Consider the following 54,231-nt stretch of genomic DNA (forward strand, 5'->3'; position numbering starts at 1 on the left):
CATGTTAGGAAAAAGTATGAAGCTAGCTTGCAATATATATATATATATATATACATTGATTTTAGCGTTGGCAAATTGGCTTAGTCTCGTAAGTGAGGAGCCTATAAAACGTTGCTAGATTCATAAATATATTTTTTGCAATTCTGAAATGTATTGGAATAAATTACCAAACTATAAAACTAGCTAGCCAGCTATGGGTAACTGTAGCTAGCTACCTTACAGGAGTGCTAGCTAAATACTTTAGCTTACTAGGTACAGTAATAACTTTAGGATGGTTGTTTTTAAGCTCAACTTCAAGATTTCAACCAAGGACGTTGCCTCTCCAATCATCACTCGGAGATTTAACGTACACTCGGATGTGACGACGTAAAACGTCATTCAAGGGCTGGCAGTTTATGACCGACGGCTGTCTACGTTAAACGTACACTCGGATGTGACAACGTAAAACATTCAAGGGCTGATAGTTTATGGCCGACGGCTGTCTACTTTTAGTTTGAAACGCAGCCTAGAACGGATGCACATCAAGAAATAATGTAGTCAAAGCAGTAGCAGTTCTAGCTTGTATGGCTCCCTTCAGTGCCCCGCCAACAAAAAAAACTATAAAGTTTATTCAGACATTTGGACCAACACAAATAGATAATCATAACATTTAAAACTATGTAAATATAAAAATATATACAAAAATAAGACTCATAAATATCAAAAAGAAGTAACAAAGACAAATAGTAACACATTTGTGTTGATTTGGCTCTCCAGTATCAATACATTACCCATCCCCCAATAATGTCACCCAAGAGTCAAGACTAAACCAATTCACCTTGGTGGTGTGCAGACTGGTTTTATATTATTCTTAACGATTTTGTTTATAATAGCATTTTTTTCACCTTTATTTAACCAGGTGAGCTAGTTGAGAACAAGTTCTCATTTGCAACTGCGACCTGGCCAAGATAAAGCATAGCAGTTCGACACATAGACACATACAACAACACAGAGTTACACATGGAATGAACAAAACATACATTCAATAATACAGTAGAACAAAAAGAAAACAAAGTCTATATACAGTGAGTGCAAATAAGGGAGTTAAGGCAATAAATAGGCCATGGTGGCAAAGTAATTACAATATGGCAATTAAACACTGGAATGGTAGATGTGCAAATGATGGATGTGCAAGTAGAGATACTGTGGTGCAAAAAGAGCTAAATAAATAAATAAATACAGTATGGAGTTGGCTTTGGGGGTGACCAGTGAGATATACCTGCTGGAGCGTGTGCTACGAGTGGGTGCTGCTATGGTGACCAGGGAGCTGAGATAGGGCGGGGCTCTACCTAGCAGAGACCTGTAGATAACCTGTAGCCAGGTTACCTCGGGTGGTTTCTGATATATGGCCAATATACCATGGCTAAGGGCTGTGTCCAGGCACTCTGTGTTGCATTGTGCATAAGAACAGCCCTTAGCCGTGGTATATTAGCCATATACCACACCTCCTTGGGCCTTATTGCTCAATTATAAACCAGGTTCGAGCCCTGAATGCTGATTGGCTGAAAGCCGTGGTATATCACACCATATACCATGGGTATGACATTACATTTTTTTACTGTTCTAATTACGTTGGTAACCAGTTTGTAAAAGCAATAAGGAATAAGCAATATATGGCCAATATACCAATAAACAGCCAATATAACAGCTGTATCCAGGCACTCCGTGTTGCGTCATGCTTAAGAGCAGCCCTTAGCCGTGGTATATTGGCCATATACCATACCCCCTTGTGCCTTATTGCTTAATCATAGCAGTCAAACGAGATCCATTGATGGAAAATTATATGGCTAGTTTATCAAGGGCAAATTATCTTTTCTCTTGCGACATATTCAAATTCCTTTATTACATCATGTCATAGCTCGCAATAATTATTATTTTGAGGAAAACCGAATTTTGCTTATAACGTCGTAAGAAGTTACTACGATATTCCTTTTTAATTGGCTCAATAAAATTATGGAAAAAATAGTTTATTGTATATATATGGAAACTCCTCTTGCTGTGATATTTGTATCAATTTGGCATAGGTTTCAGTTCTTTTGGGCGGGTTTTGAGTGGTCATTGGCTGGAAATTTTAGCAAATCCTGGCAACCCTGCCCTGGTGCATGACATCTTCATCTTGTGTGACACTTTTGAATGGGTCACAAGGTTTTTATCTGATTGAAAGGTTTTTTTTCTCTCAAAGTTGCCGGGATGTTACGAAACTTCTATTCGATATATACTAAATGAGCCACACATAGCAAATACGCCAAAATAAGCATACAAATCTCCTCACTTGGTGAGTGGAAAAAACACCATCTGCTGCAGAAGACAGATTTTTGACCCAGTTATCCCTCTCGCTTAGCCTCTTCTTCTCTGGTTTATCTGAATGAGTGTGTGTATATTCAAGTTTCTTTGTTACTGTTAACATGGTTCAAACAAGCACATTTAAACCTTTAACCCTTAATATGCATTGCTTGTTATTTCTATATTTTACCATTTTCCCTATTTATGTGCCTCGGGGGCCTCCCGAGTGGCGCAGTGGTCTATGGCATACTTATTTTCCACCATAATTTGCAAATAAATTCATTAAAAATCCTACAAAGTAATTTTCTGGATTTTTTTTTCTCATTTTGTCTGTCATAGTTGAAGTGTACCTGAAAATTACAGGCCTCTCTCATCTTTTTAACTGGGAGAACTTGCATAATTGGTGGCTGACTAAATACTTTTTTGTCCCACTGTAAATATATGGATGAGCAATGGCCGTGCGGCATAGGCAAGATGCAGTAGATGGTATAGAATATAGTATATGTATATGAGATGAGTAATGTCGGATATGTAAACATTATTAAAGTGGCGTTATTTAAAGTGACTAGTGATACCTTTATTAAATCAATTTCTTAAAGTGGCCCGAGATTTGTGTCTGTATGTTGGCAGCAGCCTCTCTATGTTAGTGATGGCTGTTTAACAGTCTGATGGCCTGTCACGCCTGCTCCCGCTCTTCCCCCCCTGGGGTTCGAGGGCGCCAGGCTGCCCTGCATTACGTACTCCTGCCACCATCATTTACGCACACCTGCCTTCCTTCGTCACACGCTTCCTCGATTTTGGACTAACCTGGACTCACTCAATCACCTGTTTATTACCTCCCCTATATTTGTCAGTTCTCCGCTCTGTTCCCCGCTGCTGCATTGTTTGTCATATGTCCATGTTACCCGTGTGCTGACGCTGTTCCTGTCTTGTTCTATGTCTGTTCCCGAATAAATGTCTGACTCCCCGTACCTGCTTCTCCTGTCCGGCGTCAGTCCTTACAGAATGCAGCAGCCATCACATGAAGCATCGGGGAGTACTGGCATTCCGGTTGGTGGTGACGTCGGTCTTGGGTCGACACCAATAGAACCGGGGCTGCCAAGCCAGACCGTCGGGCTTCCACGCCCTAGCTGGCTCGAGAGGTTTCCTTGGCTCAGAAGGCGCCCATCCCACGTTGGGCCTCAACCGGATCATCAGGTCTTGTTCTCCCAGCCAGCCCATGAGTTTTCTTGTTTTGTTGGTGACGTCGGGCTTGGATACTGCTGCCAATGGAACCGGGCGTGCCTAAGCCAGCTTGTCAGGATTCCACGTCCTAGCTAGCTAGAGAGGTTTCCTTGCCTCGGTTGGCTCAGCAGGTTTCCATCCCACATCATGCTCCGCCGGATCATCAGGCTTTCACGCCGCAGCGGGATCGACAGGCATTCATGCCTCAGCCAGCACACCAGGCTCCCACGCCCCTGCCGGTTCGTGGGGAGTTTACCCCCAGCCGGCTTTCCCAGTGCCCATGTCACGATCATCTTCTTTGTTTTGTTGAAGTTGAGTGAGAGGTTATTTTCCTGACACCAAACTCCGAGGGCCCTCACCTCCTCCCTGTAGGCCGTCTCGTCATTGTTGGAAATCAAGCCTACCACTGTAGTGTCGTCTGTATACTTGATTATTGAGTTGGAGGCATGCATGGCCACGCAGTCATGGGTGAACGGGGAGTATAGGAGAGGGCCGAGAACGCACCCTTGTGGGACCCCAGTGTTGAGGGTCAGTGGAGATGTTGTTTCCTACCTTCACCACCTGGGGACGGTCTGTCAGAATGTCCAGGAACCAGTTGCATAGGGCGGGTGGAGGGTATTATGGTGTTAAATGCTGAGCTGTAGTCAATGAACAGCATTCTCACATAGGTATTCCTCTTGTCCAGATGGGATAGAGTAGTGTGCAGTGTGATGGCGATTGCGTCATCACACTGCAAAATTGGTGTTGGTCTAGGGTATCAGGTAGAGTGGACGTGATATGATCCTTGACTAGTCTCACAAAGCACTTCATGATGACAGAAGTGAGTGCTAAGGGGCGATAGTCATTTAGTTCAGTTACCTTAGGTTTCTTGGGAACAGGAACAATAGTGGCCATCTTGAAGCATGTGGTGACAGCAGACTGGGATAGGGATTGATTGAATATGTCCGTAAACACACCAGCCAGCTGGTCTGCGCATGCTCTGAGGAAGCGACTAGAGATGCCATCTGGGCCGGCAGCCTTGCGAGGGTTAACACGTTTAAATGTTTTACTCACGTTGGTCACAGAGAAGGAGAGCCCACAGGCACTGGTAGCAGGCCGTGTCTGTGGCACTGTATTGTCCTCAAAGCGAGCTAAGAAGTTGTTTAATTTGTCTGGGAGTAAGACGTTGATGTCCGCGACAGGGTTGTTTTTCATTTTGTAATCCATGATCGGCTGCCACATATGTCTCGTGTTTGAGCCGTTGAATTACGACTCTACTTTGTTTCTATACTGACGCTTCGCTTGTTTGATTGTCTTGCGGAGGGAATAACTACATTGTTTGTATTCGGTCATGTTTCCAGTCGCCTTGCCATGATTAAAAGCATTGGTTCGTGCTTTAAGTTTTGCGCAAATGCTGCCATCAATCCATGGTTTCTGGTTACGGAAGGTTTTAATAGTCACATTGGGTACAACATCTCCGATGCACTTGCTAATAAACTCGCTCATCGAGTCAGCATATACGTACGTCAATGTTATTGTCTGAGGCTACCCGGAACATATCCCAGTCCATGTGATCGAAGCAATCTTGAAGCGTGGAATCCGAGTGGTCAGACCAGCGTTGGATAGAGATTGGACATTGGCGAGTAATATGCTCTGAAGCTGTGGATGGTGTGCTCGACTTCTAAGTCTGACCAGTAGACCGCTCCGTCTGCCTCTCCTGCGGCGACCGCGTTGTTTTGGGTCGGCCTCTGGGATTAGATCCCATGTCCAGGGTGGAGGTCCAAACCAAGGATCCGCTTCAGGAAAGACGTATTCCTGGTCGTAATGTTGGTATGTTGACATCGCTTTTATATTCAGTAGTTCTTCCCGGCTGTATGTAATAACACTTGAGATTTCTGGACTAACAATGTAAGAAATAATACATTTTAAAAAACAAATTACTGCATAGTTTCCTAAGGACCTGAAGCGAGGCGACCATCTCTGTCGGCGCCATCTTATAAAGTACAACACACTTTTGTTTTCACATTTTCCTATTCTTTTCCTATTCTGATATGCACTGACCAGAACACTGACATGTTCTTTTTCTTTTGTATTTTTTTCTCCAATAGAACACTAAATTGATGGAGAGACTGATGTCATTGGACCAAACGTAACAAAATGTGAAAAAAGGGAGACAGCCTTATTTCGCTGTCAATGAATGGCACAGTTCCAGTATTATTATATGTTTATTTATTTATAAACGGTTAGGTTCACAAAGTAGAAGATAACATCCCAGCCCTCTGTCTGCCTGGTCAATGACTTATCTGTCAGACTGTCAAGCCCTTCCAACAAGTTTGAAAAGTTTTAAATGCACACACAATGTACACATTGTAAGAATGTGGAAAGTGATGCCTTTGAGCGATTCGGAGCCTAATGGTGCAGTGAACTACAGAACAACAGTCAAACAAACTATGCTCCATAAAACATTCTATGATCTGTCACGATTTGCTTTGCACACTTTTGCAGACAACATTTGCTTGGCAAATCCAAATACTATGTCTCTAAAGATTCACATAGCTCTCACTATTCACATAAGTGAAGCATACCGGAACAACAAGACAGAAGGCATTATAATAATAATAATAATAATAATCAAATGTCATTTGAAGAGCGCATTTCCCACGATTAATAATATTTATGCATGGCTAGGGACCTGGATAGGACTTACTGGCCTGGTAGCTAAAGCTAATTCTGCTAGAGCAGAGGGGTTGGAGATTATTAGGCTATGTACACTATATAACCACAACAAGTACTAGGTGTTTTCCCTGGTCAGGTGACATGGTCAGGAAAAAGTCCTGGCCATGGGCATAACAATAACACATAGAGAGGTTGGCTGAAGCAGAAGAGATTTCCTCCCTGGTCACAGGGGCAGTAGCTGGGCCAAGGGTTCAGTTATGATGATCCCGAGCACCGTGCCCCGTCTGAGCCCGGAGGCCTTGTCTAACACCTTCAGTTGGAGCCGCAAGCCACCCAGGCTGTCCAGGCTCAGCTCAGTGAAGAAAAAGTCCTCATTGAACACAGGGCTCCTGCAGTTCCTGATTGTGGCGCTGTGTTGTCTCTGGAGCTTCCCCGGGCTTAAGCTCAGGCTGAGGCAGCAGTGGAGGGCTCTGGGGTCCCCTTCATCCCTCAGACCCTCCACGGACACCACCCTCACTCGCACTACCATGGACAGAAGAGAGGGCGACAATGTGTGCTCAGCCGAGAGGCGGACTCTGCCGCGGCCCTCCGGCAGTGGGAGGACATGTTCTCTCTGCATCCGCTCCTGGCAGTGGAGCACGTCCAGCGGGAACAGGACAGGGGGCGCCAGGGAGTTGACAACGAAGGGAGGACTGAAGCAGGACTCGATAAGGGAGGTGGAGGGAATGGGTGAGATTGCCCCCCTCCGTCCTCTGGGGTTAACCGCAGAGCATGAGGGGGCTCCTTCCAGTCCCAAAGTACCACTGAAGGCAGACTGCAGACCTGGGTGACCCTCGGTTAACCCGATGATAGAGAGTGAGAGGCCAGAGCAAGAGCGGCTGAGCAGGGGAGAGCCCAGAGGGGAGGAGTCATTTGAGGAGGGCGTATCGCTTTCTGTGCTGCCTGACTCCGACAGGCTCTTACAGGAGAGCCCTAGTTCAAGCCCCAATTGGATGGGGGGTGCTTTACACTGGTTTCGCTCTATCGCCACCCTTGTGGTGGGCCTGGGTAGGGTCCTGTCCAGTGTGTAGCCAGTGCTCTTGGAGTGAAACAGCGACTCTTTCCTCCGTGTGTTTGGACTCTCATACATCCCTGCCAAACCGTAGCCCTCTGCGGAGAATGGCAGTGGCTTCTTACCCCTCCAGGCCACCCCACTGACTTTTGTCAACTTCATTTCCTCAATCTGTTTAACTTGCGGAGTCACAGAGAAATCAACAGCACCACAGTCTCGACTGGTGAGCCTCTGACTCACAGTGTGGGGTTCAGCTCCCGCTAGGCTCCTGCACAGCCGAGGGGGCAAGCAGAACTCTGGGATTTTGTCCGGAGTCAGAATGTTACTGTGCAACTTGTTGGAGAGACTGGCCTTGGCTGAGAGATCCTCCTCCTCACTCTTTCCCACGTAGCGTCCAAGCTCTAGGGGAATGTTCTCCATGCTCTCTCGGATCTTTCCCAGGAACCACATTCTGCTGGCTAGCAGGTGTTCACTCTTGACCAAGCTGTCCTGGTTAGTTATCCCTGTTAAAACAAAATGGGTATCGGAATACTATTCTCATGAACATTCTCAAATCTAAAGTCATAATGTAGTGTATCGACTCAAGCTAAAATCATGTATAGCACGGTATGTGTAGTGTAGCCTATCTATAATAACACAAGTTTCATTGCAAGAATACACTTCTGACATCAAGAGAGTTTACAGTACCATGAATGTTTTCTCACCTGTGTAGTCCAAAGATTTGTAAATTACTGGTATGCACTTTTTCAACAAACAACTGATCTATACCTGGAAGAAACAGCCACAACTGCAGCCAACAGTTCCCTTCCTGGAAGTTAGTGGCCACACAGTGCTAACTGTTTTTTAATTGAATGAGGTTTTGGGTAGGAATCCGATAGAAGCATTCTTGGAGGGAGTGTTCCGTGCTGTGTTCCATGAATGGGAGTGTGTGTTTGAGTGATAGAGAGGCAGAGGAGAGGTGTTTTTAAAGGCTAATGTCACTCTCTGCGTCACTAGTCTGCTGCACCCGCAGCCAGGAAACGATTTGCACACACACATAGACACACACACACAGTTGTATTGACAGTATTCAAGCAATCAAGAAAAAAACTGAAAAAACCTCCAAAAGGTCAAATAGACTTCTGTGGTGGTGAGATAAAGAGGGGACTGCAGGATGTGACCATAGCTACGGGATTGATTTGACCAAGGCAATGGAATGTGTAATGTGTGCCATATTACATAGTTTCAAACCTCTCTAAAAGTAGCATCACTGTCACTGTACTCTTCTCTCTAACTGACGTCTACATCAAAGACCTTCAAAGACAGCAGCTAACCTGGCCTACACACACACCACCTCAAAGACTGACCTTAACACTCACTACACCCCGTACCTCCCTCCGACTTCTGCCGCCCCTCTGCTGACCCTCCGCCCCTCTGCCCCCACTGTAGCCTCTGTACATACTGTCCTATAGAGGGAGAAAGGCAGCCCTGGCCCATTGTAATATCAGGTCGTTCAAATAGTGACACCTAGTGATATATAGGCTAGTAGCTCTCATGTCCTCTTGTCAGGCAGGCTTGATACTGCGGCTGCATATGTATAGTCCTAGTGGGCTTGTCTTCTTGTATACTGTGGCTACATATGAATAGTCCTAGTGGGCTTTACTCCTTGTATACTGCAGCTGCATATGAATAGTCCTAGTGGGCTTTACTCCTTGTATACTGTGGCTGTATATGAATAGTCCTAGTGGGCTTTACTCCTTGTATACTGTGGCTGTATATGAATAGTCCTAGTGGGCTTTACTCCTTGTATACTGTGGCTGTATATGCATAGTCCTAGGTGGGCTTTACTCCTTGTATACTGTGGCTGCATATGAATAGTCCTAGTGGGCTTTACTCCTTGTATACTGTGGCTGCATATGCATAGTCCTAGTGGGCTTTACTCCTTGTATACTGTGGCTGCATATGAATAGTCCTAGTGGGCTTTACTCCTTGTATACTGTGGCTGCATATGAATAGTCCTAGTGGGCTTTACTCCTTGTATACTGTGGCTGCATATGAATAGTCCTAGTGGGCTTTACTCCTTGTATACTGTGGCTGCATATGCATAGTCCTAGTGGGCTTTACTCCTTGTATACTGTGGCTGTATATGCATAGTCCTAGTGGGCTTTACTCCTTGTATACTGCAGCTGCATATGAATAGTCCTAGTGGGCTTGTCTTCTTGTTTCTTCCTTTCATCTTCACATGAAATGATGGGACGACTGAAACAGTGTATGTCATGGGATAGGATCTAAAGAGGTTAGATGGATATATTAAAAGGGATAGATCAAGATGTATCTACTTCCCCAGAGTCAGATGACCTCGTGGATACCATTTTTATGTCTGTGTTCAGTTTGAAGGAAGCGGCCAACTAGGGTTAGCACAAATGGTAACTAGCGTTAGCGCAATATAGACTTCCAGTCATTGCACTAGCTCTAGTCAGCATTGGCTCGTGAAGCTACCTATCTATAACTTCCTTCATACTGGACCCAGAGTACTGGACCCAGACATAAAAATGGTATCCAGTTCATCTGACTCTGGGGAAGTAGATAAAGGGTTTCATTGCCAAAATCCCAAACTATCCCTTTAGGCAATATGGCATGTTGCTTATAGCCTTCCTTTCCAGTCTTTTAAGATATAGTGGGATCCCACTGTCTAATTAGGAGTGTTTGAGCACACAGAATAAACCAGATATTAAATATGTGGTGCAAATATAGGTTTTACTTACAGTGCAGCCTAATGACAGCAGTACAAAAGTGATAGCCCTCTGGTAGGTAGGGTTTTAGAGGTTGCTTTGGGATTGGAACTACAGCTCAGCGTTCAACACCATAGTGCCCTCAAAGCTCATTATGAAGCCAAGACCCTGGGACTAAACACCACCCTCTGCAACTGGATTCTGGACTTCCTGATGGGCCGCCCCCAGGTGGTAAGGGTAGGTAACAACATATCTGCCACGCTGAAACTCAACACAGAGGCCCCTCAGGGGTGCATGCTCAGTCCCCTCCTGTACTCCCTGTTCACTCATGACTGCATGGCCAGGCACGACTCCAACACCATCATTAAGTTTGCCGATGACACAACAGTGATCAATGACAACGATGAGACAGCCTATAGGGAGGAGGTCAGAGACCTGGCCGTGTGGTGCCAGGACAACAAACTCTCCCTCAATGTGATCAAGACAAAGGAGATGATTGTGGACTACAGGAAAAGGAGGCCCGAGCACGCCCCCATTCTCATCGACGGGGCTGTAGTGGAGCAGATTAAGAGTTTCAAGTTCCTTTGTGTCCACATCACCAACAAACTAACATGGTCCTAGCACACCAAGACAGTCGTGAAGAGGGCAAAACAAAACCTATTCCCCTTCAAGAGACTGACAAGATTTGGCATGGGTCCTCACATCCTCAAAAGGTTCTACAGCTGCCCCATTGAGAGCATCCTCACTGGTTGTATCACTGCATGGCATGGTAACTGCTCGGCCTCCGACCACAAGGCACTACAGAGGGTAGTACGTCACTGGGGCCAAGCTTCCTGCCATCCAGGACCTCCATCCCAGGCGGTGTAAGAGGAAGGCCTTAAATATTGTCAAAGACTCCAGCCACCCTAGTCATAGACTGTTCTCTCTGCTACCACACGACAAGCGGTACCGGAGCGCCAAGTCTAGGTCCAAGAGGCTTCTAAACACCTTCTACCACCTTCTTTTCTTTTGCAAAGGTAGCAACAGCCAAACTAGTCAGTATGCTGGCAGAGCTTAAATGCTCCAAAGCCACAGGCCTGTATAATATTCCTGCAAGGTTTCTTATAGATTCTGCTGAGCAAATTGGCCCTTGTATTACGCATATTGTTAATCTCTCTCTTGAACAAGGTACCTTTCCCAGGGACATGAAACAAGCTAAAATTATACCTCTGTATAAGAAAGGGATAACGTCTGACCCTGGGAATTATAATCCTGTATTTATCCTCTGTGTAATATCAAAGATCCTGGAGAGAGTTGTACATGAGCAAATTTATGAATATGTTAACAAACAGGGTCTAATGTATGATTTTCAGTCGGGTTTTAGAAAAACATACTCCACTGATTCATGTCGACTTTACTTGACTGACTTCATCAGGAAAGAGATTGATGAGGGAAATCTATGTGGAATGGTACTGCTTGACCTACAGAAGGCCTTTGATACAGTTAAATACTATCTCCTAATCTCCAAACTGGAGGCACTGGGGTTAAGCAGTATCCCTCTAGGCTGGGTAAAGTCCTATATATCAGGAAGTGAGAAAGTAGTAGAGGTTAATGGTTCACTGTCTCGGGCAAAACCAACGAGTTGTGGCGTTCCGCAGGGGAGCGTGCTTGGGCCTCTGCTGTTTTTATTTTATATTAACGATATGAAAGATGCTTGTTCTTACCGTCTTTTTCTTTATGCGGATGACCCTACACTTCTGGTGTCTCACAAAAGTTAAACTTTGTTGGAGAGCATACTTAGCACAAAACTAACATTAGCAAATGGCTTGGAGATAATAAGCTATCTCTGCACTTAGGGAAAACTGAAGCAATTATTTTTGGATCCAGACCTAAATTGAGTAGGTCCTCTGAAATCAGTGTGGAATTAGGGGGCGACATGCTGACTACTAAAACCTCTGTTAGCTACTTGGGATGTATCCTTGATGGAAGCTTGGGAGGTTTGAGCATGGCCAATAAAGTGGAAGGGAAAGTTAATGCCAGGACTAAGTTTCTGGCTAGAAAGTCCAAGCTGTTTGAAAAGGACTCCATGAAAGTGCTAGCTACTGCCCTCATTCAATGCCATTTTGACTATGCTAGCACTTCCTGGTTTGGGGGCTTATCTAAACTTATGAAGGGGAAGCTCCAGATAGCCCAGAAAAAGCTGATCAGGGTAGTATTGAAGGTGAGTCCATGTACTCACATAGGCAGGAGCTGCTTTCAGGAACTAATTTGGCTGCCTGTTGAGGCTAGGGTGTCCCAGATTAGACTAGGTTTGGTTTACAGGAGTATTTATGGTCCTGGGCCCAGATATCTAAGTGATTATTTTTCTTGTGTTAGGGATGCACACAATCACAGCACCAGATCAGGTGTTGCTAATGTATGCTTATACAGGTTCAGGAGTAATACTGGGAAAGGTACTTTCTTGTATACTGGAGCCTCAGAATGGAATGTGTTGCATCTGCCCATAAAAACAATGTCCTCTCTGGGCAGCTTTAAACAATAAAGTAAAATATGTTTATTGTCTTCTGTGACCATATGACTATGATGTAACTGGAATGATGAGATAGTTCTTCTTCTCTGTTTATGTTTTATTATTTCACTGCCATACTGTGTTTGATCCTGTCTAGCCATCTTGTCTCAAGAGGACCACAATGGAAATAAGTCCCAGACTTTATTGTGTGATAGCCTCAATGATTTCATTAATGTGCATGTATTGGCTTTTTCAAGTTTTATGTGTGCTTGTTTTTTTAAATGGTCAAATTAATAAACGAAGCGAAACTAAGACATAAGACTCCTGAACATCTAATCAAATGGCTACCCAGACTATTTGCATTGCCCCCCCCCCCTTTTACACTGCTGCTACTCTGTTAATTATCTATGTATAGTTACTTTAATAACTCTACCTACATCTACATATTACCTCAATTACCTTGACTAACCGGTGCCCCTGCACATTGACTCTGTACGGGTTCCCCCTGTATATAGCCTCGCTATTGTTATTTTACTCCTGCTCTTTAATTATTTGTGACTTTTATTTATTTTCTTCTTTTTCTTTTTTTTCTTAAAAATGTATTGTTGGTTATGGGCTTGTAGGTAAGCATTTCACTGTAAGGCCTACACCTGTTCTACATTTAGGGTGGCAGGTAGAGCCCAGTGGTTAGAACATTAAGAGAGTAAGGTTGCTGGATCAAATCCCTACGCTGACAAGGTAAAAATCTGTTGTTCTGCCCTTGAACAAGGTAGTTAACTCACTGTTCCCTGGTATGTTGTCATTGTAAATAAGAATTTGTTCTTAACTGACTTGTCTAGTTAAATAAAGGTTCATTTTTTTTAAATGCAGCATTTGATTTGAAAGGTTTTGTCTATGAAAACATGAATCCTAATGGCCACTAGAGGGTGCAAGCAGACTGAATTTAACCTTGGATGCCAATATGGCTAGATCCAGGGTGATTTTACTAAGATTTTTCTTCCAACATGTTTGTATAGGGCTTTATTTGGGGGTTTTGAACATTTATTTTTTCAATGGATAAATATCAAAGAAGAAATCCACAGTGTCTCGTATCTTAAGTATCTTTCAATGGATGGTTTTTGATTCTTTCCATGGGTCTATTATAGCACGGCAACAATTTGTCATGTTTATTATGTTGTAAAATTAACAGTCAGACAATAAATAACAAAGTGACACAATTACAGAGTTTAAAATACACACACATATATATATATATATATATATATAACTAGGCAAGTCAGTTAAGAACACATTCTTATTTACAATAACGGCCTACACCAGCCAAACCCAGACAACACTGGGCCAATTGTGCACCAGCCTATAGGATTCCAAATCACAGCCAGTTGTGATACAGCCTGGAATCGAACCAGGGTGTCTGTTGTGACGCTTCTAGCATTGAGATGCAGTGCCTTAGACCGCTGCTTCACTCGGGAGCTCGGAGAGAGAACATGCCTTGACACACACGCACACACACACACACGCACGCACGCACGCACCCGCATGCACACACACACACACACACACACACTACGCGCCAGGGTCTTTGTCTGTGCGATTAGTTCCCCTTCTTTGCCTAATTAAAGACAACATTAATTAAGTGATTGGGAGGAACAACATGCCCGTGTACCCTCGCGCTCCGAGTGAGATGATGAATATGCAGAGGGAGTCGGGGCCCCCACGATCTCAGGGGTCAGGTGACTTTTTGTGGGAGTTAAGATATATTTTATTGTGCCAATAAAAACCCAAGTGCTTCCTCTAATGGAGAGATAAATGATCAGGGAGTCAGTGGAGGACCTTTCCTTTCACCACTGCCACAGCCTCAATTAACACTAAGGAGAGAGAGCGAGAGAGAACAGTGTGTAGTAGCTAGAACCTGGGTCCATATTCATAAAGCTTCTAACAGTAGGAGGGTTGATCTAAGACCAGGTCCCCGCTGTAGATTGATTATATTCTTGAAGACAAAACTGATCCTAGAACAGCACTCCTACTCCGAGACACTTTATGATTACGGGCCCTGTGTTATAGGAAGTGTACTCACAGTGTAATGTGAAAGCAAGCACCCTAATGTCTATGTCAATGTCAAACTGTTGGTTGCAGAAGACAGATAGTCCTCCTTGTGATTAAGAAATCTACACCTACCTGTAATGTGAGTACCTGTATCTTCTAACATACATTCACATATACTTTACATACGAACATACACACGCACGCACACACACACACACCCTCAGGGCTCATGTGATTGATGTGAGCTTCGGAATTATACCTGCTCAAGTTATGACATACTTATCCATTGTGGTTTATCTAAGAGTTCAAACCCAGGTCTCACGGCCCTTTACTGCCCTACAGTACTAACACATGCAGATTCTTCCTTCTTTCTCTTTCCCTTTGTGCGTCTCACTCCCATACCCATAACTACACACAGAGACATGTTCCTATGCACATCACACATTCATATCGCACAGGCACACATAACATACTATATAAACAGAGGCATCATGCCCATAGGGGGCACAGGAGCACGTGCCCCCTTTAGATTTGTCCTGTTAATATACAGTGCCCTCCGTAATTATTGGGACAGTAAAGTATTTTATCTTCTTTTGAAATTAACCAATGACTATGATGTTAAAGTATAGACTGTCATCTTTAATTTGAGGCTATTTTCATTCATATCAGGTGAACCGTTCAGATATTACAGGAAAGGGACAAATTCATTGGGACAAATTCACTTATATATGTATTAAAGTAGTCAGAAATGAAGAATTTGGCCCCATATTCATAGCATTTTGGAATCACTTTTATTGTAAATACGAATACGTATCGAATATGTTTCTCAACACTTCTAAACATACAGCAAATGCATCCAACAAATGTGTTGAGTCACAAGCTTGATGTAGTCATTGTAGTCATTGTGTGCTATGAATGTGGGACCGAATACTTCACTTTTTAGTACTTTAATACACATATAAGCAGGGAAAAAAGTACCCAATTTTCATACTCAGTAAATCTGAAAGTCACCCAGTAAAATACTATTTGAGTAAAACTCTAAAAGTATTTGTTTTTAAATATGCTTAAGTATCAAAAGTAAATGTAATTGCTAAAATATACTTAAGGATCAAAAGTAAACGTTTAAATCATTTCAAAATCCTTATATAAAGCAAACCAGCAGGAATCATTTACTTGTTTTTTTTCTTCTTCCGGATAGCCAGAGGCACGCGCCAATACTCAGACATCATTTACAAATGACTGTGGCATGTGGAAAGTCACTGAGCTCTTAAGTAAGGCCATTCTACTTCCAATGTTTGTCTATGAAGATTGCATGGCTGTGTGCTCAATTTTATACTCCTGTCAGCAAAGGTGTGGCTGAAATTGCCGAATCCACTAATGTGAAGGGGTGTCCACAAGGAGGGAGCAATTTTACAAAGGGTCACGGCTAGCACGGAAGCCTGAGAGGCAGCACACCCAAAAAATTAGGGCGGGGGCACACGGGGAGATTGGCGGAGTCAGGGTTTAGACCTGAGCCAACTCCCCCGTGCGTGTGACTGGTCGGGCACCGTGCTATGCGGTGATGCACCATGTCTCCAGTGCGCAGTCACAGCCCGGTGCGCTATATTCTAGCTCCTCGCATTGTCCGGTCTACAGTGGGCATCCAGCCAGGACAGATGGTGCCGGCTCAGCGCTCCTGGCCTCCAGTGCGTCTCTTCGGCCCAGGATATCCTGCGCCGGTACATCTGCACAGCCCAGTGTGTCCTGTGCTAGCGCCCCGCATTTTCCGGGCGAAAGTAACCATCCAGTCAGGATGGGTTGTGCCAGCTCTGCGCTTGAGATCTCCAGTGCGCCTCCACGGCCCAGTGTATCCGGTGCCTGCTCCACGCACCAGGCTTCCAGTGCATCTCCCCAGTCCGGTGAGACCTGTTCCAGTTCCACGTACCAGGCCTCCAGTATGTCTCCCCAGCCTGGTAAACCCTGTGGCAGCTCCACGCACCAGCCTTCCAGTACGTCTCCTCAGTCCAGTGAGACCTGTTCCGGCTCCACATGAGAAGCCTCCAGTGATGATCCATGGTCCGAAGCCTCCAGTGATGATCCATGGCACGAAACCTGTAGTGATGATCCATGGCCTGGAGCCTGTAGTGATGATCCATGGCCTGGAGCCTGTAGTGATGATCCATGGCACGAAGCCTCCAGTGATAATCAATGGCCCGGAGCCTCCAGTGATGATCCATGGCACGAAGCCTCCAGTGATAATCCATGGCCCGGAGCCTGTAGTGATGATCCATGGTCCGAAGCCTCCAGTGATGATCCATGGCCCGGAGCCTGTAGTGATGATCCATGCCACGAAGCCTCCAGTGATGATCCATGGCCTGGAGCCTGTAGTGATGATCCATGCCACGAAGCCTCCAGTGATAATCCATGGCACAAAGCCTCCAGTGATAATCCATGGCACGAAGCCTCCAGTGAAGATCCATGGCACGAAGCCTCAAGTGATGATCCATGGATCCGGAGCCTCCAGTGATGATCCATGGCACGGAGCCTGTAGTGACGATCCATGGCAAGGAGCCTGCAGAGACGGTCCCCAGTCCGGAGCCTCCAGCGACAGTCCCCAGTCCCGAGCCTCCAGAGACGGTCCCCAGTTCGGAGCCTGCAGCGACGGTTCCCAGTCCGGAGCCTCCGGAGACGGTCCCCAGTCCGGAGCCTCCAGCGACGGTCCCCAGTCCGGAGCCTCCAGCGACAGTCCCCAGTCCGGAGCCTCCAGCGACGGTCCCCAGTCCGGAGCCTGCAGCCTGTCCAGCCTGCAGCGACAGTTCCCAGTCCGGAGCCTGCAGCGCGGTTCCCAGTCTGGAGACTGCAGCGACGGTTCCCAGTCCGGAGCCTGCAGCGACGGTTCCCAGTCCGGAGCCTCCGGAGACGGTCCCCAGTCCGGAGCCTCCAGCGACGGTCCCCAGTCCGGAGCCTCCAGCGACGGTCCCTAGTCCGGAGCCTGCAGCGACGGTTCCCAGTCCGGAGCCTGCAGCGACAGTTCCCAGTCCGGAGCCTGCAGCGACGGTTCCCAGTCTGGAGACTGCAGCGACGGTTCCCAGTCCTGAGCCTCCAGTGACGGTTCCCAGTCTGGAGTCTCCAGCGACTGTTCCCAGTCCGGAGCCTCCGGCGATGATCGGTGGTCTGTTTTCTCCGGTGATGATCTGCGGCCCGGTTCCTCCAGTGAAGGTCCATGCAATAAGGCCGCCACCAAAGCGGAGGGATCTGCGGGCGGAGATGGTCTACATCCCACATCGGAGCTGCCGCCGTGAAGATATGCCCACCCGGACCCTCCCCTTTAGAATCAGGTGTTGCGGCCGGAGTCCGCACCTTTGGGGGGGAGGGGGGGGTTTACTGTCACGCCCTGGCCATAGAGAGGCTTTTATTCTCTATCTTGGTTAGGCCAAGGTGTGACTAGGGTGGGCAATCGAATTTCTTTATTTCTATGTTGGTGTGGTTCCCAATCAGAGGCAGCTGTCTATCGTTGTCTCTGATTGGGGATCATATATGGGGAGGCAGGGTAGGCTAGTGGTTAGAGCGTTGGACTAGTAAGCGAAAGGTTGCAAGTTCAAATCCCCCAGCTGACAAGGCACAAATCTGTTGTTCTACCCCTGAACAGGCAGTTAATGCTTAGTTCCTAGGCTGTAATTGAAAATAAGAAATTGTTCTTAACTGACTTGCCTAGTTAAGTAAAGGTAAAATATATATATATCAGTTGTCCTGTTTTGTGGGTAGTTATTTTCTGTTTAGTGTCTGCACCTGACAGGACTGTTTCGGTTTTCACTCTTTGTTATTTTGTTTGAGTGTTTTGAGTAATAAATTTATCATGAACCCTTACCACGCTGCGCTTTGGTCCATGCCTTCTGACGAAAGACGTGACAGGTGTGTCCAAACTTTTGACTGGTTCTGTATATTATTATTATTATTCTCTGTTATCCTACTACTAGCCACCTGGCAAGTTTGCTTTAGCTAGCCCAGATAGGCTCCCAATCTCATAACTATCTTCCAAGAAGCTAGCTTGTCTAACTATCTCTGCTGGCATGCCAGCTGGCAAGGTTGGTATACATTAGAAAAGCAACAACTACCAAATTTTCTGAATAAGACTCATATTCATTTCAATCTTTTACCAAGATTTTTGCAGAGATGCAGAGAAGCATATCTAGTTTCTTTAAAAAAATACCAACCAGGGCCTCCCGAGTGGTGCAGCGGTCTAAAGCAATGTATCACAGTGCTAGAGGCGTCACTACAGACCTGGGTTCGGTCCCAGGCTGTATCAAAACCGGCCGTGATAGGGAGTCCCATTAGGGCAGCGCACAATTGGCACAGCGTCATCTGGGTTAGGGGAGGGTTTGGCCAGGGGGGGCTTTACTTGGCTCATCACAATCTAATGACTCCTTGTGGCGGGCCGGGCACCTGCCGGCTGACCTTGGTCGTCAGTTGAATGGTATTTCCTCCAATACATTGGTGCTGGTGGGAGTTAAGAAGCTTGGAGGGTAACGTTTCAGAGGATGCATTCCTCGACCTTTGCCTCCCGAGTGTGTTGGGGAGTTGCAGCGATGAGACAAGATGGGGTAAACATGTATAAAGGGGGTAAACATATATAAATAAATAACCACCAGTCAGAGGGATACATAGATATGCAGTAGAAATATACTTATTTTTTACATAGAATTAAGCAGAATGCCGAAAAAGCGATCCTCACCTAATTTGTGCCCCCTCAGATTTTTGGGGTGCATGACGCCCCTGTATATAAACATCTAAAACCGACATCATAGAAATATACATACTGATTCTTCTCTGTTTCTCTCTTTCCTCCTTCCCCGCAGGCCAGGTAACTCCATATCTATGGCCTTAGGCAGGGAGAGTCCTGTTGCCTCTACTCTCTTACTGGACAAAGAGGGCTGTGGTTCAGTCCGACGGTCAGACATCCAACTATAGATCCTTAATATCCCCTGAGATGGGTAATGACATGGGGATGGGAAGGTAAATAGCTGGAACAGTGTAGAGCCCAATCAGGTCATGGTCATATTCATTAGGGCACACCGTAGCAAAATGTTTTGTAAAGGATAACAAAAACGAGCACAGAATGTCCCTCACGTTTTCAGGCTTTTTTTTCTGCTTTTTTTCTGTTTTGTCTAATGTATACAACCCATGTGTGAAAGTCTAGTAGGCAGCAGCAGATTTAAATGTAACTGTTCAAACTATAATCGTTCATACAGAGAAAATACAAATATTGACTTTGTCCTTTCAGAATTTTTTGAGTACTTTACCCTCCGTTTCTATTGTTGAGGCCATAAATAAGAATATGAGTGCTTATCCCCTCCCACCTTAACCTCCTCAAAAGGTAGGAAAGTTTCTGGGACCTCTTCTCCGACTGGACTGTGTCTCCATGTGAGAAAATGAGAGATGAAAGAGGAGAAGAGATTTAAAGAGGAGAAAGTTTGGGACAGAAGCCAACAAGACTGCCCCCTAACCTATTTTTGCAATCCATAATAAAGAGTAATAATGTCTAATCAGGTAAAATAATGTGAACCATTAAAGCAGACAGCAGAATGGAGATTGGATGAGCTGCGTCAGAGGACCTTGTTCAACGGAGATTGCTTACTTCAGCCAGGAGGGCAGCTAGACCCTCTGAGCACTGAATCACCCTCAATCATAGAGAGTGAGAGAGACCATAAGAGAGAAAGGGATTGAGAGCAAGAGGAAAGAGGGGTGGATGTAACAGAGAGGGAGAATGAAAGGGTTGGAGAAAGAGAAGAGGCGGGGCAAAGAGTGAGAGACAATGAATAGAGATAGTTATTGTAATCTGTGGTCCTCTCTAGGTGACCTGCCATTTATAGCGCTAGCGCTGACAGCTTCTCTCTGTCGCCTGGGCCGATGGTTAATGCTGCCTAGGTGAGCTGTTCATTGGTCAGGCTTGGCTGGCTCCACGGGCAGCAGACACGTGCCAACTATCCCCACCGTCAAGAGGCTGGTGTGGTACAGACGGTGAGGCGGCCATTACCGAGTGGCAGCAGCTGTGGTCCATACTCCCAGCGCCCGCTAGCAGTGAATCACATACGTTAGTACGATGAAGCTAACTCTTTCAGGCAGTTTGTAAGGCTGGCTTTGAAGACAGCTGTGTACAGATGTAGGCTATTGGAGTGCATAGTACTACTACTACCTGGTCAACAAAAGAGTAGACTCCTTGTGTGTGGTTGTACTTCTACAGCCTCTGGCAAGAGATGTGTGGACCTTTATGGCACAGGTGGTAGTGTGCTAGCTCTCAGGCTTGCAGGAGTTTGTCAGGAGTGACATGTATAGTAAGTAGCACGTCAGCATACTGTAGGTGACATATAATTACAATGGTTAAATGTCAGCATTTTGATATATTCTAATGTTGTGGATCGAGTGTGTAAAGTTTCTCAGTTGCACAGTGGAGTTGCTCTTTCAAGGTCCTGAGATGTATCTCCGAGCTCACACTTCTTCTGGCACTGAAGATTCTAGTTGAAAAAGAAACCTCTTAAGAATATTATAATTTCATTAGTACTGCTACATAGTGAAGCCCTTGTGCCCTTGTGTGGGGTCTCGTTCTCTACTGTCTCCCGTCTTCTAAATCCACGACTTTGTGCAGAGAGGGAGAAAAAATGCACTGCTGCAGTCCAAGGGTCTTTGTGCATGCTTGAGAATAACTACATTGCAGTTGGCGAAGGGAGACTAACCGATGATCTACAAATCACCTCACCATTAGTGATGACGGCTCATTGTGTTTTTTTTGGTAGTCTGCAATCCCCAACTGCAATGTAGTCAATCTCAAACACACCCTTGTTCTCTATAGTTTAGCCAGTGTGGATGAGTAGACCTGTTCGTTTATGTCCGCACTGATGGTTTAACTTGACTATAGATAACTGCAGCAGTGGCACAGAGAAATCTCATTGTTCACCCTAAATTCTACTGGATTAAATAATTAATCTATCAATGCAATTATATGTTTTTACCAATTGACTCAATTTCTCTCATGCAATGTTACCCATTATACTAAAATGTACGATCCGTTTCAGAGAATATCATATCTCTGCTCTGCTCTGCTTTGTGTGTGTGTGCGTGTGCGTGTGTGTGTGCGTGCGTGTGTGGATGAATGAGAGCATTAATGAATTAAGCTGCTCATTATGATGGCCTGTTCTTGTTGGTCATTAAAAAAACGCATGTAGAATTTGTCACCCTGGCCCGATGGAGTCTGGGTAATTATGGTTAATGTCTCATCTCCTATTCAAGACTGGAGCATTATTCTTGGGAGGGTCGCGCAGCAACGACCCCCTGACCTCATATTTTATTCATCTTAACAGTCATATTATTCATGATTAACAGATTTTCACAGAACAAAAGTTAGATTCATATTCATGTCATACAATTTAGTTCATGCTAACAGTTTTTATAAGATATAATAAAGTTTTTGCCTTTTGGAAACAAATGGTCATAATCTCACTTTCAGCCCTATTCAGATTCATACCTCTGTGTCTTTTGTCTCTTGATTTGATATGACTTGAGAGAGAAAGAGATTAATTATAAAAAATATAATTTGAAAGAAAAGAGTGTGTGTGCATGCGTGTGTGTTTGTGTGACAGAGACCTCGTTAATAATGACACAGACCAATTTCAATCCTAGCTCCCACGTCTTCCCTCCACTTGTGCATCTCAATTATTTGTTCAGAGGCTGGTGTGACAATGGCATGGGTTATGGTTGCCTTTGGCATGCTAAACAGGAAGACAGCCTGAAAGTAAGTCACTGTCAGTGGGCAGTACCAAACCCTTTGTGTTCTGGAGGGGACCTGCTCCCTGGACTTCAAAGGTGGGATTATGTTGAAAAGAGAAAAACAAAAGAAAACTTCATCTAATGCCCGCTTTTGAAGTTATGGAGATATATAATACCCCCATCCATCTTTTGTGGCACACACACTCATAGGCACACATGCACACACAGTGCTACCTCTTGAGTTCTTGCAAAAACTGAATTTGATTGACAGATTGAATAACCTATTCATTTGATAATTAACGTTTAGAGCTTCCAATTATAGGCCTATATGCTACATGTTACAACAATATTCGGGAAATTATATTTGATGTTAGCATAGCCTAACAGGATGTTTCAATATAATTCAATATGTGGGACGTTGGCTTGTATAAAAAAAACTGTGAAATCACTCGTTAATAAACGGTTTCATTTGGGTTAGGTTCCGCGCGAGTCAGAACGTTTTTTTGGCGCTTTATTGGGCTCGCCCATGTGTGTGATAATGTGTAGATGTTTCAAACCTAACAATAACCATAAAAGGCATAAACTACTTTTCAGCTCCGTGACGAGCTCTGTGAATATCACGATACCCCTCAAAGCAAACATTTGCCTTCATGTTTGTATTACAACATTTTCAAGAGTGGAATGAGTTTGAATAAGCTTGAATGTAACCGCATAAATTGAAACCTGAAATATCGTGTGTAGGCCTATAGGCCTAATAAGGTGCAAAATAGTTGAACTTGCTCTCATGACTTTCGTACGAGGTGTCACGCACTAAATGAAAACTAGCAAACAACATCAGAAAAAAACCGTCTCGATAATTCAAAGAAATCATTCCAATTAAAACTTAACACAATAATTTATGACAGATTATGTATTTCGTTTAAAGTTCTTTATAAATCTCTTAAGATAAATAATGTTATTTTACAGTTATAACATGTATCTTAGGTGCTAATAACAACAGTTCATATACATTGTGTTATTATTAAACTACACATTTAATTATTCAATTAAATCTAATGAACAAAAACTTTAAAACAATTTATATTATCCACTCAAACATGTAAAAACTGAGGCAGCAAGTTTTGATCTTCCTCTATATTTTTATTGAATTAATTATGATTATTAAATCAAAACTCTCTTTGGGTCAATTCCTGATTGTATTTCAGTGCCACTTTTAATGTGGCAAATGCCTTCACAATGTGCTAATGGTTTAGAACAAATTATGCTGAAATGCGTGGTAGCCAACTCATCACTAGAATGATAGGCCTACAGTCTGAATTCCTTCACAGGTCACCATACCTGCTCAACTTTTAGGCAACTATAGGCTAAATGATTAACATTTTAGATACTGCTCTTGCCCCTTATGTTGTTTGTTCCCCCGTCGATACAGAATCGAGTTTTTGACGTTTTATCCGGTTAAGGCAGCAGGAGAACCGGGTGTATCGGATTGCCCATGCCCTCCAAAGGATCGGAACCATTCTTCTCCAGCAAGGATGAAGAGGAGCAGAGATGCGATGGGCCGGGCGGAAGGCCCGAAAGACCGGGCATCGGACCCATAGACGGGGTCGGTTTGATGGGCACGGGCATGGTGGGTAGCGTCTGTCCGCTCGCGTGGTGGTAGAGATCCTTCATGGACACGCCAAAGGGAGCGTACTCTGATGAGACTGGTAGGGGCATGGCGCTCATGGAATCTGACAGCATGCCGACGTGCGGCCACATTGAGTTGACCACACTGCTGAGCTGCGCGGGCACAGGGTAGCCCAGGTGCTGCATTACCGAAGTGATGGGCAGCCCGCTTGTCATCACGCCCTTGTAGTCCCGACCTATGATGTTCTCAATGGCGAACGGGTGCTTGAAGCCGCCGGACTGTCTGCTGTTGATGCTGCCGTAGCTCTGGAAGTGGGGGAGCCTTCCCACTGCCGCGGCGGGGCCTTGGTGCTCATGATGCCCTCCACTCAGCTTGCCCTGGTGGTGGAAATAGTGCATCATTGGGGAGCTCTTGCAGGCCATGTGCTCAGCGCGCAGCAGTTTGAAGCGCTTCCTCCTGCGTAGAAAGCTGCCGTTTTCGAACATGTCTCCACAATCTGGGTGCAGGGCCCAAAAGCTGCCCTTCCCCGGCTGTTCGGGCCGCCGGGGGATTTTGATGAAGCAGTCGTTAAAGGACAAGTTGTGTCGCAGAGAGTTCTGCCACCGCTGTGTGTTCTCCCGGTAGTAAGGGAATCGGTCCATGATGAACTTGTAGATGTCGCTCAGTGGGAGCATCTTCTCGGTGGAGTTCTGAATAGCCATGGCTGTCAGAGAGATATAAGAGTAAGGCGGCTTCTGCTCGCTGTACGAGTTCTTCCCCGGACGAGGCATGCTTTTGGTTACTTATTTATGATGTATCAATAGCATATGCTGTATATTGTTTGTTAAAGGGCGCCTGAATGTTGTTGCAAGTCTTTGGTCAGTATGAGTGACTTGGCGCGAGTTAGAGTTTTCCACAGTTTGTAGACTCCAAAATCATTGATCTCCTGGCATGTTGTTCTTCTTTTAGTGGTGTACATGGAAGATCATAAGTGAGTCAGTCAGGCAGACACAGACACAGACTCTGGTCATGTTTTCTCCAGATGAATTCCCCAAAGATGCGGATCACAAAAAGCACCAAAAGGTTTCCTTGAAGAATCGTGTTTTTTTTCTTCCACAGGCGCACACTAATTTAGCCTACACGTTTATCTCGCGCGTAAAAGTACAACACATCAAATAAAGTCCGTCTCTTTTGCAGTCTCTGCGACAGTACAGGGCAAGGGGTTGGTGATGCTCCTCGCTTTGGGCCTAATGCTCTTCGTGTGCGCTCTTCTGGCCACCCTTTGCCGTTTTTGTAAGGCTGGAGCGGCGCAGAGACCCCTGCAGGTCTCGCTCTATTATCACATGGCATTTAGGCACTTACGGACCCGTCGCGGGGGAAGGGGAGGGATGGATGATGAGGATTACAGGAGAGGGGAAGGGAGAATCTAAACACATCCGCGCGCCCTTAGCTGGTGTCAATCAGGAAACTCGCGCGCTCTGAGAGGAAAAGGGTGGATATAATAGTATTAGTGATGAGGCAAATAAAAGCCCATCATAGTAGCCTATAATCTAATAATACTAAAGTTAATATTATGATTACTATAAAGAGATTATTAAAAGATTATTAAAAAACAGACCAAAATGTTCTTACACTTTTTAAAATTGTTGAATAGCCCTACAGCCTACGTCTTTATTAGAATAAGTTGTAATGTAATTTATCTTTCACCAATTTTGTACATTTTAGTCCCCCATAGGCCTAATTGTAAATCATTCATGAAAATTAACAACTTGTCTCTGTGCTTTATGTGAGTTAATAAAGGTCAACTTTAAACAGTGTGGCTTTTTAACTAGGCTACTACAGATCCCTGAATTATTAAAGTTGCGTTTTTAAAAATTCGTTATAGGCTTTATCTTCATTTTCTCTTTGTTTATGTGAAGAAATATGACAGATTCCAAGCTAGTCCTAGCTACACCGAGTGTACAAAACATTAGGAACACCTTCCTAATATTGAGTTACACTCCCTTTGCCCTCAGAACAACCTCAATTCGTCCGGGCATGGACTCTACAAGGTGTCGAAAGCGTTCCACGGGGATGCTGAACCATGTTGACCAACGCTTTCCACACTTGTGTCAAGTTGGCTGGATGTCCTTTCGGTGCTGGACCATTCTTGATGCACACGGGAAACTGTTGAGCGTGAAAAACCCAACAACGTTGCGCTTGGCACCTACTACCATACCCCGTTCAAAGGCACTTACATCTTTTGTCTTCCCCGTTCACCCTCTGAATGGCACACATACACAATGCATGTCTAAGTTTTCTCAAGGTTTAAAAATCATTATTTAACCTGTCTGTTCCCCGGGCGCCGAAGACGTGGATCTCGATTAAAGCAGCCCTGGGTTGGGTTACACATTTCATTTGAATGCATTCAGTTGTACAACTGACTAGGTATCCCCCTTTCCATTTCCTCCCCTTCATCTACACTGATTGAAGTGGATTTAACAAGTGACATCAATAAGGGATCATAGTTCCTAATGTTTTGTACACTAAGTGTATTTTATGCACAGTAATTTTGATGCTTCAAAATGCAACTTTATGCAACCTATTTAACTTTATGCACGCTGTTCAGAAGGATACCTCATACAGTGCCTTCAGAAAGTATTCATACTTTCATATTGTGTTGTGTTATAGCCTGAATTCAAAATGGATGACATAGATTTTTTTTTATCTCACCCAACTATACATATGTCACACAAATGACAAAGTGAAAACATGTTTTTAGACATTTTAGCAAAATTCTTGAAAATTAAATACAGTATCTCGATTTACATAAGTATTCACACCCCTGAGTCAATACTTTGTAGAAGCACCTTTGGCAGTGGTTACAGCTGTGAGTCTTTCTGGGTAAGTCTCTAAGAGCTTTGCACACCTGGATTGTACAATATTTGCACATTATTTTTGTTTTAATTCTTGAAGCTCTGTCAAGTTGATTGTTGATCATTGCTAGACAGCCATTTTCAAGTCTTGCCATAGATTTTCAAGCTAATTTAAGTCAAAACTTTAACTTGGCCACTCAGGAACATTCAATGTTGTCTTGGTAAGCAACTCCAGTGTACATTTGGCCTTATTTTTTAGGTTATTGTCCTGCTGAAAGGTGAACTTGTCTCCCAGTGTCTGTTGGAAAGCAGACTGAAACAGGTTTTCCTCTAGCATTTGACCTGTGCCGTTTCTTTTTATCCTAAAAAACACCATAGTCCTTGATGATGACAAGCATACGCATAACATGGGCAACTGTGGCCCCCATCAAAGTTGTCCATAACTTTTATAGGCCATGAACACACACACACGTTGATTAATTGCTGAGAGGTGATTCGTTGCAACCAACCTGCCATCTCACACACACACACACACACACAATCATGTTGTTGGAGATTAATTGCGGTGAGGAGACTCGTTGCAGCCAACCTGCTGTCTGTCTGTTTAAACACCCTCTCGTGTATCCTACAAGGATGTAAACAAACTTGCTCCCATTTCTGAGTTGATAAACAGAATAACAAAAGCTGTTCCTGCTTTTGCATTGCCAGGTGTAATGTCTCTGCCCTTGACGGCGCCCACAAATACATTACAATACCCACTGGGCACAGATGTCAGTTCAACGCAGTGGCGTGTATTCATGGATGCCAAGGGAAGCCAGTCTTCTCAAAAAAATGAACAAAAAAAAAACATAAAACAAGTTTTCTTTTGTCTCTCTCTGTTTCAGAATGTTCCTTCAATTCGCAAGAGGCTGAATGTATCTCACAGGAGAAAGCTTCCGAGCGAGTGAAACAGCGCCCCTCTGTCTCTCTATGTGTAGGCCATCTATCTGATGCTGTCTTGTCCAAATGAGTATGACATTGTTGCCGCCTGTAGCATTGAATGCAAGAGAAGCCAGCAACCATCTGGCCTCCCTTGACAAAAAAAGTATTAAAACATTTGCCAATCAGAGTTGAGCTAAACTAAATGGTCCTGGTGCACCAAAAAACAGTGTTGAGGGAAGCCAGCTTGGATTTGGCGTCAATCCTATCAAATCCCATTGAGAGCAGATGTCTTTTACAGAAAAATTTGAATTTCGTTGTGTTGTTGTCCTCTGGTGGCTAGCTTGCCAGCTAGCAAAAATGGTCCCTTTTCTAAATTAGTCATGGATGGAGATAGGGATTTTGACTTGTGGTTTTACTTCATTCTCCATACTGGACAATGATTGTAATAACGATTCTGATCCAACCATTAATTCATACACTGTGGTGCCCCTGGCCTGAGAGGATGGCAGTTCAATATGTAGATAGATGTAGAAGGCTACTGTTAACTAGCTAACGTTGCCCATGAATGGAAGTTAGGCTAGCAAGCAATCATTTTAGCCAGGTAGCCTAGGACAACAACAAGCATGTACTGTATGACAGAGTGATAGACCGTTTCATCAACATGAAAGAGAGGAGGATGGCATTGGCGTTTTTCTACAAGTTTCTACTTGCACGAACACACACAAACACACACACAGAAATCAGAATCATGGACAGGCACATCATATTTAGCTTACTTTGATTGACTACATTATTTTTGGTATAGTTTGGTGTCACTGTATTAGACTAAGCAGAGGAAATGTGATGATGTTGAAGTATTGAAATTGAAATGGTGCTGGAATAGTGGAGGCAGCTCCAGTTGTCTGCGATTTGCAGTAACCCTCTGTGGTTCTAAATCAATAGTTGTTTAGTGGCCCGAAAATGTCAGAAACATTAACTGGCTAGACCATGCTGTACATCATGTAACTGTATGTTACTGTACATGGAATATGCTTTATGGACTTCACTGGACAGAGGTTGCTATCCGGTTTTGTGATAAAACATAGATGTGGCTGAATTCATTCTGCTTCTGTCTTTTTATTGTCTCTGCCTTTAGGCCTATATATCATGGTCGCAAGACATATGAATTAACAGGTTATAGAGCCAACAATGCAATTATCACAACACACAGGTTGCAAATGGCTTTTTTTTGTGGGGGGGGGGCTTCCCCAGTGATTTTACCCATGCACTACTACTGGTTTAACGTCTAGTTTTGATTTACATTTGGTTGAGTTGTCGACTGAAGTGAATTCAACTTGACATCAACAAAAATGTAGGTTAAAAGTTGTGTGAAAAAGAGAGGAAATATTGATGACTTTTTGAAAATCCAGTCAGTTTTCCACGTTGATTCAGCATCATCACATTGTTTTTTCGGTTGAAATGACATGAAAAAACGTTGATTCAACCAGGTTTGCCCAGTGGGTAATGAAAGCCTTCCATGATTTACCTTCCATGGAGAGAGGTCAACAAATTTAATTAAGCTGAGCTTGCTATATTAGATATGAATATTCAAACCGGTGTCAATTCATTAGCCAACAGATCCCCCCCACAGTCCTTCAAGCACTAAAGGGTTACCGGTGCCAAAGGATAGCATATTTTATACATATGAGTCTTTATATTAGCAGCTCTATTTGTCGCTCGTGACCAAGAGAGCACTTTTAAAACGAATTTAGGCTATAGGCTTCAAGAAGAATGCATTGTTTTTCAGAGCCTAAAAATGTGTTGGTGCCCTTTGAGGCCCATAGAGGCTAACACGGGGGTATACATCCTCTTTAAACACTTGGGAAAGATAAATATTAAATCTGTTTTCACAAAGGGGGCCGTTAAGTAGACACCACGCTGATATGCATAACACAATTAATTAGGTACTGTAGTCTGCAGCATCCAACTCCTGGACAAACAACTAGGCTACTTGTAAAGCACACCTTCTGGGCATACTGAACATATGCTGGAATTATCCTTAATTGGCTAATTACGTAAATTACTCATTAATTTTTTTACAGCACATCAATTATAAAAGATATATCAATTAATTTAGCATAAATTAAGGCTGCACACCGCTGTAGAACGAGGTATGGGGATGAAGGCGCAGGGAGGGGGCCCACACATGGTGGTGGGGGTTGCGGGAAAAGGGGTCGTCTGTTTGTTTCGAGTCTAATAATTATTTGTTCAGCTTAGGGCAGGATATTCTTCCTCTGTCTCCCGTTTGAAAATATATGTGGATAATGGAAATTATGATAATAATCTTTAAAGACCCCTCACGATGTCATCATGGGCGCATCGCGGCTTAGCGAGCCATTTAAATCAATTAGTATTGTTTCATAGGAAAATGAGCCGGTTTGGGAGTGGTAAGGCTTACCGTTGGAGTAATGGGAAATTATTTAGTGGTGACGCTTTAATGCTCCGTGATCGTTCTATTTCCCTATAAAACAGAGGGTGGGTGGTGATGGCGTTTCCTTGTTGTCGTTCAAAGTTACTGGAAACTCAGCCAAATTCTGGCGAACCTATCATGAGTCGTGACAGAAAAGTGGCTTTTTGGTTGGAAATATTGCACAAATCTGGTCTTCATTTAGTCATTTGAGTAATACCGGCCTATACACAATGTGTCTCATCCATGACGACTAAGTGAATTACACTCGTATCAGAGACCGTTTGTTTTTCAGAGAAAATACAATAAGGAAAGTAATTTGATTTGGCGCGAGTCGGTTGTGGTGTAGTGGTTCCGTTGACGCTTTACCGGGCGACAGACGCTGGGCGGCAGTGGTAACCTCTCCATCAACTCCCTCTCTATCTCCACCCCCGCCTATTTCGAAGACAATGTTCTGCACATGCCACACCATTGGTTATGTATGCACCTGCCCTGGCCATGCAAGCCCCAGCTTATTTGCTAAAATATTACAGTTGTGGAGTTGACCAGCCTGGTTAGTCCAAATAACTGAAGAAGTCTATTTAAGTTAAAGGATAAGGTGGGGTAACTTGAGGTACATTGATCTAATATTTAGTCATTTAGGAAAAGTTAGATATTTACAGTATAATATAATGAAGTTAGATGTAACATTTTAATATACATACCATTAAGGGAGACTTAAAATAAATAATCCACTTGTTTAGAGATAAAAACCATTTATCCGTTTTTAATAAAGCAGTCAAATTTAAGGTGAGTGTGTTGGGGCAACTGGCCCCTTCTCCAATGGGACTGTCCCCCTGGCAATCCAATACAAGTTCAATGGTACCTACACTGAACAAAATAGAAAAGCAACATGCAAAAATGTCAAAGATTTTACTGAGTTACAGTTCATATAAGGAAATCAGTCAATGGAAATAAATTCATTAGGCTCTAATCTATGGATTTCACATGACTGGGAATACAGATATGCATCTGTTGATCACAGATACCCGGACAATTCACATTGACCCCCCCCCCCTTGTTTTTACACCGCTGCTACTGTTGTTTATTATCTATGGATAGTCACTTTACAAATGACCTCGACTAACCTGTACCACATTGACTCTGTACCTGTACCCCCTTCATAGAGCCTTGTTATTGTTATCTACATTTATTGTGTTACATTTTGATTGATTAGATTTTTTTACTTTTGTTTATTTAGTAAATATTTTATTAACTCTATTTCTTGAACTGCATTGTTGGCTAAGGGCTTGAAAGTAAGGTCACCTGTTGTATTTGGGGCATGTGACAAATATAGTTTGATTTGAACATGCAACAATTTCAAAGATTTTACTGAGTTACAGTTGATATAAGGAAATCAGTCATTTGAAATAAATTCATTAGGCCCTAATCTATGGATTTCACATGATTGTGAATACAGATATGCATCTGTTGGTCACATATACCTTAAAAATGTGTATTTGAATATTACATTTAAATTACATTTTTATAACTGAATTCAATATTCATTCATTTCAAATAATGAAATACAAGTTCAATTTATGAATTCAATGATTCAATTTGTACATAAAACATTCTAAAATATTGAATTCAAATACAGTTTCTGTTGGCACTGATATCACTCCATAAACATCTGGTAACTAGCCCCCCTAAAAACAATGTACAACTGCTAACACAAAAAAGCAAAGTTTGGTCAAAAAATGTGGTTTGTGGATGATGGTCACACATAGGCAAACAAACTATGAAGGGAAATAAGTCGCTACAGTGTACACTTTTTTTTTGTTATTTAATGAAATGTTGGTTTTAGAAAAGGTGTATTTTTTCCCAAGTACCGGAGTAACTAGGAAGATTTGGATAAGATTTGGCAATAAAATGAAAAGAGGTAACTTATTAGTGAGATGTGCAATGTCATTTTGTTTCATTATAGATTTAAACACATTAATCTTCGGGACCAAAGGGGGGGGGGGTTCATGTAAATAGTCCGGATGGCCATTTAATTAGTTGTTCAGCAGTCTTATGGCTTGGGGGTAGAAGCTGTTAAGGAGCCTTTTGGTCCTAGACTTGGCGCTCCCGTACTGCTTGCCGTGTGGTAGCAGAGAGAACAGTCTATGACTTAGGTGACTGAAGTCTTTGACTATTTTTTGGGCCTTTCTCTGACACCGCCAAGTATATAGGTCCTGGATGTCAGGAAGCTTGGCCCCAGTGATGTACTGGGCCGTACACACTATCCTCTGTAGCGCCTTACGGTCAGATGCCGAGCAGTTACCATGCCAGGTGGGGATGCATCCGGTCAGGATGCTCTCGATGGTGCAGCTGTAGAACTTTTTGAGGATCTGGGGACCCATGCCAAATCTTTTCAGCTTTAGCCAGGTGTGCGTTTATATTTTGTTCAGCGTAAAATGTTTGAATCTGAGAGTAAATAAAGCCAAATATATTGATAAAAGCCACATTGTCCAAGAGAGATTTAGATGGTTATCAAAACATCACACCAGGGCAAGCCTACACGAAACACAGCACTTCTTTAAAAACACCTATGGGAAAAATTAATGATGGAAAAACGATTGGAACCATTTCCCTGTTTGACTGCTAGGTTTTATAGGTATTATGACACCTCCACTGTGGGGGGACAAATTGCTGTTTTTTTTTGTCAAATTCATAGGAAGAAAATACATTCAACATGCCACATTGGCTTCAGAATCCACCAAAAACCACTCTGTTTGTATCGCTACCTTCTGTTTATCACAGAGAGCATTTGATTCTATTTATTTTCCTCTACCTTTCCTGGCTGGAAAAGTACCAGGTTGTTGTCTCTGGTTTTGAATATGAATGTAGAGATTTGAATTTGAAAACTGAATCTGAATGCATCTGAAAAATGTAATATATGAAACCTTGGTAAAATTTGAATTATAGTTTGTAAACTTTATACACCGACAATGAATGCAGTATCTACAATATTGAAATGTAATATATAAATATTGAATTTGAATGCAAAAGTAATTCAATTCATTTTCAAATCATAAAATACAAGTTCAATTTATGAATTCAATGATTCAATTCAAAATTCAAAAATATTACATTCAAATGCAATATCCTAATACAAATTCAAAATTATGGAATTAAAATACAATATATGTTGGCACTGAAATCACTCCATACACCTTACCCTACCCCTATTACTTACAAGAGTAAAAGTTTAAAGTTTGAAATATTGCTGAACAACCTCATGGGGATTCAAAACAGTACACAGTTAGTCACTCACCCTTCTAGATAACTTGAAACAGTCTAACCAGGTCTTGTGTCTTGAAGTTGCTGATAGCTATTGCTAGCCAACTTCTTTTGCCAATTAGCTTTAGCCAGGTGTGTGACCATGGCAAAGTTGGTTTGACATTGAATAGCCTAGCTCTGGGGCTAGGTTAGGGACCGTCAATAAATTACATAATGTAAATGGGACAATATCTTCAAGTTGCATATATTTGAGCTATCTCATTAAATGCTTTCAATGTTTGCATATGAATTTCTACATTTTATATTTGGTTTGAGGTTTATCAGTCATTGAAATTTGTCGCTATTGACATTTTCTTTACATTATCCCACGTACATTGTGTAATTTACTGATGGTCCTTAACTAGCCCCATAGTGATATGTCAAACCAAATTGACCATAGGCATTATGATCAGGTCCAACACAATCTCACATGCAATTAATTTGCGCAGGCTTTAAATAAATAACTATAGGAATACTGTTACTGTCACATCTTGACATAGCATTTTTTCCTATTGTCTCGCAAATCTCAGTTTCGGATGAGACTAACTGACACTTTGTATGGTCAAATATTTATTTTGATTTTACCTTTATTCTACTAGGCAAGTCAGTTAAGAACAAATTCGTATTTTCAATGAAGGCCTAGGAACAGTGGGTTAACTGCCTGTTCAAGGGCAGAACGACAGATTTTGTACCTTGTCAGCTCAGAGATTTGAACTTGCAACCTTTCGGTTACTAGTCCAATGGTCTAACCACTAGGCTACCCTGCCACTAGATATGACACTAGAATATATGTTTCTGACTCATATTGATGCCACAGAAGCCGTTTTCAGAACGAGAAGTTGCTTTTTAGGGGCAGTTACTCTCTAAGCCTATTTGAGACGGCCACTGTTCACTGCACTGTGGTGCTGAATGCCAGATCTCGGGACCCCTCTGTCGATAGTACTGAAATCTAAAGTCGGATGTTCAACCACAATTTATGTGTGGTTTCAACAAAGTAGGCCAAGACTTCAGAAAATTGTTTTCATTTTGTTTTCAATCAAGAAAAAACAACATTCATTTTGACTAGCCTATATTAGCCTATTTTATTTTATCGTAAAATTATATAGAATAAGATTTTGTTGAGGAACAAAACGAGATTATTACCAAGTGCTAGCCAGTCAGTTACAGTAATGACCATAATGACTAGGCCTCCTGTTTACAGAGGACAGGAGTTATCTTGAAGAGTGGTGAGCTACATGCTGCTGAGGTGTTTGTTGCTCAAATTTTACATAGGCTACCATGGTTTGATATTGTGACAATGAGAACTGTGTAAGGCCAAACGCAAGTCACCTGGCTGCAAAGTCACCCCTAAAAATGCAATGTCACCTGAGAGAGTCCCAAATCCATATTGATAAATCTGATGGCACATGTATTTATCATGATGACCTCATGATAAATACTCTGTCCATTTTAAATATTAAAGTTTCAGAACTGGCCTGTTACCCAGACTCCGTGTGTGTGTGTGTGTGTGTGTGTGTGTGTGTGTGTGTGTGTGTGTGTGTGTGTGTGTGTGTGTGTGTGTGTGTGTGTGTGTGTGTGTGTGTGTGTGTGTGTGTGTGTGAGTGAGTGAGTGAGTGAGTGAGTGAGTGAGTGAGTGAGTGAGACAGAGATCTTGCCAAATTTGTTTTACTTTGTTCTTATAACAACATGCTTTACGTTTTCATTCAATTTTGATTTATATTCAACACTAACGTTATACAAATAAATAAATAATAGAATAAAAAGGATTTAATCTACATGGATAAATTTTTGACATTGGCGGGGATTCCCAAACGCTGGGTGCGCGTTGAATTCAGCGAGAGCGCCACCCTCTGTATAGCTTCTCGTCACATCCACTCCAGAGTGGGCCAGCCCATAGAGATAGATAGAGGTCTCATCTTTGACTGTGCCATTATAGCGTCTATGACAGCGTCATTGACGTCTATGACAGCGGCATTGAGGCTACAACCCATAGGAATCTCATCCAGTTGACTACTTTAAAATGGTGGAAGCACGGTGGAAGTCAGACTCCACTAGTTACCACAGGCACAACATTAGAATTGGCTATATTGTAAAAGTAAATGAAAAACAAAAATATGCTTTTTGGTCTTAATTTAAGGATAGGCATAAGGTTAGCAGTGTGTTTAAGGTTAGGGTTGAGGTTAGGTTCAAAATAAGATTTTAAAAAGAAACGGTAGAAATAGGCGGGGTTTATGGCTTTGTGGCTGTGGTAACTAGTGACGAACGTGGAAGCTCTCAATGGCGCTGCCCAAGCTAAACTACCTTTTGGGCTCTAGAGGACACTGTCATTCTCTATGGGCCAGCCGGGAGAGGGAGAACCGCTAGCTGAGCCAGTGTTGTAGTGAGCGCAGCGGGGAATTCGGTGGCAAGCCCAACTACGACAACAAGCGTTGCAAACTTGTACATGGAGGCTAAAGCATCCCCACAATGACAGAGGCCAAAATGGAAGATTATTTGCGGCGGGCCAAGAGAATGCTGGTTAGTTTTAGCCTAAACAGCCCGGGGATAATAAGGGTTTTACTGGTTGGGATGATGACAACGTGATACAGTCTGTATTCCTGTTGCTGAAAACGTAGTCTCTTGTTTCTTTGCCCCCCAAGCACAAGTAGTAGGCTACGGCGGAAGTCCGGAATGATTAAGAAAAACGAATGGTCCAAACCATAAGCTTCTCCTGCCACACATTTTTAAAATGTAATTTTAATGAGTCACGCACAAGCTTCGCACGCACCTGTGCTGCAGGTCTGTCATCACGCTTATTCGTATTTTATTGAAAAACAAATAGCCACATACTGTCTCGGTAGAACACATACAAGTAGTTTCCAGTAAAACGTTGTTGAAAACACCTGATGACGACTCACTTACTTGATCGGAAGGCTAAAGGATACTAACTGTTAGTTGCAGGAAGGCTACGTCACAATAAAATAAATGCGTGTAGGCCTGTAACGTTATTTAGTTAGTCTAACGATCAACATTCCGGTGAGGTCTGAAGTTTCTTGATTGTGATTGGTCGTTCTCCACAAAGTTATTTTTTTATATCCAGCCCCATGAATAGTCAGACCCCAGTGAAGGCATTCTTATTCTGCATACTGCATATCTATAGACCCCTGCATTACAGTTTTACGTTTTGGGTGTTGGAAGCCTAATTGTGGCAATAGGCATATTGTTGGAGTTGTGTTGGAGTGTTTGTGTAATGGTTGTTTTTTGCTAGTCCATCTATTGGCTACACAGTCCCCTTCGTGTGATGAGACCATGGAATCCTAGGATGACATAGAAGGATAACACACAATTCAAACAGTCATCACTAGCCGGCCTCTGCCCAGTACCCTGCCCTGAATCTTAGACGCTGTCACTAGCCGGTTACCACCCTGTAGTCTACCCTGCTCCTTAGACTGCTGCCCTATGTACTAAGAGTCATTGAACACTGGCCACTTATTATATACCGTATTCTAGTCATGGGTCATCCTACAGTTGCAGTCGGAAGTTTACATACACTTAGGTTGGAGCCATTACAACTCGTTTTTCAACCACTCCACACATTTCTTGTTAACCAACTATAGTTTTGGCAAGTCGGTTATGACATATACTTTGTGCATGACACAAGTAATTTTTCCAACAATTGTTTACAGACAGATTATTTCACTTATAATTCACTGTATCACAATTCCAGTGGGTCAGAAGTTTACATACACTATTTGACTGTGCCTTTAAACAGCTTGGAAAATGTCAGAAAATAATGTCATGGCTTTAGAAGCTTCTGATAGGCTAATTGACATAATTTGAGTCATTTGAAGGTGTACCTGTGGATGTATTTCAAGGCCAACCTTCAAACTTCGTCCCTCTGCTTGACATCATGGGAAAAATTTTAAAAAATCAGTCAAGACCTCCGAAAAAGAAAATTGTAGACCTCCACAAGTCTGGTTCATCCTTAGGAGCAATTTCCAAACGCCTGAAGGTAACACGTTCATCTGTGCAAACAATAATATGCAAGTATAAACACCACGGGACCACGCAGCCGTCATACCGCTCAGGAAGGAGAAGTGTTCTGTCTCCTAGAGATGAACGTATTTTGATGCGAAAAGTTAAAATCAATCTCAGAACAAAAGCAAAGGAACTTGTGAAGATGCTGGAGGAAGCAGGTATAAAAGTATCTATATCCACAGTAAAACAAGTCCTATATCGACATAACCTGAAAGACCGCTCAGCAAGGAAGAAGCCACTGCTCCAATACCACCATAAAAAGCCAGACTATGGTTTGCAACTGCACATGGGGACAAATATTGTACTTTTTGGAGAAATGTCCTCTGGTCTGATGAAACAAAAATAGAACTGTTTTGCCGTAATGGCCATCATTATGTTTGGAGGAAAAAGAGGGAGGCTTGCAAGCTGAAGAACACCATCCCAACCGTGAAGAACGGGGTTGGCAGCATCATGTTGTGGGGATGCTTTGCTGCAGGAGGGACTGTTGCACTTCACAAAATAGATGGCATCATGAGGGTGGAAAATTATGTGGATATATTGAAGCAACATCTCAAGACATCAGTCAGGAAGTTAAAGATTGGTCACAAATGGACAATGACCCCAAGCATACTTCCAAAGTTGTGGCAAAATGGCTTAAGGACAACAAAGTCAAGGTACTGGAGTGGCCATCACAAATCTCTGACCTCAATCCTATAGAAAATGTGTGGGCAGAACTGAAAAAGCGTGTGCGAGCAAGGAGGCCTACAAACCTGACTCAGTTACACCATCTCTGTCAGGAGGAATGGGCCAAAATTCACCCAAGTTATTGTGGGAAGCTTGTGTAAGGCTACCTGAAATGTTTGACCCAAGTTAAACAATTTAAAGGTAATGCTACCAAATACTAATTGAGTGTATGTGAACTTCTGACCCACCGGGAATGTGATGAAAGAAATTAAAGCTGAAATATAAATCTCTCTCAACTATTATTCTGACATTTTACATTCTTAAAATAAAGTAGGGATCCTAACTGACCTAAGACAGGGAATATTTACTGTGATTAAATGTCAGGAATTGTGAAAAACTGAGTTTAAATGTATTTGGCTAAGGTGTATGTGAACTTTTGACTTCATCTGTATGTTAAAAACAGATAAGATTAGCATTCCTACAGAATTATGTTGTTGAAATATAATTTGATCTATCAAAAATTAAGATAATTGATTGCACCATTTGGCTATTTTAATTTATAGGATTCATGCAATATTCAATAAATATAGTACCTAACATCCGATTTGGACCAAACTTTTTTCTAACATTGATTAAGACATGAAGAATCATCAAAAGCCTCCCACGGACCGCCCACGCCAATCCCACCACACAACCAGTAAACTTTATCAGTTCTATATGTTTGACAAGTGGTATGGAGCTGCTGCTTGGAAGTATTGTTTCAATGACCCAGATATGACAGAAACCCATGCTTTGGTTTTGTTTACCTCGCCAATGTTTCAAATGCTAACTTTTAGCATTTGTGTCACTAATCCAATGCAAGCCAATAGTATCAATATTAGCATTTTCACACCTTATGTCCAAATTATCCTAAAGTATCTTAAAATATGTTGTTACTCAATGATGTTACTTATCGATGATTGGATATGAAGCACAAAAATATTAATTTAGGTACCATTGACTTGCCAGGTAAACAAAACCAAAGCATGGGTTGCTGTCATACCTGGTACATAGACTGCTTACAGGGTAAGAAAACCATTATGTAATTCTGTAATTTGGGAAAATTCTTTAAAAAAATAGGAGAAACAACACCATCTAGTGGTCACAACCTGGTAATATCAGGATGTAGGATGGGACATAAATGCAACAACTTCAATGACAAATTTCCCTGAACAGTGAAAAAAAAACCTAGCAAATTGGTTCCCTCGTGTCTTACTCATTGTTAGAAAAAGTTTGGTCCAAATTGGATGTCAGGTACTATCATTATTGAATGTTATATGAATCCTATACATTGTCCTGGAGGGCTATCTGCCCTCCAGGACACCTACACCACCCGATGTGACAGGAAGGCCAAAAAGATCATCAAGGACATCAACCACCCGAGCCACTGCCTGCTCACCCCACTATCATCCAGAAGGCGAGGTCAGTACAAGTGCATCAAAGCGGGGACCAAGAGACTGAAAAATAGCTTCTATCTCAAGGCCATCAGACTGTTAAACAGCCATCACTAACATTGAGTGGCTGCTGCCGACGTACTGACTCATCTCTAGCCACTTTAATAATGAAAAAATGGATGTAATAAATGTATCACTAGCCACTTTCAACAATACCACTTTATATAATGTTTACATACCCTACATTACTCATCTAATGTATATACTGTACTCTATACCATCTACTGCATCTTGCCATCTTGATGTAATAAATGTATCACTAGCCACTTTAAACAATGCCACTTTATATAATGTTTACATACCCTACATTACTCATCTCATATGTATATACTGTACTCTATACCATCTACTGCGTCTTGCCTATGCCGTTCGGCCATCACTCATTCATATATTTTTATGTACATATTCTTATTCATTCCTTTACACTTGTGTGTATAAGGTAGTTGTTGTGAAATTGTTAGGTTAGATTACTTGTTAGATATTACTGCATTGTCGGAACTAGAAGCACAAGCATTTCGCTACACTCGCATTAACATCTGCTAACCATGTGTATGTCACAAATAACATTTGATTTGATTTTGATTTTAATCTCTCAGAGATCAAATTATATTTCAACAAAATATTTCATAATGCTTATCTTATGTTTCTAACTACAGATATGATTTAAGAATGGTGGGTGATCTAAGATGGTGGGTGTCATGGCTTGCTGAAATGACATGGAATGACCTGTCCTTTACCCCATGGCAGAAACCAGCCCAGTGCATGCACACTTTCTGGAGATTGGAGACAGACACCACTTACATACAGTAGATACAGTATATTGCCATAGTAGACCTAAAAACATTCTGACTTGGAAAGTCTTTGACTTGTTTGAGGGAAAGAGACAGCGTGGGACTGACACAGACTATGTTGTTTCTTAAATATATGGAAAATAAATGTGTGTGTGAGTGTGTCTGTCTGTGTACAATCGTGGCCAAAAGCTTTGAGAATGACACAAATATTAATTTTCACAACGTCTGCTGCCTCAGTTTGTATGATGGCAATTTGCATATACTCCAGAATGTTATGAAGAGTGATCAGATGAATTGCAATTAATTGCAAAGTCCCTCTTTGCCATACAAATGAACTGAATCCCCCAAAAACATTTCCACTGCAATTCAGCCCTGCCACAAAAGGACCAGCTGACATCATGTCAGTGATTCTCTCGTTAACACAGGTGTGAGTGTTGACGAGGACAAGGCTGGAGATCACTCTGTCATGCTGATTGAGTTTGAATAACAGACTGGAATATTCAAAAGGAGGCTGGTGCTTGGAATCATTGTTCTTCCTCTGTCAACCATGGTTATCTTCAAGGAAACACGTGCCGTCATCATTGCTTTGCACAAAAAGGGCTTCACAGGCAAGGATATTGCTGCCAGTAAGATTGCACCTAAATCAACCATTTATCTGATCATCAAGAACTTCAAGGAGAGCGGTTAAATTGTTTTGAAGAAGGCTTCAGGGCGCCCAAGAAAGTCCAGCAAAGCGCCAGGAATCTCCTAAAGTTGATTCAGCTGCGGGATCTGCACGCACAGTGAGGCAAAGACTTTTGGAGGATGGCCTGGTGTCAAGAAGGGCAGCAAAGAAGCCACTTCTTTCCAGGAAAAACATCAGGGACAGACTGATATTCTGCAAAAGGTACAGGGATTGGACTGCTGAGGACTGGGGTAAAGTCATTTTCTCTGATGAATCCCCTTTCTGATTGTTTGGGGCATCTGGAAAAAAGCTCAATTACCACGTCACTGGAGAAGGAATCACAATATTATCACTGACCCATTGCGGATGGGGGAAGGGGGGAATAGGGGGTACTGATAACAGAAGACGGTGGTGAAAGTGGGGATGATGAAATGAAGGAGATAATGGAGGGAAAGAGAGAGAGAGCAAGAGAGGGAAAGCAATAAGAGAGCTAAGGAAGGCATGCAGAGAAACAGAAAACCAGCAGTGCGTCCGTTCACCCCGAGCCTCCTTGAGATGAATGGGGTGAATTTTAGATGAGGAGCACACAGTGAAATGGAGATGAGAGAGTGGTACCGGCTGTGTGTTCTGTTGTCTGTGTGTTCTGCTGCTGGTGCTGCTGCTGTGGAACAGCCAGTGAGTGCCCTTTCATTTCTAACGTGTCTCTTCCTCCCGTAGCCATCAGAGTATCGACCAACCCACTGCCCCCCTCCCCCTCCATCCCCTCAGAAACATGAGTGACGCCTGCTCGACAGAATCCAGATATTAGCATCTCAAACAGATATGTCACTGATTGCCCACTGCAACCCCGCTCCGCTACGTATCCACTCTAATCATGGACCTGCACAGTAATATGAGACTGAGATATGGAGGGATTTTCATTGTAATATGAGATTGAGATATGGAGGGATTTTCATTGTAACATCAGACTGAGATATGGAGGAATATTCATTGTAACATCAGACTGAGATATGGAGGGATATTCATTGTAACATCAGACTGAGATATGGAGGGATATTCATTGTAACATCAGACTGAGATATGGAGGGATATTCATTGTAACATCAGACTGAGATATGGAGGGATATTCATTGTAATATGAGACTGAGATATGGAGGGATTTTCATTGCAACATCAGACTGAGATATGGAGGAATATTCATTGTAACATCTGTTACGGATACAAGTGTTACGGATACAAGTATCCTGTGTGTGTATCCTGTGTGTGTTTCTTTTCTCTCCTTCTCCCCTCACAGGTGAAAATCATCACTCCCCAATCAGACAACAATCAATCATCAATCAGAAGACACACCTCCTCCTGTTTCCTACCCAATCACAGTTCCTTTCCCTTGGTTTAAAAACCCCATCAGTTGTTTGCTCTAAAGCGCAATCTCTCTGTAAATGCCATGTATGTAGATCTCTGTGTTTCACTCTCTCTGTGTGTCTTAACCTCTCTTTTGTTTGAGCACCTCCATAGCACTTTGTCATCACCTGTGAGTATTGTTTTTGGTTATGGTGTTTGTTTGCTACTGGTGGGAAAAGGGGGGAAACCAAGACAAGTCGCCCATGGGCATACACTACCCGTAGGTAGACTTTGTTAAATACACTAGTTAGAACTGGGCGGACCACCCACTGTATTTTTGGTTAGTTAGCTGTTGTTAAAATAGGCTAGTCTAGTTTAGGGGTGTTTTGGATGCTTGTTTCTTTCCTTGGGTCCAGCTCAGCCCCTTTTCCTGCTCCCCCCATTACCGTGTGTTTTACAATAAACCCTGAGTTTGATGGTATAATTTCAGTTATCGTGGTTATTTCGTTCACACTTTTACTTTGTCACAATTATAATTTGCATGAGTTATGTTACGGGTCTCATTACCACCCCCCCCCCTAGACTGTCGGGCCAAAAGGGATTCATAACACATCAAACTGAGATATGGAGGGATATTCATTGTAATATGAGACTGAGAATTGGCGTGGTATTCATTGCATATTTTTCTATTTGTTCTATGGTTGTATCCATGAGGGATTGCAGCAGGCCAGTGTGGCACTGTATTCTGCAGTTTGTGTTTACCCAATGCTGACTAGCGCAATGTAACCACCACCACAGATACTTACTTCCCCACCCACTTACAACATAGTACTCTTCGTACTAGCAGATGGCAGCCACACTGTTTTTATTTGTGTAGTACTGGTAGTAGTAACTAGGATATACACACAGAGGGACCTCGGAACATTACAATTGTCCCAGAACAGGGCAGCACGACTGGCCCTTAAATGTATATGGAGAGCAGTGCAGTTTATGGTGAGAGGACAATTTTGTTTTTTGATGAGCATGGCCTTATTTCTATTATAGCATATTGGATGATTGTCAGTCATATTCCATTCACCCAGTTCAATGCAACATCAATAGGTTTATGATACTGCGTCATACTCAAATTTTCCTTATACCCATCATGAGGTTGATACAACCTAGCCTATGAAAAGTTTACAACGTAGGTGCACACAGGTCGCGAGAAATTTGAGGTGACACATTCAATACCGCCTTCCACACTCTTGCCTGCATCTTGCTTATCTAGGTAATCATTAGTCCAACAGTTGCAATCAAAAGTTTTTATTAGACAAATTCAGGTATTTTTATCCCCTTTTCGTTTTCTTTCCATTAAGAAACGTTTTTCAACAGAATTGCCGGAATGAATACACCCTTGATCACGTGTAAACACAGATCACTTTCATAGCAGCCACGTTGTTTTATTTCTCGCATCTATGCACTCTCCTCTCACCTTTTCCCTTTGTTTGTGGACTTCAATGCACATCAGCTGTATGTGACCAGGTGAAAAATTATTTCCAAGCCAATGTCATAACCACGACACACAGCCTACATCATTGTTCCCTTATAAGCTAAAGTAACATTAGCATCCTAGTCAACATAGCTAATAGAACTGTGTTTGTAAGCCCCCTACAATCATGCAGTAACGTTAGTGTATAGTCAGTAAGCAGTTTAGCATTTACACCGGCAGGCCCCGGTGGCAAAAATGTATAAAACCAAAAGCTAACCTTGACTTGGAAGAGTCAGCTAGCTAACATAGCATCCCTCTGTTTGAGCCAGGTCATTGTGTAGGCTAAACTAGCCATCTGCATTTGCTAGCTAAGTAAGTGAAAGACTCTTCTTAATTTGTGAAGAAATTCATTTTTGAAAACTCTCTCTCTCTTTAGTCAACAACTCACCACATTTTATGCAATGCAGTGCTAGCTAGCTGTAGCTTATGCTTTCAGTGCTAGATTCATTTTCTGATCCTTTGATTGGGTGGACAACATGTCAGTTCAAGCTACAAGAGAGCTCTGATAGGTTGGAGTATGTCCTCCGGAAGTTGTCATACTTACTGTGTAAGTCTATGGAAGCGGGTGAGAACCAAGAGCCTCCAAGGTTTGTGTTGAAGTTAATGCACTGAGGTGTCTATTTAAACTACTACGGTAGTACACAGCTCGGACACCCATGCATACCCCACAAGACATGCTTCCAGAGGTCTCTTCACAATCCCCAAGTCAAGGACTATGGGAGGCGCACAGTACTACAGAGCCATGACTACTTGGAACTCTATTCCACATCAGGTAACTGGTGCAAGAAGTAGAATCAGATTTTTAAAAACAGATAAAAATACAACTTATGGAACAGCGGAGACTGTGAAGAGACGCACATACACATGATAAAACACACACTCTATACACACCTACACATGGATGTAGTATTGTACAGTGGGGCAAAAAAAGTATTTAGTCAGCCACCAATTGTGCAAGTTCTCCCACTTAAAAAGATGAGGCCTGTAATTTTCATCATAGGTATACTTCAACTATGACAGACAAAATGAGGGAAAAAAATCCAGAAAATCACATTGTAGGATTTTAAATGAATTTATTTACAAATTATGGTGGAAAATAAGTATTTGGTCACCTACAAACAAGCAAGAAATCTGGTTCTCACAGACCTGTAACTTTAAGAGGCTCCTCTGTCCTCCACTCGTTACCTGTATTAATGGCACCTGTTTGAACTTGTTATCAGTATAAAAGACGCCTGTCCACAACCTCAAACAGTCACACTCCAAACTCCACTACGGCCAAGACCAAAGAGCTGTCAAAGGACACCAGAAACAAAATTGTAGACCTGCACCAGTCTGGGAAGACTGAATCTGCAATAGGTAAGCAGCTTGGTTTGAAGAAATCAACTGTGGGAGCAATTATTAGGAAATGGAAGACATACAAGACTACTGATAATCTCCCTCGATCTGAGGCTCCACGCAAGGTCTCACCCCGTGGGGTCAAAATTATCACAAGAACGGTGAGCAAAAATCCGAGAACCACACGGGGGAACCTAGTGAATGACCTGCAGAGAGCTGGGACCAAAGTAACAAAGCCTACCATCAGTAACACACTACGCCACCAGGGACTCAAATCCTGCAGTGCCAGATGTGTCCCCCTGCTTAAGCCAGTACATGTCCAGGCCCGTCTGTAGTTTGCTAGAGAGCATTTGGATGATCCAGAAGAAGATTGGGAGAATGTCATATGGTCAGATGAAACTAAAATATAACTTTTTGGTAAAAACTCAACTCGTCGTGTTTGGAGGACAAAGAATGCTGAGTTGCATCCAAAGAACACCATACCTACTGTGAAGCATGGGGGTAGAAACATCATGCTTTGAGGCTGTTTTTCTACAAAGGGACCAGGACGACTGATCCGTGTAAAGGAAAGAATGAATGGGGCCATGTATCGTGAAATTTTGAGTGAAAACCTCCTTCCATCAGCAAGGGCATTGAAGATGAAAAGTGGCTGGGTCTTTCAGCATGACAATGATCCCAAACACACCGCCCGGGCAACGAAGGAATGGCTTCGTAAGAAGCATTTCAAGGTCCTGGAGTGGCCTAGCCAGTCTCCAGATCTCAATCCCATAGAAAATCTTTGGAGGGAGTTGCCCAGCAACAGCCCCAAAACATCACTACTCTAGAGGAGATCTGCATGGAGGAATGTGGACCAAAATACCAGCAACAGTGTATGAAAACCTTGTGAAGACTTACAGAAAACGTGTGACCTCTGTCAGTGCCAACAAAGGGTATATAACAAAGTATTGAGAAACGTTTGTTATTGACCAAATACTTATTTTCCACCATAATTTGCAAATAAATTCATTAAAAATCCTACAATGTGATTTTCTGGATTTTTTTTTCTCATTTTGTCTGTCATAGTTGAAGTGTGCCTATGATGAAAATTACAGGCCTCATCTTTTTAAGTGGGAGAACTTGCACAATTGGTGGCTGACTAAATACTTTTTTGCCCCACTGTAGATATGTGATAGTAGAGTAGTGGCCTGAGGGAACACAATGTGTTGTGGAAAGTGTTATGAAATGTAATGTCATGTAATATTTTAAATTGTAAATAACTGCCTTAATGTTGCTGGACCCCAGGTAGAGTAGCTTCTGCCTTTGCAGCAGCTATTGGGGATCCTTAATAAATACAAATACACACACCACTGATCTACCATCATGGCCACCACAGGGTATATGAATCTTAGTCATCTCTTTCATGCATATTAAATCATATTTTGCATTATGCATGGATTTCTGAGTGCTGCATTTCAGCGCAGTCATACTTGTCCCGTACCGCTCTGGAGATGAGATCATCTCAGCTATCTCTACCTACACTCTGATTTCACCCCTTCTCACAACTTAGCTTTCTTTCGTGTCACAAGCTGCAGTGGCATAATACGTTTGAAATTACTTTTTCAAAGTCAGCCCATCCCATTGAAATACTTGCTAATCCACAGATGTAGGTTCAGCAATTGTGGAACGACAAACCTAAATGTTATTGATGTAATACATTGGATCCTGTGTGGTCTTTTGAACCTGTTTGTTTGTTTGTTTGTTTGTATGTTTGTTTTTTCCAGGCGTCAGGACCTGAGGGTCCTAAAGTCCATGCTGTTCTAGGAGTGGTGGAGCCAGATGTAGATTCTGTGGCTTCAACACTGAGTTACGCCTACTTCCTCAGCCATGTAATGTGTGAGAACATGTTCATGGTATTTATGTGTGTACTGTATGTGTGTGTTTGTGTGTGTGTGTGTATGTATTACAGCCTTTGAGTACTTGTTTGAGGTTGAGTTTACAGTACCAGTCAAAAGTTTGGACACCTACTCATTCAAGGTTTTGTTTATTTTTACATTTTATATAGTGAAGACATCAAGCGATGAAATAACACATATGGAATCATGTAGTTACCAAAAAAGTGTTAAACAAACCAAAATATATTTGATGTCTTTATTCTACAATGTAGAAAATAGTACAAATAAAGAAAAACCCTGGAATGAGTGGGTGTGTCCTAAATGTTGACTAGTACTGTCACGGTCTTCATCTGAAGAGGAGAGGCGAGAAGGATCGGAGGGCCAAAATGCGGCGTGGTTTGTGTTCATCTTGATATTTAATAAAGAAAACACTGAACACTGAAACACACTATGCAAAAACAATAAACAAAATAACGACCGTGAAGCTAATGAGAACTGTGCTGACACAAGCAATCAACATAGACGATCACCCACAAACAAACAGTGAAACCCAGGCTACCTAAGTATGATTCTCAATCAAAGACAACTAATGACACCTGCCTCTGATTGAGAACCATACTAGGCCGAAACATACAAATCCCAAAATCATAGAAAAACAAACAGACTGCCCACCCCAACTCACTCCCTGACCATACTAAATAATGACAAAACAACGGAAATAAAGGTCAGAACGTGACAAGTACTGTAAATGTATCTGCATGTCTTGTATTTGTACTTTCTGTGTGTGTGTCTGTTTGTGTGTGTGTGTGTGTCTCAGAAGGAGAGCTCAGGCTGTGTGAGTGTCCCGGTCCTGTGTGGTCAGCGATGTGATGTGGGCTTGCCAGGGAGACGTTGTGAGGGTGTGTGAGTCTGCTCTGTTGTGGAAAGACGACATCAACCTACTACAGCTCCACCACAGAGGAAAACTCTCCCTCACTCTGAGGGACGATGTGCTCAACAGCTACAGACACACACACACAAATCATGTAGTTGATATTTTGTGTGTGCGTGTGTGTACATTTGCGTGTTGGTATTGCTCAGACGTGTGTATTAGGTGGTATAGTATGAAAGTGTATGTTTAGGATTTCAGACAGGTCCTGAGGGCTTTGAAGATTTAGTGTAATGTGCCCTTCCCCCTGTCTGTTCCAGCTCCCACTATGAAGCTCTAAAGTCCAGCATCCTCCGAGTGGTCCATCACCACGAGCAACGGGCAGGAGGGGAAGGGGTGTCGTGCATGGCGGTGGTCATCACAAGGGAGATTCCTCAAGAGGCATTGGAGCAGATCTTCGTGCTGCTGGGGGAGCTGTTAGGAGGTGAGGACCAATGCTGCCCCCGCTGGGGGTAATGGGCTGATGCAGGACACACACTAAGCCCCCAATATGACTCGGTTATAACAGTTAGGAGTGTGCAGTTAAGAGGGACGGGACTGCAGGGTAACAAGTCATGACATCTAGGCAGTGAGAGAATACAAGAGGGTCAGTGTGTGTCTGCATCTGTCCATGTGTGTTTCTTTCATACCCTCTGTATACTGGGTTTGTTGTGTTTGTCAAATACATCGTTATGACTCACTGCCTCATACATGGTGTGTGAGTGTTGACTATGTGCATGTGTGTGTGTTCTTCCCCTGCCAATAAATCAGTCAAACAAGCCTGCAATCTTGTTAGAGGTTAAGTAGCTCTGGAAGTTATCAGGAAATGACTGATTTTTGTTCTCCATTGCGTTTCCTGCTTTATATCTATTGTTTTAGCTGTGATGTACCGGCTAGGGTGTGCGTGCATGCTTATGTGTGTATGTGTGCTGTGCTTACGGAGCACAGTACCACCCAACAGCTCTTAAGTGTAAGGAATTTAACTGATGTCACTGACATCAATTTGTTAGCCTCTGTATGATATGAGAGTCTTGATGCAAAGTCCCTGAGATTTCTGCAGTCAGTATTTTTTTCCTTCATTTTAGTGCCACATACAAACATAATAGCATGTATAGCTAATATTACACCAATGACTGAATATCGGTTTGTTTTTGATGTAGCAGGTGTGTGTTTTTTCAGAGGCCCTGAGGCTGCAGTCAGAGGGGCTGTGGATCAAAGATGGCCATTGCTCAGTGGACCTAGAGGAGCTGCTGAGGGTGTTGCAGGAGAGGAGCAGCTTCTCACCGTATGATGAAACAACCAGTCCTAACGCTGGTGAGGCCCAGCTTCAAGGTGTGTGTTTATAGCTGGCAAGGTTAAAGATGTGGTTATTTGTGTAGTGTAATGTCTGTCTGTCTGTCTAAAGGCAGTGTAACTAATGATCTGGAGAATTTACATGGAATTGGAATTAGACTAGACAGTTTAAATTTGAATTATAAAGCATTTGTTTGGAATGGAATTAGAATTTAGATATTTACAAATGTTATTGAATGATATGTAGTTTGTATATACATTTGAATCATTTCGTATTTGTGTCTACATTATAGCCAGATGTCCTGTGCCTAAACAATTACATTAAACGTACAGTATAGTTCTAATCAATATTAGCTGGCTTCCTCCAAACATGAACTCCTGGTGAATGGGGTATTTTTTTTTTACAGGTATGGATATAGAGCACATGTTTCTGAAGGAGTTCTCTGATGGGGAGCTGACCATATCGTTCACCACTGTGTCAGTAGATCTGAAGGTAATTTCCCCTTTTGGTTACCCTGATAGTGTTATTTTGTGTTTACACTAAATTGTGTAAAAAGTATACACTGCCATTCAAAGGTCACTTAGACATTTCCTTGTTTTTTTAAAAGAAAAAATAATAACATCAAATTGAGGACTTGTAGCGATGAGACAAGATAGTAGCTACTACAACAATTGGATACCACGAAATTGGGGAGAAAAAGGGGTAAAATAAAAATATTTATATATTTTTTTAATTAAAAAGATCTGCCGTTTCCAGCTACAAGTCATTTACAACATTAACAATGTCTACACTGTATTTCGAATAGATTTGATGTTATTTTAATGGACAAAAAAAAAATGCTTTTATTTCAGTGACCCCAAACCTTTGAACGGTAGTATATATATATATATATATATATTAGGTCAGTCATGGGCCGTGTCCGAAATCCGACTTGCCTACTACTTTCTGCATACTGTGAACGAATCGTACTACATACTATTTATAACGTACTGTTCAGTACAGATGTATGGAATATGCAACAAATATCAACATACTACTCATCCATACTGAGAAGGCATCATCAAATGGGCAATCAGGCTTGTTCCCCACCATTCGTTGATTTTTGTAGTGTGTCCCCTATTCTGATTATCAACTGTTGTCGAACACACATGGATGTGAAAAACGATTCTCTTCCTCAATAGTGTGCAGCGAGTTCTACTAGATGAAATGAGTATGACATCCGGGCATTTAAAGTATACAACATGTTCGAAATTTCAAATACTATAAAACTTTCAAACGGACTCTTATTTAGGGCACAAGTATGAATATTCGGATACATTTAATGCAAACAATTCTCTTATCCAACTTGACTGGCAAATTAAAGGAATCCTAAGAAAAAATGGTATAGTGCTTTAAAACAGAACTTATGACACACCACAGAAGTCAAAACCTTCATTCGGTGTCAGTGTCACGACTCCGACCGAAGGACACTCCCCTTCCCGTTCGGGTGGCGCTCGGCGGTCGTCGTCGCCGGCCTACTAGCTGCTACTGATTATCTCCTCACCCACTACACTCAGATCGTTACAGAATCCCGCACCACTGAGGAATGGAGTCAGCAGGAGCAACAGCCACTCCCCTCCCATCGATGGAAGAGAGGGTTCTACATCACACCACCGTTCTCCATCGGATCGGAACGGCGATGGATCTGGTGATGGAGAGAATGGACCGATGGGAGAGAAGCGGTCTCCCCTCTCCACCTTCGGCCCCCCCTCCTCAGGACTCCCCATCTCCCGACTCCAGCACCCTCCGTCTTACGCTCCCGAGTGTCTATGATGGAGCGGCAGCAGGGTGCCAGGGGTTTTTACTCCAGTTAGAACTGTACCTGGCCACCGTCAGACCTACTCCCTCGGGAGCGGAGAGGGTGAATGTCCTCATCTCCTGCCTCACGGGTCGTGCTCTGGAGTGGGCAAATGCAGTTTGGAATGGCCCAGACTCAGCTAAGGAGCACTACCCCGAGTTTTCTCGCCGCTTCCGCGCCGTGTTTGACCATCCTCCAGATGGCCCAGCGGCGGGAGAACGACTATTCCATCTCTGGCAGGAGAAGAGGAGCGCCCAGGATTACGCGTTGGAGTTCCGTACCTTGGCAGCAGGATCCGGGTGGAACGACAGGGCCCTTATCAACCACTACAGGTGTAGTCTCCGGGAGGACGTCCGCAGGGAGCTAGCGTGTCGGGACACCGCTCTTTCCTTGGATGAGCTAATTGACATGTCCATCCGACTGGACAATCTGCTGGCTGCCCGCGGGTGTTCGGAGAGGGTCCTGTGTGTTCCACCACCCAGCACCTCCACTCCTGTTCCGATGGAGTTGGGAGGGGCTTTGCCGAGGGGTACCGGAGGAGGAGGCTCCCTCTGCACCAACTGTGGTCGGAGAGGACACACGGCCGATCGGCGCTGGGGGGGTCCGTCTGGGAGTCGAGATGGCAGGCGGAACATTTCTCGATCACCCCAGGTGAGTCAGCACCAAACTCACCCAGAACCCCCTGTTGGTCACATGTTTGTCTTGATTTTTTTCCTTAAAAATTTTCCCTCTTCCCAGCATAGGGCGCTAGTCGATTCAGGCGCAGCTGGGAACTTTATGGATTGCGGACTTGCTATTAAATTAGGTGTTCCGCTTGTGCCGATAGATTTTCCTTTTCCCGTGCACTCCCTAGATAGCCGGCCATTAGGGTCAGGGGTGGTCAGGGAGACCACGATCCCACTGGACATGGTAATGCAGGGGAATCATAGGGAGCGTATCAGTCTCTATATTATTGATTCGCCTGCGTTTCCAGTGGTGTTAGGGATTCCCTGGCTGGCCCGGCACAATCCTAAAATTTTGTGTAAACAGGGGGTTCTCCAGGGGTGGTCAGAGGAGTGTTCTGGAAGGTGTCTGGGAGTTTCCGTCGGTGCCACCTCGGTGGAAAGTCCAGACCAGGGTCCCTCCTCCCCCTCTGGACATCGAGGGGTCCCCGGCGTATACGATACGGGCCATTCTGGACTCGAGACGCCGGGTGAGGGGCCTGCAGTACCTCGTGGACTGGGAGGGGTACGGTCCGGAGGAGAGGTGCTGGGTACCCACCAGGGACATTTTGGATCCGTCAATGTTGAGGGATTTCCATCGCCTCCATCCGGATCGCCCTGCGCCTCGTCTTCCGGGTCGACCTCGAGGCCGGTGTCGGCGTGCTGCGGGAGCCGCGCGTCGGGGGGGGGTACTGTCACGACTCCGACCGAAGGACACTCCCCTTCCCGTTCGGGTGGCGGTCGTCGTCGCCGGCCTACTAGCTGCTACTGATAATCTCCTCACCCACTACACTCAGATCGTTACAGTCAGGTAGCAAATGTAAAGCATTGCTTCCCCATTGACTTAGTCTTAAACTTTTTATGATAACTTTTAATGACAGCCTTTTGCCTGTGTTTTTATGGGGCCCTCTGTGAACATCCCTTCAAATGAGTGGATTCGGCTATTTCGGCCACACCCATTGCTGACAGGTGTATGAAATCGAGCACACAGACATGCAATCTCCGTTGACAAAGTTTGGCAGTAGAATGGCCTTACTGAAGAGCTCAGTGACTTTCAAAGTGGTACCCTCATAGGATGCCACCTTTCCAACAAAGTCAGTTCATTAACATTTCTGCCCTGTTAGAGATTCACCAGTCAACTGTAAATGCTGTTATTGTGAAGTGGCAATAACGGCTCAGCTGCGAAGTGGTAGGCCACATAAGCTCACAGAACTGGACCGTCGAGTGCTGAAACACAACGCGTAAACATCGTCTGTCCTCGGTTGCAACACTCACCACCGAGTTCCAAACTGCCTCTGGAAGCAACGTCAGCACAAGAACTGTTCGTCGGGAGCTTCATGAAATGGGTTTCCATGGCCGAGCAGCCGCACACAAGCCTAAGATCACCATACGCAATGCCAAGCGTCAGCTGGACTCTTGAGCAGTGGAAATCACTCTTCACCATCTTGCAGTCCGATGGACTAATCTGGGTTTGGCGGATCTCAGGAGAACGCTACCTGCCCTAATGCAGAGTGCCAACCCTTATTCCTCCTTGGTGGAGGAGGAATAAGGGTCAATGACATTCTAGATGATTCTGTGCTTCCAACTTTGTGGCAACCATTTGGGGAAGACCTTTTTCCTGTTTTAGCATGACAATGCCCCTGTGCACAAAGCGAGGTACATACACCGAACTCGTCAAACCATTGTTGTATGGAACAGCAGAAATCCTTCCCAGAAAAGTGAAGGCTGTTATAACAGCAAAGGGGGACCTCCTCCATATTAATGCTCAATCTTAGAATGAGATGTTCAACGAGCAGTTGTCCACATACTTTTGGTCATGTAATGTATGTCACAGCCAGGTGCACCATCCTGGGCTCTGAATTATAAACCTCTACCTGTCCATCCTGGGCTCTGAATTATAAACCTCTACCTGTCCATCCTGGGCTCTGAATTATAAACCTCTACCTGTCCACCCTGGGCTCTGCATTATAAACCTCTACCTGTCCACCCTGGGCTCTGAATTATAAACCTCTACCTGTCCACCCTGGGCTCTGCATTATAAACCTCTACCTGTCCACCCTGGGCTCTGCATTATAAACCTCTACCTGTCCACCCTGGGCTCTGCATTATAAACCTCTACCTGTCCACCCTGGGCTCTGAATTATAAACCTCTACCTGTCCACCCTGGGCTCTGAATTATAAACCTCTACCTGTCCACCCTGGGCTCTGAATTATAAACCTCTACCTGTCCACCCTGGGCTCTGAATTATAAACCTCTACCTGTCCACCCTGGGCTCTGAATTATAAACCTCTACCTGTCCACCCTGGGCTCTGAATTATAAACCTCTACCTGTCCACCCTGGGCTCTGAATTATAAACCTCTACCTGTCCACCCTGGGCTCTGAATTATAAACCTCTACCTGTCCATCCTGGGCTCTGAAT

General features: G+C 43.3%; 2 protein-coding genes across 2 annotated transcripts; both read right to left on the bottom strand.

Moving 5' to 3' along the window:
• Positions 1–5,776: 5,776 nt before the first annotated feature.
• LOC112249653 (C2 calcium-dependent domain-containing protein 4C) lies at positions 5,777–8,171 on the bottom strand. The gene is made up of 2 exons (XM_024419438.2): positions 7,957–8,171; positions 5,777–7,755 (listed from the first exon to the last, which is right to left on the bottom strand). The coding sequence occupies exon 2, from the start codon at positions 7,700–7,702 to the stop codon at positions 6,425–6,427; it is 1,278 nt and encodes a 425-aa protein (XP_024275206.1). The 5' UTR covers positions 7,703–7,755; positions 7,957–8,171; the 3' UTR covers positions 5,777–6,424.
• A 15,252-nt stretch (positions 8,172–23,423) lies between these two features.
• On the bottom strand, positions 23,424–25,177 carry LOC112249447 (forkhead box protein B2-like). The gene has a single exon (XM_024419290.2). The coding sequence runs from the start codon at positions 24,632–24,634 to the stop codon at positions 23,693–23,695; it is 942 nt and encodes a 313-aa protein (XP_024275058.1). The 5' UTR covers positions 24,635–25,177; the 3' UTR covers positions 23,424–23,692.
• Between the last annotated feature and the right edge of the window lie 29,054 nt (positions 25,178–54,231).

The sequence above is a fragment of the Oncorhynchus tshawytscha genome, linkage group LG04, assembly GCF_018296145.1.
Source record: "Oncorhynchus tshawytscha isolate Ot180627B linkage group LG04, Otsh_v2.0, whole genome shotgun sequence".
In the NCBI taxonomy this organism is placed as follows: Eukaryota; Metazoa; Chordata; class Actinopteri; order Salmoniformes; family Salmonidae; genus Oncorhynchus; species Oncorhynchus tshawytscha.

Excerpts from the sequence above, each read along its gene's own strand:
- LOC112249653 (XM_024419438.2), bottom strand. The coding sequence starts at position 7,702 with ATGTGGTTCCTGGGAAAGATCCGAGAGAGCATGGAGAACATTCCCCTA.
- LOC112249447 (XM_024419290.2), bottom strand. The coding sequence starts at position 24,634 with ATGCCTCGTCCGGGGAAGAACTCGTACAGCGAGCAGAAGCCGCCTTAC.